Source organism: Coffea arabica, chromosome 3e (genome assembly GCF_036785885.1).
Source record: "Coffea arabica cultivar ET-39 chromosome 3e, Coffea Arabica ET-39 HiFi, whole genome shotgun sequence".
NCBI lineage: Eukaryota > Viridiplantae > Streptophyta > Magnoliopsida > Gentianales > Rubiaceae > Coffea > Coffea arabica.
In genome coordinates this window covers 13,934,494-14,006,582 of record NC_092315.1, presented here as the reverse complement: position 1 = coordinate 14,006,582, position 72,089 = coordinate 13,934,494, and the positions used below count along the sequence as shown (strand labels likewise).

The 72,089-nt window shown below is 33.7% G+C and overlaps 2 protein-coding genes, 2 long non-coding RNA genes, 1 other non-coding gene and 1 pseudogene across 6 annotated transcripts; 5 read left to right on the top strand and 1 right to left on the bottom strand.

Moving 5' to 3' along the window:
• Window positions 1–128: 128 nt before the first annotated feature.
• Window positions 129–2,691, bottom strand: LOC113737151 (uncharacterized). Its single transcript, XR_003459943.2, has 2 exons — window positions 2,097–2,691; window positions 129–401 (listed from the first exon to the last, which is right to left on the bottom strand). It is a non-coding gene; the product is annotated as an uncharacterized lncRNA (long non-coding RNA).
• A 5,583-nt stretch (window positions 2,692–8,274) lies between these two features.
• LOC113736540 (cellulose synthase-like protein G3) lies at window positions 8,275–17,036 on the top strand. Its single transcript, XM_027263561.2, has 7 exons — window positions 8,275–9,040; window positions 12,079–12,225; window positions 13,195–13,320; window positions 14,764–15,131; window positions 15,210–15,285; window positions 15,769–16,113; window positions 16,411–17,036. Exons 1-7 carry the CDS (start codon window positions 8,423–8,425, stop codon window positions 16,957–16,959), a joined length of 2,229 nt encoding a protein of 742 aa, XP_027119362.1. The 5' UTR covers window positions 8,275–8,422; the 3' UTR covers window positions 16,960–17,036.
• Window positions 17,037–25,815: 8,779 nt separating this feature from the next.
• On the top strand, window positions 25,816–25,922 carry LOC113736110 (small nucleolar RNA R71). The gene has a single exon (XR_003459603.1). It is a non-coding gene; the product is annotated as a small nucleolar RNA R71 (small nucleolar RNA).
• Window positions 25,923–36,029: 10,107 nt separating this feature from the next.
• LOC113736538 (cellulose synthase-like protein G3) lies at window positions 36,030–45,213 on the top strand (annotated as a pseudogene).
• Window positions 45,214–53,873: 8,660 nt separating this feature from the next.
• Window positions 53,874–60,477, top strand: LOC113736822 (cellulose synthase-like protein G3). Its single transcript, XM_027263991.2, has 6 exons — window positions 53,874–54,557; window positions 55,442–55,588; window positions 56,964–57,089; window positions 57,675–58,124; window positions 58,748–59,095; window positions 59,739–60,477. Exons 1-6 carry the CDS (start codon window positions 53,988–53,990, stop codon window positions 60,285–60,287), a joined length of 2,190 nt encoding a protein of 729 aa, XP_027119792.2. The 5' UTR covers window positions 53,874–53,987; the 3' UTR covers window positions 60,288–60,477.
• Window positions 60,478–67,307: 6,830 nt separating this feature from the next.
• Window positions 67,308–69,123, top strand: LOC140038985 (uncharacterized). Of its 2 annotated transcripts, XR_011842515.1 has the most exons (3): window positions 67,493–67,897; window positions 68,043–68,517; window positions 68,748–69,123. It is a non-coding gene; the product is annotated as an uncharacterized lncRNA (long non-coding RNA). The 2 variants fall into 2 exon arrangements; XR_011842514.1 differs by having other exon boundaries at window positions 67,308–67,897; window positions 68,043–69,123.
• The last annotated feature ends 2,966 nt before the right edge of the window (window positions 69,124–72,089 follow it).

The window sequence follows — 72,089 nt, the reverse complement described above, 5'->3', positions numbered from 1 at the left end:
GTCATTGAGTTTTGAGGAAAGCAACCTTAGAATTCCTATACACTTTTGCTGCTAGAGAAGTCTTACAACATTATGGGATATGACCAATCAAAAGGGAAAAAAAATTCCTGCAAGAAGCACCAAGGATATATATTCTGTAATGGAACCTCTTTATTTTTTCTTTCTTTTTTGGTACATTGGAAGAGGTCATAACCTCTTAAGTAGAAACAAAATGAAGATATGCAACTCCTAACACATTTGCTCCTAACAAATCTTGCATCTTTGCTGGAATATCATCGGGGAACTTATAGTCCTGATGGATCATATGCTGCATTTGACCAACCAATTTGCACATTGATTGCATTCCCTCCAAATATATGGCTCAGCTAGTAGTCCCAGCTTCTTTGCTTTAACTCTCGGATCTGAATAGGAAGATTGTGAGCCAGTGAGTTCTAATACCTAAACTTTTTTACTAAAACTGGTGCTACTACTTTAGCTAGAACAACTAAGAAAAGGAAGGAACATGTTGGCCATGTAAGAAAAAGATCAATCAAGTGGATTTATATATACCCTCCAATGGTGAGAGCACAGATGACTAGCAACATGTCATTCACTTCATGTAAAGTGAATCTCACACCTATCATTTGGAACAACCCCATGACCACCGTGCAACAATCACTTAGTTGTTTCAAAAGATGCAAGCTTAAACTGCTAAATGAAAATGGACGTTTGCCACATGCAAAAAATTGGTCAATGGTTTCCAAACAAAATTTACTTTCAGTTTCGACATTATGCATAACTAAAAGTTGATAAAATTCAAGTGCAAACGTGTGTTCCAAAATCCAACTTGGCATGTCTTCCATATAGGAAAGCAAAAGAATCAAAAAAAATTTCTCAAGAAAGCAGGATAAATGAAAGCTTCTAAAAATTTTCAACTTAACTTTGATGCTTTTAGCCCAAGGAAAAGAAAAAATTAGAACAATTCACTAAAACAAAATACAGAAGAAACTTTTCATGGTAAGGAGAGAAAATATGATTGATATTCACAGGAGGAAGAAAGATAGCAACAGAAGAAAGAATGAAATAGAAGGGAAGAAAACATTGGAAAAAAAAGAGAAAAGATCTGTCTATAGAAAACTATAAACCTCGTAAGCAACTCAAAAACAAAAATAGGATATCACATAATTTTCTTTTACACTGCATGTTGGCCAATATTTATAGCCTCAAACCACATTGCAAAACATTTTAGCCAGAATTCCTCAAATTCAGAAAATCTCGGTATCTTATTATTTTCTTTATTAGTAAAAAGAAAATATATAACAACATTCTTTTCAGTTAAAAAAAAAATTGATGCAACGTAGACCACAAAGTCGCCAAGTAGTTTGAATTTTCATTCTAAAACAAATAGCCAATATTGAACAATACAACTACAAGTAAAAAACACAACTACATAAGCAAATGCCATAATGAGACTTCAAGAGAAACAAGAAGAGACTCACATAAGAAATTTATGAAGTATAGAGAATTATAAAGTTGATAGAATTTTGAAGAAAGTTAGAGAATGAAATCCATGAAATCCAATCAGCATGGTCCAATACATTTTAAGGAACCCAATCAGACACTCATAATATTATGCCTATTAACTCAGCATGGTCCGAACCATATTAGATATAACAAGTATTTTCTATTCTGTTAATGCTAATCGTTTCCTAAAACTTGTATTTAAAACTCAAAGATCCAGAACAACCATTTTTCTCAATTTTTCAAGAGGAAAAAAATAATAGTCAAAGTCAATCTCACCTCATAAACTTGATATTCAAGAGACAAAACAATCAACCTTAATTGTTAAAGAAAACTTTTCCACATCCAATTAGTCATCATGTAAAGCCTCAGCAGAAATAAACATATTGACCATATGGAGGATATTAATGAGTTGTGCAATTTCTCAGTTTCCATCCAAATCATTGGTTCTACTGTCTATATTAATTCAAAGTGAACAAAGAATCAACTAATTGTACTAATTCAAGTCATCAATTTCCTTGTTTTGGCAAATACAAATCAAAATGACAACTGTTGCAGTGGAGTTTCTACTAACGAAATATGTAAAGATCATTTACCATCAATAGGAGGATCCTGCTTTACATCAATGCCATGCCGCTGCCATGACAAGCTGCTTCATTAAATGTGGATTTTTTTTAGTTAGTACTATAGATGAAGTGCTAAGCAATTGAGCAGTTATTCAACATTTCCTAAGTAACCTTTCTTCACGGTTGCAGCTTTCAATAATTTTTTTTCACCTATCATTCAACAAGACAATGAGAAAAGGCTGATGCTTAAGGGGAGATATTCTACCCAAGCAAAAATAGTACCTATTATGAATGCAAATGACCTACTTTAGCTAATTAATCAAAATTGAATGAAATTCATGTTGTAAAGTTTAAATCATCTAGAACCAGAAAGCAATCACCAAAAAATGAAATTGCTTGGATGAAGTGGAAGATGTCGAAGATCCATTTATCTTTCACAAAAAGGAAAGAATAATTGAAGGTTTATTGAAGAGACATGGAGGAGGAAGTAGTTTGGGATAATTTTTGAGACGGTATGGGAGAGAATGGAAAAAAGGGTTCCAAAGGAAACTTGAGGGATGGTTGCCCCGAGCACAAAAAAATCCGTAACTCCCCTCAAAGGAAAGCAGAAGAAGCAGCGTTCACTGCAACAAAAAAGGAGGAGTATTTTAGTGTAACCCACTATGTCATACACAAAGTAGAGGAATAATTTAAAAAAAAAGAAGTCACGTGGGTTTCACATGAGTGACGAACACATTTCCACCAATGGCATGGTGCCATATCATCAGACGACCACTCCTTTAACAAAGTGCATTCCCCCTTTTATATACATGTTAATTACTGTAATAATAAGGCTGTGTGTTGCATTCACATACTCAGTCAATTTGTACTTTATAAACCGCTCAACTTTGGTTCAGTGGACAGCAAAAAGGGATTTAAAGGAACAAAATCTCTCTTTGAACTGCAGGTCGGGATTCAAACTCCACTTGCTTTGAAAAAAATCTAAAGGAGGCGTCAAAGTATCCCTTTTATCTAGTCAAGTCTGTATACCTGTTAACTTTTTACACAATTTCTTTAATCTCTTCCTCCTTGTAGAATAAGATAATTTAAGTTATAGGAATATTATCGTCGTGACGGAAAAAAATTGTGCTTTATCATCATTTCAGATAGAGGCTCAAGCATGTCTGAGTGCACTTAGCTGGCTATGACCCTTTGCATAGCCCAATTATGCATCTTCAGTTTTCTCTGTTGCTATAGGTTGTCTTCTACTTTTGTTGTACTGCGTTAATATTCCAGCCGCTCCTTTGGCAGTTGTCTCTATTTTGAAGGACATCATCATGTTATCTTCTTTCCTTTATAAGCTTTCTATTGTTAAAGTTGATAGAATATTTGTAGATAGAGCACACGACTTGGCTGTTTCCACCAGGACCATGTAATATTAATTCTGTGTGAGTGTATATTAGTTATTTTTTTAAAAAAAACAACATATCACTTGTTAACATGTGTGAAGTGTTAATATAGAATTAAACTAAGGTTTTAAAACCCAAATCATTCATTAAATCGAAAATTGTATTAAGTCAAGGATTATTGGTTCAATCGTTTGGCTAGTCATTTTTGAAGTGCTATTGACCGTGATGTCATAATAATTAATATGTTATTTGTATTATCATATTGACTAATCAAATGAATCTTGTAAATCCATACTTAGTTAATCAATGGGTGAGATTAGAGTATTTTGTTCATTATTGATGATAATAACTTAAAAGTTGAAATAGTAATACAATATCAACTAAATAAATATATTTTTGCAATCACAACACATTCAAGAGCTTAGGAGAAAACTAGATAGTAACAAACATACGCACTAAACAAAGAAAACAAAAAAAAACTAACTTTGATAAATCATGAAAATTTAATTATACAAAAATAAAATTACTCATGAATTTATGAATAAGAAATGAAAAATTGCATAAAAGTAAGCTGCAATGTGGATAGTTTAATTTTTAAAATAGTCTAGTTGATAGAAGGTATGAAATTTAGTAAGAAATTTTGAAATTTTTAAACAATTTAGAATTAAAGTTAAACTACGATTTTGAAAAGATCAGACGACACAAAACTAAACTATTACACAAATATTGGGCAGCTAAAGAAGAGAAGATTTAATAGCTAGTAGGCATAGTAGGCATTGCATTAAAAAGGCTGGTAAGCGTCAATGGTGTCGCTTTTCAGACGATGTCAAGGTGGGGCAATGAGTTTGTTTGGACAAAAAAGAGAATTGGGGAAAAAAAATTTTGCCTCACAAATCCCAATTACTTTTTTATCTTCTTAATCACCTTTTTATCTCACATACATCACATCACAAAAAGTACTACAATAAATATCTCAAATAAATCATCCAAATAAACTCTTATCCAAACAAACTCAATATTTTTTCAAATAAGCGTAAGAATCGAGACGGTTTAAACATCTGGTTCAATGGTTCCTTGCTCGAATCGGACGATTTTGCTAGTTTTTAAAATGGGAAAATTGCAGAAACCTTCTCTGAGATTTTTGACACTTGCACTCACATCCCCTGTAGTTTAAAAAATTGCACTCACCTTCCCTGAACTTACTGATTCTTTGCATATTCAGTCCAAGCGATTAAAATATTGTTTTAGGGAGTGAAATGAGAAATTTGTGCCAGATTTGCCTTTTGTGCTACATGCCAAGTAGTATTAGCAAAGGAATAACAAAGTACTACAAATTAATTAACAATTAATAAATTTTAAGGGGTATAGTTTATGGGTAAATAGGTATTACCTATTCAAAGTACCAATTTTTTATGGATATTTTAATTTCAAACATTTAATTTATGATAAATACATCAATGTTTGTAAGTAAAATTCAAAAAGTGTTACAATAATATTCTTACAAAAATGAAACCAATAGGTCATATATTTAATATAAATTAAATATTTTTAAAAAAAGAAATAGCCCATAAAGTATTAATTCTTTATGACTTTCCTCCATTACATGAATAAAGTATGTGCTTTTTATGGGCATTTTATTCTGAATCATTTAATTTATGTTAAATACATAAATGTTTGTAACTAAAATTGAAAAAGTGTTACACTAATATTTTTTACAAAAAGGAAACTGGTAAGTTTTGTATTTAACCAAAATTAAATATGTGAAAGTAAATACAAATTTAAATGTGATACCTTTATCAGGCAATTTAAATTTTAAAAAAAGATTTGTATTTTACCTTTATTCATGTGATATGGCCTCAAAATCTCTATCAGGCAATTTAAATTTTAAAAAAAGGTTTGTATTTTACCTCTATTCACGTGATATGGCCTCAAAATCTGAAACCTCTATTTAAATTTGTATTTACTGTCACATATTTAATTTTTTTTTAAATACAAAACCTACTAGTTTCCCTTTCATAAAAATATTAGTGTAACACTTTTTCAATTTTAGTTACAAATATTTATGTATTTAACATAAGTTAAATGATTCAAAATAAAATACCTATAAAGAGCCAATACTTTGTTCACGTAATGGACGAAAGCTATAAAGAATTAATATTTTATGGGCCATTTCTTTTTTTTTTTAAAATATTTAATTTATATTAAATATATAACCTATTGATTTCCTTTTTGTAAGTATATTACTGCAACACTTTTTGAATTTTACTTACAAACATTGATGTATTTATCATAAATTAAATGTTTGAAAGTAAAATGCCTATAAAGAGCTGGTACTTTGAATAGGTAATGCCTATTTGTTCATAAACTATACCCCTTAAAGTTTATTAACTGTTAATTGATTTGTAGTACTTTGTCATTCCTTTGCTAATACTACTTGGCATGTAGCACAAAGGGCAAATCTGGCACAAATTTCTCATTTCACTTCCTAAAACAATATTTTAATCGCCTGGACTAAATATGCAAAGAATCAGTAAGTTCAGGAGAGGTGAGTGCAATTTTTTAAACCACAGGGGATGTGAGTGCAAGTGTCAGAAACCTCAATGGAGGTTTCTGCAATTTTCCCTTTTAAAATTTACAACACTTCTTTGACTCTTCTATATTTTAGTTAGGAAAATTTGTCAAATTGGTTACTTATATTTTCAAAAAAAAAGAAAAATTTTAGTCTCTCAGATTTAAAATCAATCACAATAGTCCCTTAGATACAAAAAAAAAAATCCACCTAATTGGTCCCAAAACTCATTTTCGCTCATTTTTTCTGGACAAATAGTGCATGCCTCTCTCCCATACCCATAATTTCAAGGGCAAAAATGAAATACACTGACACCGGAGATTTTAAGAAACACATAAGCTACCAAAACCTTAAATATAAATCTCAATTAAACAAGGGAGATTTTAACTTTTTCATTCTTCAATATCATGCCGACAACAACGTTTGTGACTAAGTTAAAAAGATCATATCGCTTTTACATTATATGCTCCGTTTCCTCTTTAGACTACAATTGAACTCTTATTCAACATAATCAGCAAAATGCACTTTCAAGAAATAAGCAAAGCAGTCCAATGTAATTTTTCTTTTCAAATTCTTCTTTCTTGCTCAATTTCCAGCCAATTGATAGTCTTTAACAAGCCAAGTATTATTGATACCGATCTACTGCACATTGGGGGATCATACTACTTGAAATAGCGACGAGCATAATTCACCTAAAATGCAAGAGCATCACATATTAACACCCAATTTTCACCTCCATATTAAGAACCAATTTTTTCCAAGACAACCAAAATGAAATGTGCTCAGACTTACTTCATAGATTGGGTAGCCATAGAATCTCCCTCCCGAATTTGCAAGTCTTCAAGAAGTCATAATTATGGGCTCTTTGCTACAATGATGTCAATCATTGTTTACTTCTATTGTACTTTTAAATGGTTTAGATATCTTTTCTTACTCTTCTTCTACTATTTGTAGGTGACCATAATAAAATTTTCTTCTTTGATTAGGGGCTTGATGGCTTACAATTAGGGTTTTGGTAGTTGAAAAAATGGGGGAAAGAGGAGAAGAAAGGGTTTGGTAGCTTACATTTTCTTCTTCTTCTTTTGTTTTTTTCAAAAAAAAAAGAGGAAACGAAGTATATTTTCATTTTTGTCCTTAAAATTATGTTCGTGTGAGAGAGGTGTGCACTTTTTGATCAGAGAAGTGAGCAAAAATGAGCTTTGGAACCAATCAGGCGGACATTTTTATATCTAAGGAACTATTGTAGTTGATTTTAAATGTAAGAGACAAAAAAGTTTTTTCTCAAAATGTAAGGGACTAATTTAGCATATTTTCCTTTTAGTTATAACCAACTCAAAATATAACCTAGTCAATAGTTCAATCGATTCAATAGGACAGTCCAGATTTATTTTTTCAACATTGGATTAAACATCTGTATTTTGTGGCCTAGATTATGCAAATTTGTAGTTGACAATTGTCCCTAATATTTTTACAATCTGGGGTTTTCCAACAAGCAAAAAATTTAAAATTAGAGTTCAAATACTGCCTCTTAACTCTGACATAATCCATGCGTTCACTATTATAGAATTGTACAAGTTCTTTGTGGTTATAAATTGTTACCATGTCTTTACACCGTTGAACCGCCCTGTTTGGTAAGTGAGTTTTTTGGGTGTTTGTCTAAAACTTTACTATAGAAGTTTTTTAAAAAATTTTTGAAGTGTGTTTTTTTTTTTTAAATATTTTGAAGTGTATAGTTTTTGAGAAATTTTTTGAGATTACTGTAGTTAAATTTTTTAAAAAATTTGTAGCAGACAAACTTGATAAAAAAAACTTGTCTGCCAAACAAAGCCGGTTGGTGGATATGTTTGACATCCAACATGTTCTTTTCTCTTGCTTCAATTTCAATTTGTAACCATCTTGGCTATTTTGAATGCACAAGTTTCTACAGTTTGATGGATGCATCTTCTTGAGTCCAGTCAAGTTTTGATAGTTTCTTAATTTATTTTTGAACGGTCTGGTTTGGACAGCAATTTTCCAAATCACGTTTTCTGTGAATACATTTCCAATCATCTTTTTACCTCACATATATCAAAATGCAATCCATGTTCACAAATACTACGTTAACCTTCTTTTTGTGTTTGACAATGCAATCCAAACTAAATTCAGGTCCACCTCTGGGGTCCGTGTTTGACAGTGTCTTTATACTAATACTACGTTAACCTTCTTTTTGTGACCTGTAGGCCATATTTTCATCTTCCAATACCTCAAAGACTTGAACATAAGTCGATCCCTGAAATTATTGGTGGCTGTTTTGTAGACAAGCAACAAGTTGAGCTAAAATCCTGTACAAAATTCACACTCAAGAATATGGCCATATTTCTTCTAATTAATACCCCAAAGGCTTGACCATAAGTGAATCTATGAAATTTTATAAAATCAGCAGAGAATTAATGGAGCCATCCACCATGCTCAAGGCTCCTTTCCACTCCATTAGGCCTATGCGTCGAACAGTTTTCAACCATTTGTTTGCTGTAGTTTACACAATTGCTCTTCTTTTCCTACTCTATCACCATGGATTCAAACTCCTCTCCTCCACCACCTTTCCATCCTTCTTCATATCCATTTCCATGTTCATCTCTGATCTTCTTCTAGCTTTCTTGTGGTTTACAGCTCAGGGATTTCGAATACGTCCAGTTACTCGTGAAGTATTCCCAGAAAACCTGGAAGAAATGATAGACAAGAAAGATTTTCCAGCCATAGACATCTTTATATGCACTTCAGATCCGTATAAAGAACCACCAATTGATATTGTTAACACAGCTTTATCAGTTATGGCATATGATTATCCGACAGAGAAGCTTTCGATTTATGTTTCTGATGATGGAGGCTCAGAGCTCACTCTCTTTGCTATCATGGAAGCTGCTAAATTTGGAGCCCATTGGTTAGCTTTTTGCAGGGAGAATAAGGTCTTGGACAGGAGCCCAGCTGAATTTTTCAGATTACAGGAGACAAAGAACTCTAAGACTGAGAAAATTAAGGTAGATTTTTAACTTCAAGTAAATTAGTAATGGATAATTTGTTTTTGTTGCACTTATATCTTTTTTAAGTTTTAGTCTTTTTTAAAGTTTTAGTCGTTTTCACTTGTCTTCATAGCAAAAATAGTTGCCAATTTCACGTGTTTGATGGAGGATGGATTTTCATGCTTGTACTAATTCGTAGCAATAAGGGCAAAATGTCCAGGCTTTCAAACTATTACAAATTTTAACTTTTAATTCTTCAACTATAAAATGAGCAATTTTAGCCCTCCAATTAATGAAAATGTATACTCATAGCCCTTTTTGTGATCTTGATGTCTAACTAAAATAGCAACAACAGTGTCAACAACTATCTTCACTATTTTGTTGAACATAAGACTTAAGGTGACAAAAGGATTATGTGTATATATTTTAATTACTTAGATAGTTAAAAGTGCCTATTTAATAATTGGAGGGTTAAATGTAGAGGTGTTAAAATGGGTGACTTGGACGGATTTGAGTTCGTTAAAATGGGTGATGGGTATAAGTGAGTCAACCAATTTATACCCATTTAATTAGATGGGTATAAATGGGTAAGTCAACAAATGAATTGGATAACCCAATTATCCATTTATAACCCATTTATTTTAACTTTTTGCAAACTCATTTAAATTTATTTTTGCAAACTAAGTTATCAATTTATACCACTCTTTGCACCCATCATTAGTTTTAAATATTTACTTATAATGTTCAATAAACTAATTCTTAATTTTTTTCCCATCTGTACTCTATGTCGCAAAATAAGAATATAAAAATTTGAACTAAGTACTATAAAAGTTAAAATAAAAACTTAATTCAAAAATTTTGAACCTCTAACATTTTTTTCGTGTGTAAATTTAAAATTTCATTTTGGAAAGGTAGGAAAAGAGGTTAAAACTTATCATAAATTGGTAATACTGAAAAATGAGCAAGTTAACAAACTAAGAGAAAATAAAATGATAAGATAAAATCAACAAATAATAATAATAATGAACCAAAAGTAGTTAACATCATAACAAAACGAAAAATCTGAAAAAAAAAAAAGAGTGGGGGAAGAGAGGAGGTTTGGGGGAAGGCAATTCTAAATGAATTAATTGGGTTTAATGGGTTACCCGGTATTATTGGGTAACCCATTTATACCCATATACAAAAACTTAAGATATCCATATCCATCTATTCATGAATGGATATGGATAAATTTAGTTAAATGGGTTAGTTTACCACCTATAGTCAAAAGTTAAATTTTATAATAGCCTGAAAGCCACTAAGGCATTTTGCCCTAGAACTAATCTTGTGGAATTTCTTGAATTGCATTTTTTTTAAAATTTTTGAGTTAATTTCTAATTTATCTTGATAACAGAGCTTTCATTGACTGGATAATTCATGTGAATATAGTGTACAAGTTGAGCCAGAAATATAAAAAAAAAAAAAAGATGTGGTATTCAATTGGTCTAAGAAAGGGTTGTCCAGTGCATAGTATATTGTCCACTTGCCGTTCAGTGGAAAAGACCTGTAGCATCAAATAATTGCTAGGAGACGAAGACTAAAGTGTGTTTGGATAACCATGATTTGGAAAAAAATTATTTATTTACATTACAAACACAATTTTTACCATACATCATATCACAAAAAGTATTACAACAATTATTTCAAATAATCTCCTATCCAAACACACTGATTGGTCACCAATCGAAGCAAAACTAAAAAAGCCAAAAAGAGTGATATATTTACTTGTAGTTTGCTTTTTGTACACAAAAGGACTATGATAGCATTTGTTTAGACACCCCACTTGAAGGAATATTTCTTTTTAAATTCTTATTTTTTGTTTGATGTACATTTTTTTTATCAGACTTTTGAAGTTAGTTAATTAAATCTAATCCCAAATTTAAACCCAAAAGCCGGCAATTCTTGAGGCAAATTTGGGGACTTAACTACCCAACCCCCAAACCTCTTAGAATCGATGTGGGACTACGGGAAAGTTAGTAGGGAAGTCTCTACTAGACCTTAACGAACATGATAACAAGTTTTGATATTCATTTCTACTGCTTTCTTTTCAATAGCAATAAAAAAAGGAAAAAGCAAAAGAGAGGAAAGGACTGTTTCAATTTGTGCTCTATCCAATGGCCTCCTTGTGGTAGTTGCTCGTCACTATTGTTTGTCAAATCGACCCTCAGCATGTTTTTCAGTTCTGATCTTGCCAACTTCAAAATGGATTACATAAACACATGAGACCTGATTAGTATTAAAAAAAAAAATCTAAAAGACCTTATGAGTTACAAAAATATTGTAATAATTGAATCTTAGTTAGATTTGTTCTAAGTTCAAATTTTGTAGTCAAATCACTTCGTGCAAAGTAACTCAATTATTTTGGATCAATTTGAAGCAGTATTTTGAAACTCGGATTGGGCAGCAACTTGACAAAACTCAAGGGTTAGATGTCAATCGGTTCACTGGCTGGATCGGGTCAAAAAAATAAAAAAACTGAATGAAGTCATAACTATATGTCCATTATTTAAAATGTAACAACATAATAAAAAAAAACTTACAAATTATCTCCTGTTGTGTTTTCAAATTTTAAGTTTATAAGTAAACTCATAAGACATAGTATTTGGGAAAACATGGAAATTAAGATTGTAATTGAAATTAAAAAAAATGTACAAAAATATTTATGATTGTCCTAGTCATCCAAATATAAAAAATAAAATAATTACCTGCATAAGCTTTGACTATCAAACTCAAGTCAAGAAAAATTAAGGAACCTTAAAAAGTGACAAAAAGGCGCAAGAAAACCCAAAAAAAAAAAATGAAGAAATAGGATTTTCCGGTTTATCACACATAAGTGCAAGATACACAATACTTAGATGGTAAGATAAATTATCACACATTAAAGTTTTTAAAAACAAAACATTATTATCATCATAAGTGAATTGTTGATGGAGCAATTGCATTTTGTCATTTTGTTGTCAAGAAAAAATATGATTACATTCATGCATTTCCTGAAAATGATCTTGATCATGTTACAGACAATGTATGAGGATATGAAGAGAAGAATAGAAAACGTGGTTGAGAATGGAAAGGTAGCTCAATATATCACCAGTCAGCAAGAGCATGAGGCTTTTAGCCCATGGACCAAAACATTCACTCATCGAGATCATCCTACAGTGATTCAGGTTTATTACCCTTGAATTATTTCTTAGAAGCCTAACAGTATGAATTTGACCCAAACCATGCACATATCCATGCTAGGTTTATGCACATATATATACTCGTATGGAATGCAAAAAATGTTATTACATTTTTAGGTCGGTCCAAACACTGCACAATGAAAAATGTGTTTAAATTTAAATCCGAACCACAAAATCCCCTTTTTGATTTATTAATCTAATTTAGATCATCAATTGATACTATGTTGGCAGGTTTTTTTTTTGGGCCAGTTGGAAGTTACTGTAGCTTGGCCTCTAATTCCAATATGATCATATTTTCACTAGGTACAGAAGATATACACATTTTGCCATGTCATGATCAAATGTCTCAAGCAAGAGGTTTTTCAATTGCAAGGAATTTAAGGCATGAAATTCCGAAAATGAAGGATTAAACTTAAAAATGAACAAAACTTAATTAACAATCAAAGTTAAGTGATTAAAATCAGACTATGTTGGGAACCCTTGGTCTAAGAGTGGTACTGAAATCAATTAAGAACAAGGGTTGAAATCCAAGGACCAAGAGACTTGAAGTTTATTTCATAGTTGTGATTTGTAGTATGGCTTTTTGTCAATATTAATCCCACCTTTTGTGAGATCATTGACTCACTCCATACGGGGTTTTCTATTACGACAATTACCAGAAAAGAAGAAGGTATCAATTATTAAACTAGGATTGGATTGAGCTCTGTGGTGGAAGATTAACAAAAAAGGCCAATTCCCATAACTACTACTCTTGTCTTAAATCAACATTTCAAGGTCATGCAAGAATTTTGTTTAAATTAATTAATAAATTCCTCTATTTATTCCCATTTTAAAGCTTAAACCATTAAAAAATCCATGCACTACCAGTATTTCACATGATGCTATCATGTAATGATGGTATTCTCAGAGCAACAAGAATGCTCTTTCTCATTTGATTTGCATGAATTTGAGCAGGTTTTGCTTGAAAGTGGCAAGGATATCGATGTATCAGGCCACTCTATGCCGAATCTCATTTATGTTACAAGAGAGAAAAGCATCACTAGTCCGCATCATTATAAAGCAGGAGCCTTGAATACCCTGGTAAGATTCCCCAACAAATTTGGAGATTATCCAAATCTTGTAGTAAATCCAACATACTAGTATTGATTAGAGATTTTACATACTATTGTACGATAATCGTAGCATGCAATGGACGGTCCAAATTGAGCCAAACTTGCACGGTACCATTGCTAGAGCAAGTGAATGAAAACCAAACTTGTAACAAAGGCTTCAAGAATTATTAGGACATGGATAAATTGTTACAAAAGATTTTAGGAATTTTCTTGCATCAGCTTAGTTAAGATTCATAAATCAACTTTATATAGAGGGAGTAACTCCATATTTACACGGTAAATTTTTTTTTTAATCAAGCTTAATTAGTTAAGATTCATAAATCAACTTTATATACAGGGAGTAACTCGAGCTTTCAAACATAACAGAGTGAGTTAACAAATAAAAATCTTTAAAAAAAAAGAAGAAAAAACAGACAGTCTTGTTTGGATGGCCAAGTTCATATTTTAGAAAAACTTAAAACATTTTCTCATTCACCTTATTTTATATACATATTCACTAATAAGTAGGGGTGTGCATCGAATTCAATCTTGATTAATCAAAACTATGAATTCAAAGTTTTCGAAAATTTGGATATTAGAAGTTTAGACCGATTTCAATTTCAAATTCACAAATTTCGATTTTGATTTCGTTTCGATTTTGGTAGTTTACCAAATTCATTGAATTCGGCCTAATTTTACTAATTTTGCATTATAATTAAACTTATAAGTTTATAATATAATTTGCTAAATTAGATGCTAATTTTTGTTTCTATACAACGAACTTAATTAGACTCACTATTATTATATAATATAATTAGTAGTTAGAGCCTAGAGGTATTATTATATCATAGAAATATTTTATATTACACATATGTATTAATTATAAGCATATGTATATTATATATATGAATTTGAGTTCGAAATAGGTATCCAATTTACCGTTTTCGAATTGTGAATTTGAAATCGGAATTTTTGATTTGGGAAAACATAATCCTGAATTCGAACTTAATTCATACAATTCTAAAACGAAAATTCTGATTTCCTTTCTAGTTTCGTATTTACCGATTTTGAAGTTCCGAATTGAAATCGAAATCGGTTGGTAAATCGATTTTTTTCGAAATTGCACACTCTTACTAATAAGGGAGCTATAATACATATTTTAAAAACTTCCAATAAACAACATCTAAAGAGTTTAACAAGGATTTGATGCTTATCATCCTCATCCTCCCAATCCTTCAAAAAAAAAAAAAAATGTAGAACAAAAATTAAAGCAAAAGCCTCGATAAAATGAGACGAAGTTGTTATTCATTGTAGCCAGGTGTCGTGTTCGTACTTTAGATAATTTTGCTCTCATCAATTTGGTGAATTTGATTTACTCACACCATTTTACAAGCTCTAACCATTTAATTTTTTTTTTTTTTTGCCTATATAGCTTCGAGTATCAGCTCTTATGACAAACGCGCCTATAATTCTTACCCTAGACTGTGACATGTTCTCAAACAACCCCAGGACACCATACAATGTGCTCTGTTACTTCATGGATAATTCAATTAGGCCTAAATTGGCCTATGTCCAATTTCCTCAATGTTTCCATGGCGTAAACAAGAATGACATCTATTCATCCGAGATGCAACGTGGGTTTCACATCAATACAAAGGGAATGGATGGACTCACAGGCCCTCATTGCATGGGCACTGGATGCTTTTTCATGCGTAGAGCTCTCTTTGGTGGTCCATCGGCGATGCTGCAGCCAGAAATGCCCCAGTTGAGCCCTGACCATGTTGTTAGCAGCCCTATCAGGTCTCAGTAATTTTCTTTCATTCTTTTGTCCCTTCTTTTTAACAGGATCCCTGTAAGTTGCGTTTCGGTGTCACTTAGGTCTCAGCATATTTTAGAGCTGGCTAAGATTGTGGCAGGTTGCAATTATGAGTTCCAAACCAATTGGGGTGAACAGGTATGCGCCTTTCTAAATGATACGACCATTGAATTTAATTGAACACTTGGGCTTTATTTGAATCGAGGGAATATTGGGTGGGAAAGTGAAGTGCGGAAAGGTAAGGTAAAGAAAAATGAAAATCTTTTTCCAGTTTAAGTTTTGTTATCAAGAAAAGTTTTGGAGGAAGATGGGATGGGAAGTTAGAGGTAATTATTAAAATTTTTTCGTCTAATCATTTTCCTTCAAAATCCTACAAATTTTGCAAGATACAATATGCAAGAAAGTGCAAGAATATTATTGACTTCTCTACTAATCAAACATGCATGAAAAAAAAACTTTCCTTCACTTTCCTACAATTCTCCTTGCAAACAATCACTACCTTAAGGATTCAAAGAAAAGTCAATGGTAGATTGTCCTCGCTGTACCAACTCACCATAGCTCTGCACTTTTTCATAGGTGAATTTGACCGATATAATTTGTTTAATTTGGAAAAAATATCAGATGGGCTTCAGATATGGCTCTTTAGTGGAAGATCTGTACACTGGTTACCGTCTTCATTGTCAAGGATGGAAGTCTATCTTCTGCCAACCCCAAAGGGCAGCATTTTTGGGTAACATACCGATTTCTCTCCTGGAAGCACTGAACCAGGTTAAACGATGGGCAGTCGGCCACCTTCAATTTTCATTCTCCAAATACAGTCCATTAACCTTTGGTATACAAGCTATGGGGGGGATGAGTCTTGATTATATACAGTATGGTTTCTTACCTCTTTGGTCAGTTTCCATCACTATATATACCTTTCTTCCTCAGCTAACTCTCCTAAATGGTATCTATATCTTCCCGAAGGTATGTATGACAACAGTCCAAATATCTGCATTCCATGATTTACTGAAAATTTTGAGAAAGCTTGTTTTGTTATCTACCCTTTTGGTATTCATCAATCAATTTGGTATAAAAATGTTGAACCAAGTTTTAAACGGTACCTAATCAAGATTTCAACCAAACTGAGTAAATGTCCTTTGAACATGGCGAAAGTACTTATAAATGTTCACAGACCAAAGAACATGAAAGGTTGAAGGAGTTCTGACATATTAATCACTGATAATTAATCTCAAATACATTTTATTACATGATATGCTGCAGGTAACCAGTCCATGGTTTTTCTTGTATGCTTTCCTATTCCTTGGGGCATATGCTCAAGACTGTTTAGAATTCCTATTCAGCCAAGCAACCCTAAGAAGGTGGTGGAGTGAACAGAGGATATGGCTCATTAGAGGACTGACATGTTATCTTTTTGGAACTCTTGAGTACCTCATGCAAATATTGGGCATTGCTACACATGGATTCAATGTGACAAGCAAAGCAGTAGATGATGAACAAAGCAAAAGATACTATCAAGGGCTCTTTGAATTTGGGGTTCCCTCACCAATTTTCTTGCCATTAGCAACCGCAGCAATCATAAGTTTTGCTGCCTTCCTTTATGGAACAATGCTAGTTCTCAAGGGAGGAAACACTGAAGACGTTTTTGTTCAGCTGTTTATAGCTGGTTTTGGCGTGTTAAATTGCTTGCCAATCTACGAAGCCATGATTATCAGAACTGATAAAGGAAAGATGCCTACCAAGACTACCATCACTTCAATTATTATTGCATCGGGTCTCTATTTAGCAGCTTTTCTCATGCTACAGATATAAATGTATTAGTATTATGCTTTATTTTGTCTCTTGTAAACCTATTCCTTCGTTGGAAATAAAAGTAATTGTTGTGTGTAGTCTACATGAGATCAGCAATTAGACAAAAATTGAAAAAGGTTATACGTCCTAGTTGTACTGAGGGATTGTGGTTAAGTTAGGGGTGCAATGAGTCGAGCTCAATCAAATAGCTTGCGAGTTTGATTGATTAAGGTTTGAACTTGAATTCGCTTGAACTCGGATTGACTGAGTTCGAGTTCTTAATCGAGTTTCACATATATATATGTTTTTAAAATTTTTTTAAATTTATTAGTATGAAATGTCTATTTTATCCATTATTTAAAATTATATAAAATATAAATTTATATTTCTTAAACTTGATTAGGCTTGATTGAGCCCGAATTGAGCTCGATTGGATTCGGTTTGTATGAAATCGAATAAGGCAAAATAAAATCAAACTTGACAAGCTCGAGCTCGAGCACAAGTCTAAGTTTTTTAACTCAAGTTGATTTTGAGTGTACTACTCGAGTTCAATTAGACTTGATTGCATCCCTTGGCTGAACTACCAATTAAACATATCCATCTTATTTTCATCTGACTACCCATAACAGGGCTAGAAAAAAAAGGCCAAAAAAATTGCACAAGACAATTTGCAATGATAATTGGTCTTTTCACACGACACAAAATTGCACATCACACCATAGTTATTAAACTGGCCACCTCAGTGGTTCGACCAATTGACTCGGCAAACAAGTTGCTTAACCAAACCTTAATCGATAGTTGCACCCGTAAAAATAAAAAATTGGTCCTGTTCAATCAGCAGGTAAAAAATTCCATTGTTTTTAATAACTTAAAAGACATTATATTATTATAATATTATATTATAGTCCCACTGATTCGACTAGTTGAACCGTAGTTAAACCACTGCTTGTAGAATCGTCTCCTCGTTGTGCTGGTGCCTTGATCGGATTTGATAACTATGCATTACCTCAAATCCCCGAAATTCAACCACTCATCACGACTACGTTTCACTTCACCTTTAACTGCAATAAAGACTAATGACCTTCATTTAGCCACGTCATATTACCACTAGAATGGAACCACGTGTGATTCAAAGAGCCACGAGAGTTTCTTTCCCTTTGAAGTAGGACTTTCTAACATCAACTTCCATACAATGAACTTTTGCCTCCATTCGTGCTCTACGCTCTCATCTATTTGCATAATCTTCAGCAAATTGTACTTGATTTTCTATTGTCAAGTCTTTGAAATACACCATGTATGATCTCAACTGAACAATGACAAATTTCTTCATTCAACCACTACCAAAATTTGCATCCTTGGCCCTAGAAAAGGGTACATTGCCATGAATGTCAAATTTCCAATTCAATTCAAATTCAACCATTTTCACCAATCATACCCCAGGCAAAGGATATTTTGCAGGTTTCCGGCTAGGGTTCCAACTTGTCCATGAAGTCCCTATAATGCTTCTCAACCCACATTGGTAGACAAGAGGTGTTAGGTTCTCTCCTGGAACTGTCTCGCTCTTGATCCATCTTCTTCTTTGGAAATCAAGAGCCAAGAAGTCCTAATTTGAGAGGTATTTGAGGAAGATGATGATCTACTACTACTCTTATTAAGTCTTGATTATTTGATTTATATATGGACAAAAATATCATTAATTCCATTTGCTCTAACAATAGCAATAAATGAAGAAACATATTTGAATTTGATGCTTTTTAATGTTCAAGGGCCAAATTGATATATGAAATAGATGAGGGGTCAAAAGTTTACTATTAAATGAGTTTAGGGCCAACTTCTTCTTGAGCTAAATTTTGTCAAATTCCTTTATTCGCCTTCCACTGTACTCTAAGGACTAGAAAATTTTCTAGTACATTGTTCCTAGTACAAAAGCCAATCTTAAACTATCCGTCTTGAAAGTATTTTAAGCGTTTTTTTTTTTTTAAAAAAAGAGTTAGTGTAGCACTTTCTAATAAGTGTGTTTCTAAGATATAAAGGAGCATGGTGGAGGACTCTTAAGAGATTTTTTCAAAATGAGTTAGCAAGAAATCCCAATCATCCAAACAAGGAAGTTGTACTAAGTTCATGAAATGCACTTAATATATAATGAAAAGAGCAAAAAAGCATTTCATTGAAAAAATTGAACCTAGGTCGAGAGATCATCATATATATATAGAGGACAAACATATATATATATGCAGTTAGGACTTTTAATGGGGTTAGGCCAATTCGATCTCAACTTGTTTGGCCCCAAAAAAAGTTCGATGAGCATAATCTTTCATTGAATTAGGCTTACTTTGGACCTAAATATTATGTTCGAATTCAATGTGAGCTAAGTTTAGATCTTATTAGACTCAAATACAATATAGGTCCGACTCTTTAATTTGCATCTATATATATAATTATATACAATCTATTCATATTTTGATATATAATTATATATCTAAATATATAATAATAATACTTTATACTTATGAGTTATGCGTCAAAATATATTAATATATATATGAAATATTAAATATACAAAATTATATCAAAAGATTTAGAAGGACAAATCTTGGGATAAGCAAATTGAGGACCTTTGAAGATGTATTGACTGTTGACCATGTTTTTATTACTATTTTCCATATACTTTGAACTAATTGGCTATATTATTGTTGAAAATTCTTGGCTTATATATTTTTTAATGAACTGTTACTGGTTCGTGTATAGTTTTAATGTTGTGGTCTTGTGGATGTTAAATTAGCTTTAGAACTTAATAGTTATAGTACTTATATTAAGAAAATTAATGAGCAATAAGTGAGTTTGAACTAAACTCGAATTAGACTCACAACTTGAATATTTTATAAGTCAAATATGAGATTCACATTTATCAACTCGAAACTTATAATCGAAAACTCAAAAGTGGTACTAACTGTATGAATCGAATCTAATCTTGTTAAAGTCCGATTCAGATGGCCTAATTGACAGACCTATGTGCAATTATCCTAATTAATTATTATTTTGTCAAAATTCCCTAAAAGTCTTTCTTGATAGGGAAAATAGTCAATTCATCCATAAACCTTTTCCCTAGTATTGATTCAACCCCTAACTTTTATTCTTAGATGAATTGATTTGTGAACTTACATTGCGGTTCCAATTAAGGACTTTCGTGGTGGTGCCATCACCTAAAACCGATCTGACTCCTAATTAACCAACTAATTAAGGGTACTTTGAGAACGTCACTCATTAGATTATTATAAATCAAGTAAATCGTGTAAAAAATAACAAGATTAAACTTTAAAAAAGTTTTATCTTGCGATTTTTTACACAATTTAAAACTTTTATCTAATGATTTTTTATACAATTTATTTGTTTTGTTACGGTCTTGTGAATGACAGTCCTATAATACCATTAGTTAATTAGTCAATTAGGAGCCAGATTGGTTTTTGGTAGTGGTGCCACCGCAGAAGTCCTTGATTGAAACTGCAAAATAAGGTCAGGTATCAAATTGATTAGAAATAAAAGTTAGGGGCTAAATTGGCACTCACAACAAAGTTTAAGGATGAAATTGGCCATTTTGCCTTATTGATATGATATTTGCAAAAAAATACCTAGCTTGACTTGGGTTATATTTTGTGAGTTTGACTAGGGTTATGTCTTCATTTCTAGCGGACAAAAATATTGTTCATTCTGTCTGCTATAACAATAGTAATGAATGAACCAAAGTATTTGACTTTGGTGCCTTTTAATGTTCAAGGGATAAATTGATACATGAAATAGATGAGGGATCAAAAGTTTATTATTAAAATAGTTTACGAGCAAGCTTCTCTTTGAGCTAAACTTTGCCAAATTCCTTTCTTCCCCTCCAACTGTACCCTACGGACTTGAAACTTTCTAATACGTTTTTCCCTAATACAAAAGCCGATCTTAAACTATCCATCTTGAAATTTGTATTTTAAACGTGTTTTTTGAATGTTATTGTAGCACTTACTAAATAAGTGCGTTTCTTAGACGCAAAGGTGCATGGTGGAGGACTGCTTAAGAGATTTTTTCAAAATCATTTAGCAAGAAATCCCAATCATCCAAACAAGGAAGTTGTACTCAGTTCATTGAAAGAATTGAACCTAGGTCGAGGGATCATCATATCTCTACTCTTGGGGTGGTATCTGAGCGATGCGCGGGCGGTGGTGCCTGTGCATATATGTAAAGGTTGATTTTGTTAAGAAATTGAGGAGGAAAGTTTTGGATTATATTTAATAAGAATCAGGAAACATTTAATAAGAATGAGGAAATTCATATTGTTAGAAGAGGCGTAGTTGAGATGAGTGAATTTGGGAAGGTAACAACATTTGAGTGTTGGTTAATAGGATGGCATTGTTATGATAGCAAAAGTGTTTTACATCTATTGTTCGCAGATGTCAAAAGTTGGCAGTTAAGAACCTCAGTGGACATCAGTGAATCTCCAAAATATACATTGCAAAAACTATGGCTTAAGAGCTGGAGTTTAGATCATTGAATCTGCAAAAGTGTGCTGGCTGGCAAAAAGGTGAAGGAATTAGTGGCTATTAATTCTGTTTGGCCATGTCGTCTTTTTCCTTCACTTTTTCAGCAGTGGTCTTTTGTTTCTTGGTAGGGATTTTTGTTATTTTCAGTGTAGTGAGGAGTTCTGTCTCAAGTTTGTTGTCATGACCTCCAGATGAAGTTGTAGTGTTTTCAGTTGGTACTGTTGTCAACTTAGCATGCATTGTTGCTGTTTCTGCTGCTCTTGAACTCTTAGCATCAGAATATATTTGTGGCAGTCCTCTGGTTTCAATTTCTCCCAAGTTCAGCTTGTGCGCTATAATAGTTGTATACTTTTCAGTGAGGATGATGGATATGGTAGCGACGGAGCTAGGATTTTTTTTTCCTAGGGGAGCCAAAATTTTTCTAACAAAAATTTTTTAATATACTATGTTCAAAATAATTTCCATCTATTTAAATATATGACATTTAAAAACATCAAATATTAACTTTAATTATAAAGGCATATAAAAAATAAATAAATTTTTTGAAGAAAAATTAATTCACACACACACACACACACACACATATAAACTAAAATTGTAAAAAATTAGGGCGGGTCAACTTTGTTTTACACATATATATTTACATACTATAAATGAAAATTTTCAAAACTTGGGGGGCTATGGCCCCCATAAGCGCCTTTGGCTCCGTCATTGCATATGATTGTTTGGTCTTTTTGACGAAGCAAACAATCATGGAGCTGTTAATGCTTTCCTCTATTGCTTTGCAGTCAAGGGTACCCTGTAATAATGAAGTAGATTAATATGTATTTGATAATAACATGTATTTGAAGCTGAGATGCTATTTAAATCACTTGATAGCAATTCACTAACCACAAAATTGACTAAATCGGCATACCATGGTGACTTTTGAACAACCAATAAGAACTCATCTGGAAACTCTTCTTTAATAGGAATTTGGTCTTCTTGTGGGGTGTTCTTCAGTCTAGAAAGATGATCTACAACTAGATTCTCAGATCCCTTTTTATTTTTGATTTCCAAATCAAATTTCTGCAATAATAAAATCCATCGAATTAGTCGAGACTTTGCATTTTTCTTATTTAAAAGATATTTAAGAGCCGCATGATCGGTGTAGACAATGACTTTAGATCCCACTAGATAAGATCTAAATTTATCTAATGCAAATATCACTGCAAGTAACTCTTTTTTTGTTGCCTCATAATTGATTTGAATCTCATTAAGCATTTTACTTGCATAGTAAATGACATGAAATCTCTTATCATACTTTTGTCCAAGAACAGCTCCTACCGCAAAATTACTAGTTTCACACATCAATTAAAACGGTAAACTTCAATTTGGTGATATTATTATGGGTACGAAAACAAGTTCCTTCTTCAACCTATTAAAAGCAAATGGACATTCATCATTAAAGTGAAAAGGAACATCTTTGGCAAGTAAATCACATAGAGGCCTAGCAAGTTTGGAAAAACCCTTATAAATCGCTGATAGAACCCCGTATGTCCAAGAAAGTTTCGAATGCCTTTCACATTGGTTGGTGGAGGTATTCTCTCAATCACTTCCACTTTTGCTTGATCCACTTCGACACCTTTTGAAGAAATCTTATGGCCTAGAACAATACTCTCACAAACCATGAAGTGACATTTTTCCCAATTGAGTACAAGATTTGTCTCTTCACATCTCTACAAAATTAGATCTAAATTGTTAAGACAATGATTATAAATAGATCCAAATACAGAGAAGTCATACATAAAAATTTTCATGATTTTCTCATTACAATCGAAAAAAATTACCATCATGCATCGTTGGAAAGTGGTAGATGCATTGCACGATCCAAATGGCATTTTTCGAAATGCAAAGGTGCTGTAAGGACAAATAAATGTGGTTTTCTCTTGATCGTCTGGTGCAATGACTATTTGATTATATCCTGAAAAACTATCCAAAAAATAATAAAAGTCATATCCCGCCAATCTTTCTATAATTTGATCAACAAAAAGAAGAAAAAAAATGATCTTTTCTAGTAGTCGCATTGAATTTTCTATAATCAATACAAATTCTCCATCCAACTAGAACTTTAGAAGGAATCATTTCATTATTTTTATCACATACTATAGTTATTCCTCCCTTTTTTGGCACAACATGAATAGAAAAAATTCAAACACTATTAGAGATCGAAAAATTATACCTGCATCAAGTCATTTAAGGATTTCTACCCTTACCATTTCCTTTATATTGGGATTTAACTTTCGTTGAGTTTCAATCACTGGCTTAGCATCTTCTTCCAATAAAATTCGATGCATATAAATGGTTGGACTAATGCCCTTGATGTCGAAAATTGTCCATCCTAAAACCTTTGGATGCTTCCTCAAAACTCGTAAAAGTTTGTCAAGTTGCTCCTCATTAAGGGCGGCATTGACAATCATCGGCAATGTCTATTTTTCTTCAAGAAATACATATTTGAGGTGATTGGAAGCGGCTTAAACTCAAGCCATGGAGTTTGTTCATAAGATGGTGGAGGAAGCCCCTTGATCATCCCTAAATCTTTGTATGCATTGTTCATTTTGTAAGAGACCTGTGACTGCAAATAATGTTATTTCTTCTATTTTTTCATCTTATAATCCTACAACATTGAGACAAAGTTCAAGAGAGTCATAGTCAAGATTAACTCGACTCATCTCTAGTGTCAATTTAACACATATGCCAATGGAATAAACATGATCAGTAAAAGAGGAATACTTTTCTACTTTACTCAAATCAAACTCCACCTCCTCTTCACCGATTTGGAAGTTGAATTTACCACGTTTAACATCTATTATAGTAACTGCAGTGGTCAGAAGTAGTCTATCAAAGATAATGGATATATTAACATCCTCCTCCATATCTAAAACAATAAAATCAATGGGAATGATAAATTTTTATACTTTAATAAGCACATTTTCCAATATATTCAAGGGATGTCTAATAGACCTGTCAGCCAACTGTAAAGAGATGTTAGTATATTTTAATTCTTTCAACCCCAATTGCCTAACTACAGTTAAAGGAATCAATGAAACACTAGCATCAAGATCACATAGTGTTTTAGAGAACTCTACATTACCAATAGTGCAAGAAATCGTGAAACTCCTCGGATTTTTCAACTTTGGTGGCAATTTGTTTTGTATGATGTACTGCATTCCTCTGTTAATACAATAGTCTCGGTATCCTCTAATTTCTCTTCTTTGTCATTAACTTCTTGAAAAACTTTACGTACAAAGGAATCTGCAAAATAGCATCAACAAATTGAATGTTAATATGTAATTGTTTAAAAATGTTGACAAATTTCTCAAGTTCTTTGTCAACTCTTGATGGCTTCAATCTATGTGGAAATGGAACTGGTGGAGAAATTGACATCATCTCAGCCCCCGATGGCTCGATCACTTCCATTTCATCATTCCCTTTACTTTTCTTTCTCTCTTCAAATAGCTCACTCCTCTACTTATTTTTTTTACTCTCATCTTCTCTCATTCTCTCAACAACAGGTGGCTCACTCAATTCGTTACCACTACAGAGGGTTATACCCTTCATATGCTCCCTTAGATTCACCTCAGTTTTACTAGGTAACTCCCCTTGGTTCCTATTGTTGATAGCATTGGCTATTTGGCCTAATTGGACTTCAATATTCCTATATATATTTGTGAGTTGATCTATCTTACCATCAATTCTTTCAAACAGTTGAGTAGTGGCGCTAGCTAACTTTTCAATTTTATTATTAGATGCATTCGCTAGTTTCTCAATTGCCAACTCCCAAGTCAGCTTAGATTCCGTAAGTGGTTGTTTTGGTTAAAAGTTCAGTGGATTCGTTGGGTCTTGGTTGGTTCAGTTGATCCTTCCATCCAAAGTTTGGATGATTTCACCACCCCAAATTATAAATATTGGAGTATGGATTGTTTTGGAGTGGACGGTTGTAATTGTTGAGATATTGAACCTGTCAATGCTCGCACATATAGAATCATCATGATCTCCTCCACAGATAGTACAACACGCAACAATTACTCTTTGGTTAGAACTAGAACCAACTTGCTTATTAAGTATCTTAACCACATTATCCATCTTTGCACTTAACATATTCAATGTATCTACTTCAAGCATACTTGCGGGTCTTCTTGTATTATCTTGTTCATCGGACCATTGGTAATTATTGGTAGCCATTTTTTCAATTAATTGTTAAGTTTTCTCGGCCGACTTACCCATCAAAACTCCTGTTGCTGCTGCATCTACATGTGTCTTCATCAGATAAGTGAGTCCATTGTAAAATGTTTGGACTATGAGTCAATCGGAGAGACCATGATGGGGACGTTTTCGTTGTAATTCCCGATAACGCTCCCAAGTTTCGTACAATGTCTCTCCTTCCCGTTGAGAGAAACTAGTTATATCCATACGAAATTTAGCAGTTTTGTCAGGTAGAAAGAACTTATTAAGAAAAGTTTTAGATAACTCCGCCTAAGTGATAAAAGTATTTGGAGAATGAGATTGTAAGCAAACCTTGGCTTTGTCCTTTAGTGAGAATGGAAACAATCTAAACTTAATTGCATCATCATTAACACCGTTAAACTTTATTGTATCACAAATTTCTAAGAATATGGACAAATGAGAATTTAGGTCTTCGGTAGCATTACCTCCATAGTGAGATTATTGCACCATTTGTATAAGAGATGGTTTAATTTCAAAATTATTAGCATTTACCGTAGGTCTCACTATGTTTGTTTGCAAACCATCACCTCCTGATAACGCGAAGTCTATAATGCTCTTCTATCCATTTCTTCAGTCATAGGTTCAATTGGTGGGAGTTCAATTGTTACTTCTCCTTCTCCTTGAATTTCCACAGTTTTTGGTAGTGCTTGCCTTTGTTGTCGCCTTAGAGCCCTTTCAATTTTTGGATCCAATGGAATTGTTGAGCATAGAGCGTGGTTGCAAGCACCACAAAGATCAAAATACAAAAAATTTTATCACAACAAAACAAACAAAGTGAAGCAAAATAAATAACTACTCTGTCTACTAAATAAAAAATATTCACAATATAACACAATGTTTAGATTGATAAAGCTCACTTAGCCTTAATATTACCGTCATTCCCTAGCTATGGCACCAAAAATTTGACGAGGACTAGACCTGTGCTCTAAATTTTAACCTAATCCCTCGTTAACTGTAAGTGTAAGTGCATGGGTTGTGAATTGTAGTATATAAGGAAATTAGGATCGATCCCACAGGAAAATCAGCTATGAATTACTAAGACTTTTTGCTCGCTCTATTATTTAAACTTATCAAGAATTTTAACTAGTTTAATTAGCTAAATGCTAATGTAATACAATACAAGTTAATAACTCGCAGTAACTCAACTAAATACTAATGTTCTAGGGTATAGAATCCACTAAAAGTACCTAATCATGGATGAATTAGCTAATTATCACACATACTCTTGTCTTGCTAAGGGTACATTTCACTCAAGCCAACGGAACTTGCTTTCGCTAATGAACCAAACTTAGTCTACACTAGGGTTTTCCTACTTTCATGGTAAAATCTCAAGTATAAACCAGATATAGCACTAGAAATGTAATACTACTTTCGTGTGTCTACTTTTTATGAAGAAGCGCAGAGCTTCCCCCGTGGAGGCCAATTGTGTATTTTGTCCGCCCCAGCATCGGGTGCTTGGAGGGGGGCCTCCCCAAGATTCGAACCCTGGTCCTTGTGTATAAGGGTCTTGGGGTTGAAGTCCTGGTACCACTTGAGCTCTTCAAAAAAGGCAGCTTTGGTACCAGGTTCCAAGACCCTTTCATTCATTTTTCATTAGCTCTGCTCTTCTTCAGGTCATTCATTTTTCATTATATTTTCATAAATTAACAACAACTAAAATGGCTTGTAAATGATGATCAAACATTCACAAGTGTTAAATCATGAATAAATGAAATAGCAAGTACAAGATGTAGCAATAATCAATTCCATTCAACCATAATCAAGGCACAAATAGCTTCATCTATCCCAGAACAAAAAAATTTAGCTAGACATGGTATATTTAACAACAAAACTCATATCTCTAATGTAACAAAGCATTAGTGAGACAAATAAAGAGACTAAAGAGGAAGGAATACTCATTCAAATAAAAAAACATGATCTTCAAGCTCCATCATCCTCATTTCCATAAAAAATCCTTTAATACATCAAGAGTTCTTTAAGTTCTTCAATAGAAATGAAAACTGGATCTAACATTATATCCATGCTAAGCTAGAGAGAAAAGGAAGAAGAGTTCTTTATCTTGTCTTCTCTATCTTTTTTTTTCACACCTCCTTTCTCTTCAATAATGTGCTTTTCTACTTGTTTCTTTACTTCTTGTTCCAAAAATGCCCTTTATTGGAATCTCCAATATTCCTTTTTCAAGTGTACAAGATGCTTTGCCAACTTCCAGTCAAAAATTGTTGTGAAACAAGAGTCAAAAAGTATATGTGAAATGTACACAAGTTGTTCTGTAAATTATAGAGGAAAGAGAAAGATCTAAGGCCTAAGATTCGAGGGTTTCCACATAGATCTGAGCTCGGATCAACTTCTCCATTTTCTTTCATTTTTCTTGCAACAAGGTCCGAGGCTTATTCCATATGGATCCGAGCTCGGATCCTCTGCTCTCGGATCAACTTCTCCAGAATCATAGACGAGGGCTTGGATATGTGGCCTTTGAGAATGGATCTGAACTCAGATCCATCTCCTCTATTTTCGGCTTTAATTCTCTTCCTTTTTCGTGCAACTTCCTCTTCTTGTTCCACTTACAAGTTAGTCTCCATAAAGTGCATTGCATCTGCTTCAAGTAGAGAGAGTGTTTCATGCACCAATTACCTATGAAATACCATATGTTTATGCATTAATCCACTCATTTTGCACATTTAGTTTATGAAGTAACACTTGAAGAAATTTTGCACTAAAAGGGCTTAAACATGGCTATCAACCCCTAAAAACACAACAAAACTTGCATTTTATCAAATGAAATCAATGTAAATTATTTACTTATCATCGGCATTAGAGCGGTATTATCACAAGAAGATCAGCCCATGGCTTTCTTAGTGAGAAACTAAGTGATGCTCATCAGAAGTAGTCGATGTACGAGCAAGAGTTATATGTTGTTGTGCATACTTTGAGGCATTGGGAGTATTCTTTGATCCCAAATCAATTCGTACTTTACATGAATCATCAAGCCTTAAAGTACATCAATAGTCAAAAGCAAATTAGCAAGATGCATGCGTATTGGATTGTGTACCTACAGCATTTCCCTTTCATGTTGAAGCATAAGGTTAGACAACAAAATAAGGTCGCTAATGCTTTACACAGGCAAGCGACTTTGCCAATGACTATGAGTCAAGAAGTCGCGGTGTTTGAAGTGCTTAAGGATCTTTATACAGAAGATGATCATTTTAAGGAGACTTGGACTACGTGTAAGTCAAAAACACTGCAAGATGACTTCCATATTTATGATGGTTTCCTTTTTAAATATAATCGTCTCTCTATCCCTCATTTTTTTTACGTGAAAAGTTGAATCGTGACTTGCATGTGGGAGGTCTAAGTGGTAATTTGGGAGCGAGCAAGGCTACCTCAAGTCTTGAGTCCCGTTATTATTGGCCCCAACAAAAACGAGATATGCATGGGTTTGTATGCAAGTGCTATACTTGTCAGGTTGCGAAGGGTCAATCTCAAAATACTGGATTGTATACATTTCTGCCAGTACCTGAGGGTATTTGGAAAGATTTATCCATGGATTTTGTCCTTGGATTGCCACGTACACAAAGAGTGGTGGACTCAGGTTTTGTAGTGGTGGATCGATTTTCAAAAATGGTACACTTCATTCCATGTCGAAAGACTTCGGATGCTTCTCATATTGCCTGACTGTTCTTTCGTGAAGTGGTGCGTTTACATGGGATGCCCAAGTCTATTACTTCTGATCATGATACCAAGTTCTTGAGCCATTTTTGGTTGACTTTGTGGAAGATGTTTGACACTTCCTTGAATTTTAGTAGTACCGCTCATCCTCAAAGGGATGGCCAAACGAAAGTTGTCAATCATACCTTAGGGAATTTGGTGCGATGTATTTGTGGTGAACATCCAAAAGATTGGGATCATGCACTACCTCAAGTAGAGTTTGCCTTCAACAGTGCAGTTCATAGTTCTACTGGTAAATCACCTTTCTCTATTATGTATGTCCAATCTGCTAGACATGCGTTGGACTTGGTGAAATTACCAGATATTTTGGGTTATAGTACAATAGTGGAAAAAATGGCAAAAGACATGAAGGTTATTCAAGAAGAGGTGAAGGCGAAATTGGAAGAAACTAATGCAAAGTTTAAGGCCGCAGTGGACAAGCATCGCCGTGCACTGAAATTTGAGGTTGGTGATGAGATGATGGTTTTCTTGCATAAAGAGAGGTTTTCGATTGACAAGTATCATAAATTGAAACGAAAGAAGTATGGGCCTTATAAGCTTTTGCAAAAGATAAATCTAAATGCCTATGTAGTGGATTTGCCTAATTTTGGGGTATTTCTAAGACTTTTAATGTGGCAGATTTGTCTTTGTTTCATCCATTTTCCAATGTTCCTAAGTATCCTGATTTGCAAGATCACTTGAGGTTGAGTTCTTCTCAAGCGGGATGGACTGATATGGAACAAGTTGAGCAATCCTCTTGGGACAAGTAACAACGTGCCAAGAAACTCAAGAACCATTTTATACATGGTTGACTTTTGGCAATATATAGTATTGTTGTTTCCTTTTCTGATATTATTTTGTTTCCTAATTCACTTAGGATTTAGGATTTTCATGTTATTTCATTTCTGGTTTGTTTTAGGATTCTTATATGATAAATATAGGCATAGTAAGGCCTTGTTATTCAGACATTCATCAATTATTATCAATTTTTCTTGGTATTTACCAATTTCTCTGAAGTTTTTTTTTGGTTCTTGTGACTTTCTGAATTAAGATCATAGCATCTTGTACTTAGTTTTTTTTTTTTTGGAATCATTCGTGAAATAATTCCTTAAAAAGGCTACCGCGTCATGGACAAAGCTCGACACAAAGTGTGAGTTGCTGCGAAATTGATCAATTTTTCTAAGCTGCAACAATTTGGAGAAATTGAGAGCAGAAAGTTCTCAAGTTAAAAGGTTGACCCTTAGATTCAGCTTTATGAGTCCTGTGCAATTCATCAGTGTTGAGGGAATAGTGCCATTCAGTTTGTTTACATGAAGAAACAACTGTTCCAAATTGGAAAGTCTCCCAATCTCTCGAGGAATTGAACCTACCAAATTATTGCCATAAAGTTTAACGATTTTGAGGTCGGAAAGATTGCCAATGGCTTCACTTACCTGACCTGATATTCCATTTCCTAGAAGGGATAACTCTTGCAAAGTTGACACCTGAAATATATCATCAAGAAGAGATCCTGTGATTGAATTGATACCTGCACATGGTATCTTCAATTTCAAGCATCTTTCATAACCATTAGGAATCAAAGAATAAATAGTGAAATTGGCTAATTCAGAAAACATGCTAAATTGTAACCTCCAATCTAATTGGAATTCGTTAGGTTTACAAATGCATGGTGCATATGGAATTCCAAATTTGTTGTTTGAATCAAAGCATAATCCGTTAAGATTTAGAGTTGCATATGTACATATCTACATAAAAATTCTTTATATTTTGCATTTAGCAACATTGTAGAAAGAAAATATACTAATTCATTCATCTTTTTCCTAAAATAAGAGAAATCAATATGTCATGATAAAGATTAGAACCAGTTCAATATAGATTAAGCAATTAGCTAATTTTTATCAAGTTGAAAATTTGAAATGTTATTGACAGTGAAGAACATGATAATATTGCAGAATAATGAAGGCAAATATATTATTGAAACTGATGAATCTAATATTTTTACCATATTTATTTTCATGCCAACTTTCTTTATTATTCCCTACATACCTTGCTTATTTTATGCTAATCAGTCCTACTCAACTAATCATGCACAATGTGGGTCTTCTTAATACAAGTTTATTACACTAACTGACCTCGAATTTGCAACCCCCCTAATGGGCTCCTTCAGCAACCTCAATGCGTATCAAATTGATGTGACCAATCAATACATATCGTACTGCTTTAGTAGTGTAATACCATTTTCGTGGTAAAAACTGCTATACCACACTAAAGAAGATCCGTTAAAAGGTGATTGAAAGAATGGAAAAAGTTTTTTAAAAATTATTTTTAGAAATTATTTGAAAAAACTATGGTCAAAATTTGCTATTCAAATGGAATTGTTGGTGGAATGTATGTTAGGGAATTCCTAATAAGAACTCTAATTCTTTCCTAAATAACTAGTATGTGTGAATGTAAATTTAAGAACTTCATAGAACAAACTTTAAATTTTTTACAAAGCTTTAGTCATTGGTTATCCTTGGAAATTTTAGCCTTAATAATGGAGGAAAGCTTCCAAATTTGACTCCTCCAGGATATTGCTAAAATACTCACAAAGTTGCCCAAAATCTTGTCTACACACAAGTTTAAGGACATAGAGCTAGATACAGTCATATTATGCTTTCTTTCTTTTTTTTTTTGGGTAGGATTTTATATCTTTTCATGATTCTAGATTTGTAACTTAAATTATCTTTTCATACCACATTTTTCAACCATTTTTTTTTATCTTTCTAACTACCCTTTTGTCTCATATACATCATATCACAAAAAGTGTTAAAGTGTTTTTTCAACATACTTTGTTACTCTGAATTCTAAAGGAAATTCTTCTCCATTTTGAAAAGCTATCCATTAATGCAACTATTTCTTTTAGTGAATCACATGGCAATTCAAATCCAAAGACAACTGCAGTAAATGATACAGATTCTTTTACTTTTTTTTTTTACTTGGCACTATGTTCCAAAATGTTGAAACTTTTAGTGTGTTTGAATTTCAGTTTCCTTCCAAACTCTTTTCCGTCCATTCCTATTGATGAGGGCCCTTCTCAAATAGAACAACAAGACAAAAAGCTAGGAGAGTGCAAAATGGAGTAGTATATCCTGGGTCACTTCAATGCTTAAGTCCACAAAAATAAAGTAGGTAGATTAAAAGAGAGTGTTATATATGCTAATGGATGATTATTAGTTATAGAGTTATTTATAGACAAGTAAGAGGGTGATACTCTTTGAAAGAAATGGCAATGTTGGTCTTAATGACTGAGTGGCCCCTTACCAAGTGGAAGGGCATTGTTGGCAAGCATGTCTATTGATCATCACACATTAACAACATATCACTTGTTTACATATGTGAAGTGTTAATGTAGAATTAAACTAAGGTTTTAAAACCCAATCTGTTCATTAAATCAAAAATCTTATTGGGTCAAAGATTATTGGTTCAATTGTTTGGCTAATCGTTTTGAAGTGCTATTGACCCATGATGTCATAAATAATTAATATGTTATTTGTATCATCGTGTTGAATAATAAAATGAATCTTGTAAATCCATGTCAATGTGCTCATCATAAATGCGTCATATCAATGAGATGGTAATGCAATTTTACATTCGTCATCTCATATGGCCCATTCTTATAGTTCTTGGACGAAGACTGAACCACTTTTGGAGTAAATATCTCCAAGGTGCCATGAATTTTTGGAAGTAATAAAAACAAACATCTCTTTTTCCAGCTTGGTAATAAAATACCTGATGACTCTCATCTTATGGTTCTCATTGATGAAGCCTTTCATCCTAAATCTATTCTTACTAAAGTCGCCATTGCGTGGATCGTTTAGGACATACAAGGCTATGTGTTGCATTCACATACTCAGTCAATTTATATTGCAGATAGAGGCTCAAGCATGTCTCAGCCCACTTAGCTGGCTATGATCCTTTACATAGTTCAATTATGCATCATCAGTTGTCACCATTACTACAGATTGTCTTCTACTTCTGGAGTACTTAGCTAATATTCCAGCCGCTCCTTTGGCTGTTGTCTCTATTTTGAAGGACATCATCATGTTACCTTCTTTCCTTTATAAGCTTTATATAGTTAAAGTTGATAGAATATTTGTACGTAGAGCCTATGTTTTAAAACTCAGACCGGACCAGCCGGTTCGACCGATCGAACCGGGAACCGGCCAAGTATTCGGTCCGAGTTATGCTAAAAAATCGGGTAAGTAAAAACCCGGTCAAAACCGGGTTTGACTGAAAAAAATCGAATTTTTCGGTTCAATCAGCATTTAAAAAAAAACCTCAAACTTTTTCAATATTATGTTCTGATCCCTAGATTGTTAAAAATTATTAATATACCTCAAATATTTCATACTTTATCAATATTTTCTTAAAGTTTGGTGTAATTTTTCAATTAAGTCTATAATTTTAATTCTAAACTTGTTAATGCTCATTAAATAATATAAATTGCTACTTGATTGTTCTAATTTCTTTGTATTTTCTTGTTAAATATATTTGAAACGTCAAATATATATGAATATACCTTTATTAATATTAACATGTTATTAGGTATTTTACATATAATATTTTAATTTTTAAATAATTTTTATTTTTGACGTCATCCTGTTCAACCCCTATCGAATCCGATTGAACCCATTGACCCCTGACCCCTGAGTTTGACCGAGTCGATATCTGGTCCGGTTCTGAAAACATAGGGTAGAGCACATGACTTGGCTGTTTCCACCAGGACCATGTAATATTAACTCTGTGTGAACGGATATGTCAGTTATTTTCAAAAAAACAAAAAAACATTAACAACATATCACTTGTTAACATGTGTGAAGAGTTAATATAGAATTAAGTCAAGGTTTTAAAACCCAACTCGTTCATTAAATCGAGAATCTTATTAGGTTAAGGATTATTGGTTCAATCATTTGGCTAGTCATTTTTTAAGTGCTATTGATTGTGATGTCATAATAATTAATATGTTATTTGTATTATCATGTTGACTAATCAAATGAATCTTGTAAATCCATACTTAGTTAATCAATAGGTGAGATAGGTTGTGTATGGATTACAATTTTCTAGAGTTTTTTTATAGAAAATGCACTGAGCGATTTGATATATGTGATGTAAAAAAGTAATTGAGAAATGTACTCACGGAAAACGTAGAAATTTTTTGGTAGAAAATCCCTTTCCAAACAAGGTCCGTATTTTGTTCATTATTGATGATAATAGCTTAAAAGTTGAAACAGTAATACAATATTGACTAACTAAATATATTTTTGCAATCACAAAAATCCAAGAACACAAGAGAAAACTAGATAATAACAAACATACATACTAAAACGAAAAAAATTTAAAAAACTAACTTTGATAAATCATGAAATTTTAATGATACAAAAATAAAATTACTCATGAATTTATGAATAACAAATGAAAAGTTGTATAAAAGTAAGCTGCAATATGGATAGTTTAATTTTTAAAATAGTCTAGTTGATAGAAGGTATGAAATGTAATAAGAAATTTTGAAAATTTTAAACAATTTAAAGTTAAACTGCAATTTTTAAAAGATCATATGACACCAAACTAATATTACACAAATATTGGCGACAAATATTGTCGCCTGTCAGATGATGTCAGGGTGGGTCAATGCTTTTCTGAATAAGCACAAGAATCGAGATGGTTTAAATATCTGGTTCAACGGTTCATTGCTCGAATAGGAAGATTTAACTAGTTTTTTTTTTTTTCTTGCAACACTTTTTTGACTCTTTCTACATTTTAGTTATAGCCAACTCAAAAAATAACATAGTTAATAGCTCAATCGATTCAAATGGACAGTCCAGATTTATTTTTTCAAAATTGGATTAACATCTGTATTTTGTGGCCTAGATTATGCAAATTTGTCGTCAACGATCGGCCCTAATATTTTTACAAACTGGATTTTCCAACAAGCAAAAAATTTAAAATTAGAGTTCAAATACTGCCTCTTAACTCTGACATAATCCACGCGTATTAAGTTTTTACATCGTCAATATAGAATTGTACAAGTTCTTTGTGGTCATACCAAAGAATATTTTGGGTTGGTGGATATGCTTGACACCCAAAATGTTCTTTTTTCTTGCTTAAATTTCAATTTGTAACCATCTTGCCTTTTTTGAATGCACAAGTTTCTTCAGTTTGATGGATGCATCTTCTTGAATCTAGTCAAGTTTTGACAGTTTATTTATTCTCGAATTGAGTGTGTTTGGATAACCATGATCTGGTTTCAATTATTTGCTTACATCATAAACACAATTTTCAATACATATTTTATCTTTTTAATTACTTTTTTACCTCACATACATTATATCACATCATAAATAATGTTACAATAATTATTTCATATAAATATTTCAAATAATCTCCTATCCAAACACAATAATTCTTCCCACTAAATTCTGGTCCACCTCTAGGGTCCGTGTTTGACAGTGTCTTTATCCTAATACTACGTTAACCTTCTTTTTGTGACCTGTAGGCCATATTTTCATCTTCCAATACCTCAAAGACTTGAACATAAGTCGTTCCCTGAAATGAGTGGTGGCTGTTTTCTAGACAAGCAACAAGTTGAGCTAAAATCCTGTAGTACAAAATTCACACTCAAGAATATGGCCATATTTCTTCTAATTAATACCCCGAAGGCTTGACCATAAGTGAATCTCCGAATTTCATAAAAATCAGCAGAGAATTAATGGAGCCATCCACCATGCTCAAGGCTCCTCTCCACTCCATTAGGTCTATGCCTAGAACGGTTTTCAACCATTTGTTTGCTGTAGTTTACACAATTGCTCTTCTTTTCCTACTCCATCACCATGCATTCAAACTCTTCTCCTCCACCACCTTTCCATCCTTCTTCATATCCATTTCCATGTTCATCTCTGATCTTCTTCTGGCTTTCTTCTGGTTTACAGCCCAGGGATTTCGAATACGTCCCGTTACTCGTGAAGTATTCCCAGAAAACCTGGAAGAAATGATAGACAAGAAAGATTTTCCAGATATAGACATCTTTATATGCACTTCAGATCCGTATAAAGAACCACCAATTGATATTGTTAACACAGCTTTATCAGTTATGGCATATGATTATCCGACAGAGAAGCTTTCGATTTATGTTTCTGATGATGGAGGCTCAGAGCTCACTCTCTTTGCTATCATGGAAGCTGCTAAATTTGGAGCCCATTGGTTAGCTTTTTGCAGGGAGAATAAGGTCTTGGACAGGAGCCCAGCTGAATTTTTCAGATTACAGGAGACAGAGAACTCTAAGACTCAGAAAATTAAGGTAGATTTTTAACTTCAAATAAACTAGTAATGAAAACTTGTTTTTGTTACACATATATATATATTCTTGTTTTTGTTACACTTATATATATTCTTTTTTTAAGTTCAAATCTTTTTCACTTGTCTTCATAGCAAAAATAGTTGCCAATTTAAAGTGTTTGATGGAGGATGGATTTTCATGCTTGCACTAATTCTTAGTACTAAGGGCAAAATATTCCACGGCCTCTCAGACTATTACAAATTACTATAACCTTTAGCCCTTCAACTATTAAATGAGCAATTTTAGTCCTTTAATTAATAAAAATATCTCCTCATAATCCCTTTTGTGATCTTGAGTCGTTATGTCTAAATAAAATATCATCAAAAGTGTCAAGAATCACCTCCATTGTTTTGTTGAATATAGCGATTCATGTTGACAAAAGGGTTATGAGTATATTTTTTAATTAGTTAAAATGTTAAAAGTACCTATTTAATAATTAAATAGTCAAAAATTAAATTTTATAATAGTTTGAAAGCCACCGAAACATTTTGCCCTAGTACTAATCTTGTGGAATTTCTTGAATGGTATTTTTATTCTTTTTAATTTTTGAGTTCATTTCTAATTAATCTTGATAATACGGCTTTTGTTGACTGGATAATTCATGTGAATAGAGTGTACAAGTTGTGCCTGAAACAGAAAAAAAGAAGTGGTATTTAATTGGTCTAAGAAATGGTTGTCTAGTGCATGTAACATTTTGCCCACTAGACGCTCAATGATGGAAAAGACTTGTACCATCAAACAATCGCTAGAAGACCAAGACACTGGTTGGTCACCAATCGGAAACAAAATTAAAAAGGCCAAAAAGATGATACTGATATTTACTTGTAGTTGCTTTATGCACACAAAAGGACAATGAGAGCATTTAATTGGACAGCCTGTCACTCCCACTTGTATTTTTTTTTTTTTTTGTCGCAACAGTAGAAAATCTATAATCTAATCATCCTAATCTATGGAGAAGGGGAGGAGAACTCGATATAAGTAGAGATTTCATCAAAAAAATCCAATTAAGGCTGCCACCTAAAGTGACAATTTGGTAGGAGGCAAGGGTTAAACCCCTGACCTCCCATCCTATCAAGAGAGGTGGTGGAGCTCTGGTTGTCACACCCACTTGTAGGATTATTTCTTTTTAAATTTCATGGATTAGCATTTTTTTTTCCAAAAAACTGTTTTGAAGTCTATAATAATAACTTAAAAAACACACACAACTCCAAATACAACTTACAAAAGTAAAAATTAATAGAATAACAAAAAATTACCAAATCCTAAACATTTTCTTCTTTCACCCACCACTGTCACCACCTCTCTCCTTCTTCGTCTTCACCGCCCATCTCCTCTTTCGCCTCCTCCTCTCTCCTCTCTTTTCCCTTCCCTCCCCCTTTTTCATTTTCTCTCCTCCCCTCCTCTCTTTTCCCCTAGGTTTGGTTGCAACCACTACCACGAGATCAAGGCCAAATTTTTTAATAATTTTTTTTAGAAATACTATAAAAAAACATTTAATTCATATGGAGCTTGATGTACATGATGACAAGTTTTGATTTTCATTTCTACTGCTTTCTTTTTAATAGAAAAAAAAAGAAGAAGTAAAAAGGAAAATCCATAAGAGAGGAAATGACTATTTCAATTTTTCCTCTATCGAGGTGAATTCCTTAGAATATGGCCATTTGAAAAAAAAAAAAAAATCAAATATTGATGTTTTGGAGTGGGTGTCTTAATCTATAGCTGTCATGCCCATATGGCATGATGGTACAAGGAGAACTTTTTCGAAAATACCCAAAGGGTCGTCCTGCAATGTAGGCGCAACGACTGACAATTCTTTTTTTTTTTTTTTTTTTATAAGAAAGGCTATTGCGCGCCCAAAAAGCTAAAAAGTTTTTTAAGCCCTGGCCTGACAGATTTTTTTTTTTTTAAATGGCCACTTCTTTAAGGCTCGTCTGGCCACTGGGCCTTTGGTTCAGTGGTTAATGGCTTGGTGGTGTGGGGGAGGTCAAAGGTTCAACCCTTGTTTTTTATAAAAAATTGTCGCAATATGTGACAGTTTTCATTGGCTATTTTCGATAGAATTTCTACTCATATCGAATCGTCACTCCTTCTCCCTAGATTAGGTTATAGGAATCTTATCGTTGCAAAAAAAAGGCACGTTGCAACATTTATAAAATGTTTTTTTGTTAAGTTTTGTTAAGAGTTTTGGGTTTATTAAGTTTTAGGGTCTTTTAAGGTTTATTATTAAAGGGTTAAGGGTTGGTTAAATTTATTAATCAAGAGTTTGGGTAGTGTGACTGTTTTAGTTAATAAATGGTTTGTTAAATTTGTTAGTATAGTCATCTATAACTTACTTACTTACTAAATCAACCATAATTGCATCAAAGATAAAAAAATTACTACATGAATTGCGATTTTTGTATTTAAGAATTAATATAAAATGCAATTATGTAAATATTTAAAATATATTCATAAAAATTAATAATTGTTTCTAAAATACACACGCTTTGAGTGTACTCTCATAGGTCATTATTGGTATACGATACTTATGCTGAATGATTAAACCAATTAAAGCGGTTATAGATTTACTTATACTTCTTTTCATTAAATAGACTCTTTTATCCAATTGTAAGGTTTCATCAAATAACTTGTACTTTTGTATTTTAAAATATTTAACGTTGTTCAACTTTAAAATGATTAGATTAAACAGAAATAGTAGAATAGTAAATTAAATGTCAAATAATGAAAGAGTACATTGAATGGATGAGAATTAAAACATTGTAAAAGACAAGACAATATCAACTAGGGATATAATTGAGTCGAACCGAATTCGAGTAGTGCACTAGAGCTCGACTCGAGTTAAAAAACTTGGACTCGAACTCGAACTCAAGTACCTCGAGCTCTTGAAAGTTAAGATTGAGTTCGATCTCGATTTTATTTTGCACAGCTCAAGTTCAAATTCGAACTCATGCTTATCAAGCATAATCGAGCCTAATCGAACTTAAGAAATATAAATTTATATTTTATATAATTTTAAATAAGGGACAAAATAGATATTTTATAATAATAAATAAAAATTTAGAAAACATATCTATGTGGAGCTTGATTGAGTTCGATTAAACTCGATGAGCTTTCGACCTTCATATATTAAATTTGAGCTCGACTCATTAAGTAGGTCGAATTGCTCAAACTCAAGTTTAAACTTGGTCAATGCGAGTTCGATCTCAAGTTTTGACTGAGAAATCTCGCGAGTTACTCGATTAAGTTCAACCCGTTTGCACTCCTAATATCAACACCTCGCGAGTTTCTTGGCCTAATCCTTGTCCTTAACCTTGTCACGAGGTTTTGTTTTTCCAAACGGCCATACTCTTAAGGAATTAGCCTTCTATCCAATGGCCTCCTTATAGTATTGCTCGTCAAACTCTATTGTTTGTCAAATCGATCCTTAAGATTTTTTTTGGCTCTGGTCTTGCCAACTTCAAAATGAATTACATAAACCTATGAGACCTAATTAATATTAAAAAAGAATCTAAGAGACCTTGTGAATTACAAAATATTGTAATATTTGAATCTTAATTAGATTTGTTCTAACTTCAATTTTTTCTAGTCAAATCACTTTGTCCAAAGTAAGTCAAATATTTTGGGTTGATTTGAAGACGTTTTGAAACTCGAATTGGACAACAACTTGACTGAACTCAAGGGTTAGAGTTCAATTATTTCGGCGGGTTGGACCAAGTCAAAAAATCAAAAAACCGGATGAAGTCATAAATATATTGGGTTTATTTTTAAAATGTGTATTAAAATTAAAAAACCTTTGAATTATCTCCAATTGTGTTTTCAAAATTTAAGTTTATAACTAAGCTCATAAGACATATTTGACAAAATATAGAAATTAAGATTGTAATTGAAATTAAAAAATGTACAAAAATATTTATGATTGTTCTCGTCATCCAAATATAAAAAATAATTGCCTGCATAAGCTTTGACTATCAAGCTCACATCAAAAAAACTTAAGGAAAATTAAAAAGTAAAAAAGAATCATAAGAAACCCAAAAAACATAAAGAAACTTTTTTTTTGGTTTATCACGATTTTTTTTTCACGTTATTTGACCGGGTCAATTGCCATCCGATTTCACCAATTAATTTGGACTAGACAACAGATTGAGTCGAGTAGGCCAAGCCGAGTTTCAAAATACTAAGTGCAAGGCACACAATACTAAGATGGTAAGATAAATTATCATGCATTAAAGTTTTTAAATACAAAATATTATCATCATAAGTGATTGTTAATGGTACAATTGCATTTTGTCATTTTGTTGTCAAGAAAAAATATGATTACATTCATGCATTTCCTTAAAATGATCTTGATCATGTTACAGGTAATGTATGAGGATATGAAGAGAAGAATAGAAAACGTGGTTGAAAATGGAAAGGTCGCTCAATATATCACCAATCAGCAAGAGCATGAGGCTTTTAGCCCATGGACCAAAACATTCACTCGTCGAGATCATCCAACAGTGATTCAGGTTTATTACCCTTGAATTATTTCTTAGAAGCGTAACAGTATGAATTTGACCCAAACCATGTACATATCCATGGTATGCACACACATGCAACTATTGTACATATACACTCATATGGAATGCATAAATATTATTACATTTTTAGGTCGGTCCAAACACTGCAAGTGGAAAATGCGTTTAAATTTAAATCCAAACCACAAAATCCAGTTCTTGATTTATTAATCTAACTTATTTATTTTTGCTCATTATTAATCTAATTTAGATCATCAATTTTTCCTGCGTTGGCGGTTTTTTTTTTTTTTTTGGGGGCAGTTGAAAGTTACTATAGCTTGGCCTCTAATTCCAATATGACCATATTGTCACTAGATACACAAGATATACACATTTTGTCATGTCATGATCAAATGTCTCAAGCAATAGATTTTTCAATTGCAAGGAATTTAAGGCATGGAATTCCGAAAATGAAGGATTAAACTTAAAAATGAACAAAACTTAATTAACAATCAAAGTTAAGTGACTAAACTCAGACTATTTTGCGAACCCTTGGTCTAATAGTGGTACTGAAATCAATTAAGGACGAGGGCTGAAATTCCAGGAATAAGAGACTTGAAGTTTAATCCCACCTTTTGTCAGCTCTTGTTGACGCACTCCATACGGGGTTTTCTACATCGACGATTATCAGAAAAGAAAAAGGAATCAGTTATTAAACTAGGAGTGGATCTGCAGGTTAATATGATTAATGCAGCATAGTTATGATGTTCAAATATTTGACAAAAAAAGAAACTATGTAAATTCAAATCTGGTAACAACGAATATAAAGAACTATATAGCTCTGTGGTGAGAGATTAACAAAAATTCCAATTCCTATAACTACTACTCTACCTGAAATCAACATTCCTAATTCGATTTGATAATTGCAAGAATTTTTTTTTAATTCATTACTAAATTCCTTTATTTATTCCCATTTTATAGCTTAAACCATGAAGAAACAATCCATGCATTACCAGTATTTCACATGACACTATCATCATCATTTAATAATGGTATTCTCAGAGCAACAAGAATGCTCTTTCTTATTTGATTTACAAGAATTTGAGCAGGTTTTGCTTGAAAGCGGCAAGGATATAGATGTGTCAGGCCATTCTATGCCGAACCTCGTTTATGTTTCAAGAGAGAAAAGCAGCACTAGTCCACATCATTTTAAAGCTGGAGCCTTGAATGCCCTGGTAAGATTCCCCAACAAAGTTGAAGATGTTCCAAATCTTGTAGTTAATGTAAGGTATTGTTTAGATTGCAGTTTTCTAAGAAAAAAAATATTTATGTTTTCTATAAATATATTTTTCAATTATTTTTTTACCTCATATACATAAATCGTCATTTTTCAAATCTTCTAAAGAAAAAAAGAAAAACAAAATTTAAAGGAAAAGTCTCGATAAAGTGAGACGTAGTTATTATTCATTGTAACTAGGTGTTGTATTCATACTTTAATAATTTAGCTTTCATCAATTTGGTGAATTTGACTTACTCAAACCATTTTACTGGCTCTAACCGTTTAATTTCTATTTCTTTCTTGTCTATATAGCTTCGAGTATCAGCCCTTATGACAAACGCGCCTATAATTCTTACCCTAGACTGTGACATGTTCTCCAACAATCCCAGGACACCATACAATGTGCTCTGTTACTTCTTCGATAATTCAATTAGGCCTAAATTGGCCTATATCCAATTTCCTCAGTGTTACCATGGCCTAAACAAGAATGACATCTATTCATCTGAGATGCAACGTTGGTTTCAAATCAATCCAAAGGGGATGGATGGACTAACAGGCCCTCATTGCATGGGCACTGGATGTTTTTTCATGCGTAGAGCTCTCTTTGGTGATCCATCGGCGATGCAGCAGCCAGAAATGCCCCAGTTGAGCCCTGACCATGTTGTTAGCAACCCCATCAGGTCTCAGTAATTTTCTTTCATTCTTTTTTCCCTTCTTTTTTACAGGATTAACAGTGGACTACACTTTCGATGACTGGAACTTGATCAACTTGGAATGGAACGTATTACCAATTATGTTGCGTTTCGGTGTCACTTAGGTCTCAGCATATTTTAGAGCTGGCTAACACTGTGGCAGGTTGCAATTATGAGTTCCAAACCAATTGGGGTGAACAGGTATGCGCCTTTCTAAATGATACGACCACTGAATTTAATTGAACACTTGGGCTTTATTTGAATCGAGGGAAAATTGGGTGGGAAAGTGAAGTGCGGAAAAGTAAGGTAAAGAAAAATGAAAATCTTTTTCCAGTTTAAGTTTTGTTATCAAGAAAAGTTTTGAAGGAAGATGGGAAGTTAGAGGTAATTACTAAAATTTTTTCCTCTAATCATTTTCCTTCAAAATCCTACAAATTTTGCAAGATATAAAATGCAAGAAAGTGCAAGAATATGATTGACTTCTCTACTAATCAAACACGCATGAAAAAAAAACTTTCCTTCACTCTCCTACAATTCTCGTTGCAAACAATCACTACCTTGAGGATTCAAAGAAAAGTCAATAGTAGATTGTCCTCGCTGTACCAACTCAGCATAGCTATGCACTTTTTTATAGGTAAATTTGACCGAAATAATTTGTTTAATTTGGAAAAAATATCAGATTGGCTTCAGATATGGCTCTTTAGTGGAAGATCTCTACACTGGTTACCGTCTTCATTGCCAAGGATGGAAGTCTATCTTCTGCCAACCCCAAAGGGCAGCATTTTTGGGTAACATACCGATTTCTCTCCTGGATGCACTGAACCAGGTTAAGCGATGGACAGTCGGCCTCCTTGAGTTTTCATTCTCCAAATACAGTCCATTAACTTTTGGTATACAAGCTATGGGGGGGCCTCTGATGAGTCTTGATTATGTACAGTATGGTTTCTTAGGTCTTTGGTCAGTTGCCATCACTATATATACCTTTCTCCCTCAGCTAACTCTCCTAAATGGTATCTATATCTTCCCGAAGGTATGTATGACAACAGTCCAAATATCTGCATTCCATGATTTACTGAAAATTTTGAGAAAGCTTGTTTTGTTATCTACCCTTTTGGTATTCATCCATCAATTTGGTATTAAAATGTTGAACCAAGTTTTAAACGGTACCTAATCAAGATTTCAACCATACTGAGTAAATGTCCTTTGAACATGGCAAAAGTACTTATAAATGTTGACAGACCAAAGAACATGAAAGGTTGAAGGAGTTCTGACATATTAATCACTGATAGTCTCAACTACATTTTATTACATGATATGCTGCAGGTAACCAGTCCATGGTTTTTCTTGTATGCTTTCCTATTTCTTGGGGCATATGCACAAGACTGTTTAGAATTCCTATTCAGCCAAGCAACCCTAAGAAGGTGGTGGAGTGAACAGAGGATATGGCTCATTAGAGGATTGACATGTTATCTTTTTGGAACTCTTGAGTACCTCATGCAAATATTGGGCATTGCTACACATGATTCAATGTGACAAGCAAAGCAGTAGATGATGAACAAAGCAAAAGATACCATCAAGGGCTCTTTGAATTTGGGGTTCCCTCACCAATTTTCTTGCCATTAGCAACCGCAGCAATCATAAATTTTGCTGCCTTCCTTTATGGAACAATGCTAGTTCTCAAGGGAGGAAACACTGAAGATGTTTTTGTTCAGCTGTTTATAGCTGGTTTTGGCGTGTTAAATTGCTTGCCAATCTACGAAGCCATGATCATCAGAACTGATAAAGGAAAGATGCCTACCAAGACTACCATCACTTCAATTATTATTGCATGCGGTCTTTATTTAGCAGCTTTTCTCATGCTACAGATATAAATATAGTATGCTTTATTTTGTCTCTTGTAAACCTATTCCTTCGTTGGAAATAAAAGTTATTGTTGTGTGTAGTCTACATGAGATAAGCAATTCGACAAAAACTGAAAAAGGTTATACGTCTTAGTTGTACCGTGAGATTGTGGTTAAGTTAGGGATGCAAATGAGTCGAACTCAATCGAAAGCTAATAATTTGCGAGTTTGCTTGATCAACTTTTGAGCTTGAACTCGCTCGAACTCGCGTTGACTGAGTTCGAGTTTGAGTTCTCAATCGAGCTTCATATATGTGTGTCTGTGTGTGTATATATTAAATTTTTTTATTTATTAGTATGAAATGACTATTTTGTCAATTGTTTAAAATTATATAAAATGTAAATTTACATTTGTTAAACTTGATTAGACTCGATTGAACTTGATTGGACTTAGTTTGCACGAACTCTAATAAGACAAAATAAAATCGATCTCGGTGAACTCAAGCTTAAGCATAACTCTAAATTTTTTAACTCGAGTCAATTTTAAGTGTACTACTCGAGTTTAATTCGACTTGATTGCACTCCTAAACTGAACTGTCAATTAAACATATCCATCTTGTTTTCGTCTTAATACCCAAAACAGGGCAAGGAAAAAAAAAAGCCAAAAAATTGCACAGTCTTTCCATGCAACACGAAATTGTACATCACACTACAGTTATTAAACAGGGCACCTCAGTGGTTCGACCGGTTGACTCGGCGAGCAAGCCACTTAACCAGATCTTAATTGGTAGTTTTACCGGTCAAAATAAAAAATTGGTCCGGTTCAATCAGAAGGTAAAAAATTCCATTGTCTTTAACAACTTAAAAAACATTATATTATTATAATATTATATTATAGTCCCACCGGTTCGACGAGTTGATTCACAGCTAAATCACTGCTTGTAGAATCGTCTCCTTGCTGCCTTGATGCCTAGATCGGATTTAATAGCTATCCATTACATGAACGAGGTGCCAGCTTTACCTCAAATCCCCAAAATTCAACCCCACATCACAACTACGTTTCACTTTCCTTTAACTGCAATAAAGACCAATGACCAATAGAATGGAACTACATGTGATTCAAAGAGCCACGATGAGTTTCTTTCCCTTTGAAGTAGACTCTCTGACATCAACTTCCATACAATGAACTTTTGCCTCCATTCGTGCTCTGCGCTCTCATCTATTTGCATAATCTTCAGCAAATTGTACTTGATTTTCTATTGTCAAGTCGTTGAAATACTCCAGGTATGATTTCAACTGAACAATGACAAATTTCTTCATTCAACCACTACAAAAATTTGCATCCTTGGCCCTAGAAAAGAGTACATTGCCATGAATGTCAAATTTTTAATTCAAATTCAACGATTTTCACGAATCATACCCCAAGCAAAGGACATATTGCAGGTTTCCAGCTAGGGTTCCCACTAGTCCATGAAGGCCCTATAATGCTTCTCAACCTACATTGGTAGACAAGAGGTGTTAGGTTCTCTGCTGGAACTGTTTCGCTTTTGATCCATCTTCTTCATTGGAAATCAAGAGCCAAAAGAAGTCCTAATTTGAGAGGAATCTGAGGAAGATGATGATCTACTACTACTCTTATTAAGTCTTGATTATTTGATTTCTATATGGAAAAAAATATCGTTAACTCCATTTACTCTAACAATAGCAATAAATAAACAAAAGTATTTGAATTTGATGCTTTTAATGTTCAAGCACTACAACAAAAATGACCTTTCCTAACATGTCTATAAGGACACTTGCTGGTTTATGTCATTATAGCACCCTATTATGACACTTATTAGTAATTCAATAATATATACTCTAATTTTTTTTATTTTATCAGATATAAAAGTAATAACGTACCTTTAGACTGCCTAACATGACACTTGAAAAAATGTGAGATATACCAAAAAAAAAGAAAGACACAAAACGTCATCGTTTGATTTTGGCGGAAGATTCATTTGCTCTAAAACACTCAAAATTTTCATTCTACCGGCCAAAACACTTGGTCAAAGCACTTGCTCAAAATTTTCATTTTCCAGCTCCACCATTTCCAGCCCCCGCTCCCCCTCTCTCTGTGGAGGTGTTGGGTGTACTGCTCAGGCCAAGAATAGGCATTCAAAAGGACAAGGTCGCTGGCCTGTTAAATCTGCTAGCTTCATTTTGGATTTGCTCAAGAATGCTGAAAGCAATGCAGAGGTTTGTCTATGTAGGTGAAAGGCTTGGATCTGGATTCACTTTTCATTTCTCACATTCAAGTGAATCAAGCACATAAACAAAGACGCCGCTACAAGATGAGTTTCGTCTCACTACTTTTTTGTTAAACAGGGTTCTGTGTTGGCAAGAACTCTTTGGGGTTTTTAGGAATCTCTCTGCTGATCCCTCAGAGGATTTTTCTCCCCAACCCTTATGTTCGAAGCCCCTCATGCCTCTAGCCTCATTGTCAAAACCTAGGCTTTGTTGCTCTCTTTTGGCATTTGGGCTTTGGGGTTGGAGATGGAGGTCTTGTGGTCTAGTAGTGTTGGAATGGAAAGCCTTCTGAGCTCTGCAATGGTGGCTTTGTTGGCTGAGATTTCAACTTCGGTTGTAAAGTCTCTGTCTTGCCTACTTTTAGTGGTAAATTCCAACTCTCTCTCTCTCTCTCTCTCTTTCTCTCTCTCTCTCTCTCTATCTATCTATTTTATTGCAGATTTTTTTTCCTTTTTTTTTATGTATAAACATATTTTCTTTGTGGGTTCTGGTTGTGGTCAATTTTCATTGACTTTGTGCAAAGATTGAATTTTTTAATGTAAATTTGTTAAACAGGGTTCTGTGTTGATCTTTGTGTTGAGTAATGTTTTAATTTTTGATAGTGGTATGATGTTTTTATTCTACTTTTTGTTTCTTACAAGGTCCTAAATGTTTTTATGCGGTTTTGGATAATGTCAGGGTGTTTCAAGCTTCTGATCAGAAGATTTTGAATGAAAAAATTTGGCCCTTTTTAGAAAGTAAACTTTTGTAGTATAGATATGTATACTGGGTATTGAGATGTGTATTCTGCTGTCGGTGATAATTTTGTTTTCCTTTTGACTACAAAGTGGAAACATATGTATTCTGGGTTTGGGTTTGGGAACTTGGGTGAAGCGGCACAAATTTTCATCTGTTTGCTCTCTTCTGGGGCTTTTGCATTGCTGGTATTGGTCAACTGATACCTTAGTTAAATACTCCTGGAGGGCTTTGCTAATGCAAAAGTCTTATTGATATCCAGTTAATCTTTGTTGTCTTCAAGTTGAAAATAAAATAGTCATTTTGATATAGGATATATGCACCATCTGTTGTATCAGTACAAGGTAGATGGCACTGGGATTTAATTGGTGCAATTTTGCTGATGTTTCTCTATGCATCTTGATTACTAGCCAGTATACTTTTCTTTCGTGACTTTATTCATCAAGGATTTGTATAACCATAGGCCAGTAGTTTACTTAGAGTGATTGAGGGAAACTTTTCATCTATAGGACATTAGCCTTCTATGGTCCCAACTCCCAAGCATCAAGACACTTGCGTAATGATTGCTACTTAGCATTCAATGACTGTTAATCTCATAAATTGTATTGATTTGCTTTGGCCCTTGATTAACTTTACATGTTTCAGATATCTAAATCCTTTCTTATTATCATTCTGTGACTGGCTTTGAAGCCCTCAGGGTAGGAAGAAAGCTTTAAGAATTGAGGTAGTTATTTGGCCCTGTTAAGTAGTAGGTCCGGTGACTTTTACAAACATAAATTTATTAGGTGATTGTTGGGTTATGGCTAGCTCATGTTTGAGGAGCTAAACATGTCAAAGTGCTTGTGCCTAATAACAGGTTATATAATCTTTATGTAACACACATCATTGTAAAAAAAGTTTGTTCAGAGGTTATATAAAATTTTGGGGAACTTCCTACCCCCTCACTACTTGAGGTGAACTACTGTAGCAATCTGCAGAGGATTCTGCTAAAGAACTTGGAGAGGAAATTGAAGGTCTGAAGGTTGTCACGAGAAGTGATATTTAGGTGAAAATATCATCAAAAATTCTGGATTTCTAATTTCTTTGTGCACCAATGAGTTGGAAGTTAGAAATAAGTCTTGTTACTGATTTTCTACTGTCAGTGGTATACTATTATCTGTACTTTAGAATTTTATCAGTCTTTCCCCTTTCACCTTTTCTTTAGCATTACATGCTATGTTGTAATTTTTGGTTGTATGACAGGCTCCTGGACTCTGCACAGTGAAAGCTTGCCGTTCCTTTTGCATTGTGGATATTGTCCTTGCATTTTGTGATGATGGTAATCCCATGCAATGTGCATGATGTCATTAATTCCATTCTAGAGTGTATTACCACTTCTAGTCCTGTTTGAGCACTGAGGGTGTTTAATTTCTTGACAAAAGGAAGCAGACCAACCGTATACGAGGACTAAATTTCTGGATATGACTTTCAGTTTATATAATAGATTATTATTTCAACTTACACGTAGGTTGAACTTTCTGCTGATTTTTTCTTAACTGTATATGTGAAGCAGAAATTGAAGATGCGTGTGGTGAGGAAAAATGTAAATCCTGAGTGGAATGAAGACCGTACACTGTCAATTGCAGATCCAAGCATCCCAATCAAGCTAGTAAGTATCATACTTTTTTTAAGTTTATTATAGTGGTGCTTTTTGAATAAGGTGCAGTTATGAACTGTAAAGTTTTTTGCCTTTTTGGAAATTGAGAAACATTAGGTTCATTCTCAATACAAAATGAATTGTATGACGAGAGTTGTTGCACCACTGATGCTCAAGTAGGAACAAAGTCTTCTGTTTGAAATAACTTATGTTGGATTAGTGTTTGCAGTCCTTGAAAAGTTTAGTTTCTTGTTGCGAAGGCTGAAAAATAAAATCTACATTATGTTCTGCGAAGGATTAAGGCATATTGATCATTGATTGACTCTATCCCCAGATGCATAGCTCCAGTTAGATAATTGGGTTCCTGTCATCTGCGTGGTCAAGGTCCAAATTTTTGCTGATGCATTATTTACTTAATTTTCTTACCATGTTAAAGCTAATTCAATCAGCATAGATACTTAGCCTCGCTCTTAATGGTGTGCAATGCAGCAAGTTTTTGACAAGGATACATTCAGTCTTGATGACAAAATGGGAGATGACAAAAGGATTAGGCATTCATTTTCTATCTATCTAAATTTGCTTCATACTCGTGTACAGAATTTTGCTTCTTGGCTTTTACTTTATTAGATGTTTACTTTCATTCCCAATAAAGCTGTCTGATAATTAAAAAAAAAAAGGAAGTGGAGCCCGGACATTAGATTATTCTCATCAAGTGGAATCTAGGAATGTCTGTCACAAATAATTATTTGGCTCTCTAGCTATAACTTTGGAGTTGCTTGCAACTTTAGCATGACTTTGATTCTTGTACTTGTTGGATCTTTGATTCCTATTTTTGAAGCTTCGTTTCTGCTTGTAGCTCAAACTAAAATATTTATGGTTAGGTCTATTTCTTATACCAAAGTACTTTGTGCACAGGTGGTACCAACTAAAGATTGATGGTGTCTTTGTGGTTATGACTGAAGGCTCTCATTTGGTTGGAAAGTTTGGAAGCTATTACAAGTTCTTTCAACTTTTTATATTAGAAGAGTCTTTTACTTTAATTTTAGCTAGTGGCATTGTTTAACATTGCTATTCTACTTTAAACAACTTTTTCAATTAGTATGTTAGTACTTGTTGTTGACTTTTAGTTCAATAAATGATATTTGAGCATTGATTTTTGCTTTTAAATTACTACATGCATTCTGTTCTTTGGGATAATTTTACAAGTCCTTTGTGTATCTGATTGACGGACTGTATAGCAGGGAGCACAACCAAGTTGCTTCTTTATTTAAAAAAGAAAAAAGAAAAAACTCTTGGCAGTTAAAAGTGTCCGCATAGCTCAACAATTTCGACAATATCCTGACACTTTTGATTGTCAGGAAAAGAAATATTTGTTGGCAGATGGAATGTTATAACAGCATAGTTTTCCTGACACTTTGAATAGTACGAGCCTATCCCCACATTGGAAGGGACAACACTCGTCCGAGGTGTGGGGAAAGGTAAAGTGTCAGTTTAGATAATCTATACTGACATCTTTAAATGCCGTTAAAGGTCATTTTTGTTGTAGTGAAGGGGCAAATTGATATACGAAATAGATGAGGGGTCAAAAGTTTACTATTAAAATAGTTTAGAGCAAACTTCATCTTGAGCTAAATTTTGTCAAATTCCATCTCGAAAGTATTTTAAACGTGTTTTTGAAAAAAAAAAAAAAAAAAAAAGGTTAGTGTAGCACTTTCTAAATAAGTGTGGTGTTTCTAAGATATAAAGGAGCATGGTGGAGGACTCCTAAAGAGATGTTTTCAAAATGAGTTAGCAAGAAATCCCAATCATCCAAACAAGGAAGTTGTACTAAGTTCATGAAATGCACTTAATATATAACGAAAAGAGCAAAAAAGCATTTCGTTGAAAACATTGAACCTAGGTCGAGAGATCATCATATATACAGACGACAAACATATGTATGTGCAATTAGGACTCTTAATGGGGTTGGGCCAATTCGAGCTTGGCTTGTTTGGTCCCAAAAAATGCTCAACGAGTCTAATCTGTCATTAAATTGGGCTGAGTTTGGGCTTAAATATGAGGGTCGAATTAAATGTAAGCCAACTTTAGGTTTTATTAGGCTTAAATACGATATAAGTCCGGCCTTTTAATCTGCATCTATACATATAATTATATATAATATATTTATATTTTGATATATATATATATATAATTATATATCTAAATATGTAATACTAATACTTTATATTTATGAGTTATGTATCAAAATATATTCATATAGAAATAAAATATTAAATACACAAAATTATAACAAAAGATTCAGAAGGACAAATCCTAGGATGAGCAAATTGAGGACCTTTGAAAATGTATTGACTGTTGACCATGTTTCATTACTATTTTTCATATATTTTGAACTAATTGGATATATTATTATTGAAAAATTCTTGGTTTATATACATTTTAATGAACTGTTATTGGTTCGCATATAGTTTTAATGTTGTGATCCCATGGATGTTAAATTAGCTTTAAAACTTAATAGTTATAGTACTTATATTAAGGAACTTTAGAAGCAATAAATGAGTTTGAGCTAAACTCAAATTAGATTCACAGCCCAAATATTTTGTGAGTCAAATAAAAAATTCACATTTATCAACTCGAAACTCATGGTCGAAAACTTGAAAGTGGTACTAACTATATGAGTTGAATCTAATCTTGTTAAAGGCCGATTCAGATGGCCTGATTGACAGGCCTATGTGCAGTTATCCTAGTTATTTATTATTTTGTCAAAATTCCCTCAAAGTCTTTCTTGATAGGGAAAATAGCCAATTTCGTCCATAAGCTTTTTCACTCGTACTGATTAGCCCCTAACTTTTATTCTTAGATAATTTATGACCTTATTTTGCGGTTTCAATTAAGGACTTCCATGGTGGTGCCACCACCTAAAATCGATCTGACTTCTAATTGACCAATTAAACAAGGGTATTTTGAGAACGTCACTCATTAGACTATTATAAATCAAGTAAATCGTGTAAAAAATAAGATTAAACTTTAAAAAGTTTTATTTGGTGATTTTTTTAACATAATTTAAACGTTTTATCTGGTGAGTTTTTACACGGTTTACTTGTTTTATTATGATCCTATGAATGACATTCCCATAATACCGTTATTTAATTGGTCAATTAGGAGCTAGATTGGTTTTTGGTAGTGGTGCCACCACAGAAGTCTTCAATTGAAACTGCAAAATAAGTTCAAATATCAAATTGACTAGAAATAAAAGTTAGGGACAAAATTGGCACTAGCAACAAAGTTTAGGGATGAAATTGGTCATTTTTGCCTAATTGATATGGCATTTGCAAAAAAGGATACCTAGCTTGACTTGTGTTGTATTTTGTGAGTTTGATTGGGTTGTATCTTCATTTATTTTGTTAGTCTTGATTCTTTGATTTCTAGCGGACAAAAATATTGTTCATTCTGTCTGCTCTAACAATAGTAATGAATGAACAAAAGTATTTGATTTTAATGCTTTTAATGTTCAAGGGACAAATTGTTACACGAAATACATGAGGGATCAAAAATTTATTATTAAAATAACTTACGAGCCAGCTTCTCTTTGGGCTAAATTTTACCAAATTCCTCGCTCCCCCCCCCCCCCCCAGCTGTACTCCAAGGACTCGAAAATTTTCTAATACGTTCTTCCCTAATACAAAAGCCAATCTTAAACTATTCACCTTGAAATTTGAATTTTAAACGTGTTTTTTGAAAAAAAAAAAAAAATTTAGTGTAGCACTTTACTCAAATAAGTGCGTTTCTAAGACGCAAAGGTGCATGGTGGAGGACTCCTTAAGAGATTTTTTCAAAATCAGTTAGCAAGAAATCCCAATCAAGGAAGTTGTACTTAGTTCATGAAATGCACTTAATGTATAACAAAAAGATCAGAAGACCATTTCATTGAAAGAATTGAACCTAGGTCGAGGATATATATATACACACACATATGTATGTACGTACGTGTGCAATTATCCTAGTTATTTATTCTTTTGTCAAAATTGCCTAAAAGTCTTTCATGATATGTCATTTATGAAAAGGACAAAAAAGGATTAGTCGCTTGAGTTGGGTTATATTTTGCCCGTTTGACTTGGGTTACATCTTCTTGTGGACTGCAGTTTCATCTTCCAGACTTCCACAGCCCCAAACAAGTATAATCCAAGTCAAACTCACAAAATATATCAGCAAATCCATGGAGCCTCCCCTTCACTCCATTAGATCCATGCATCGCACCATATTTAACCGTATCTTTGCTGTTATTTACTCTATTGCTCTTCTGTTACTACTATTTCATCATGCCCTCAATCTCTTCTCCTCCACTTCCATACTCTCTTTCTTCATATCCATTTCCATGTTCATCTCTGATCTTCTTCTGGCTTTCATGTGGCCCACGGGTCAGGGATTTCGAATATGTCCCGTTACTCGCGAAGTATTCCCAGAAAACCTTGAAAAAACTGTAGACAAGAAGGATTTTCCGGATTTAGACATCTTTATATGCACTGCTGATCCTTATAAAGAACCACCTGTTAATGTTGTTAACACAGCTTTGTCAGTTTTGGCTTATGATTATCCGACAGAGAAGCTTTCGGTTTATGTTTCTGATGATGGAGGCTCAGAGCTAACTCTCTTTGCTTTCATGGAAGCTGCTAAATTTGGAACCCATTGGTTACCTTTTTGCAGGGAGAACAAGGTCCTGGACAGGTGTCCGGAGGCATATTTTAGATCAAAGTATACCCCCAACTCTGAAACTGAGAAAATTAAGGTAAAATTTTTCAACTTGACTTTCTAATTTCTAATAGTATCATCCTTTTTTTCGCCTTAATTTTTTTTTATTTTACTGATTTAAAAAGATTTTTCGTTTCCTTGAATTTTTTTTTTGCAAAGCCCCTGTGGTTTGGAAACCTATAAAGTACGCCCCTTACTTCTTTTGACTTAATTGAAACTGTTAATTTGACCATAAGAATTACCAACCAAAAAATGAAAAGAAAAATGATTTCAAGGGTATGCACACGAACTTTCTGTGTCAGTGGTCTAAACAAAGTGGCCTTGCTTGAAAAGGACTTGCGGCTATAAATATTACTGGAAGATGTGATAATGATTCATTTGGACCAATATGAAGATGCCAAAAGATGATAGTCATAGTTCCACAATTCCAATTTTGATTTCGCTTTGTTGGTCAACAAAAAGGATAGTGATTCACTAACCACTTTATCACACTTACCTTGATTAATCAGCAGTGTATTTTCAATTTCTTTTTGAAATAGATATTTCTGTTCTGTTTTCATGGACATTATTTTCTGGCCACCTCCTTTGTAAACCGACTAACCAACGACAGGTAAATATAAAAAGGACAAGAAAAAGTCACCACAAGACTCAATTTGGCACGCCAAAAGACTTAAAACAGAATGGTTATTTTCAATCTAGGGTAAGACTACATTTTTCCGTCAATGGGTATGCGTATATGATTTTGTTGAAAGGTAGTCTAACCATTTTCTCGAATATTGGGTTAAAAATATTATTATGAGTTAAGAGTTTGATGTACAAAGTTGTATGATATTTAAGGATTAATTTCAGGTAGTGATAATATTAAACGAACCGACTTTTTTTTTTTTTTTTTTTTCAAATCTGATCTCCATTATCTTCCAGATAATGTACGAGCAGATGAAGAAAAGAATAGAAAATGTGATCGACAGTGGAAAGGTTTCTGAATACATTACAAGCGAGGAAGAGCCTGAAGCTTTTAGCAAATGGAATAAAGAATTCACTCGTCAGGATCATCCTGCAGTGATTCAGGTTTGCAATTCTTCCTGCTAATTTTTATCATGAACTAAGTAGAAAAATTTAACATCATCAACATTTATTTTTCTTAGATAGAACTGCATTTATGATCCTTTCTATTCTTGATGTCACAATATATTTATCAAGAGTGTCGGTTTTGTTTTTGGACTAACTAAAAACTTATACCACTTTTTCACTCTACACCTTAAACTTAATTCTGGACATTTTCTACCCTAAATTTTTAATTTTAGACACTTTGCAGACTAAACGCTGAAGTTTGTTCTATTTATTAAGTTCAATTGATGACAAGATTAGCAAAATTAACAAGATAAAGAATGGTTTAAATTAATGACAATGTATTGTTTTATCCTATCTCTAATCTCTTGGCTCCCTTTGACCATTTTCAACATATAGTGATCAATTTTTATAGTCTCGATCACTAATATTTTTAGCAAAATTAATGAGATAAAGGATTGTGTAAATTAATGACAGTGTATCATTTTATTCTATCTCTAATCTCTTGGCTCCTTTTGACCATTTTCAATATATAATGATGGTTCCAATGATTAATATTATTAGCAACATTAATGAGATAAAGAATGGTGCAAATTAATAACAATGTATTGTTTTGTTCTAACTGTGATACCTTGGCTCCTTGTGACTAATTGCAACACATTATCATTGATTTTTTGAGTCCTCTATGCCTCTAATTTTGGTACATTGTTATTTATTGGACTTAAATGTGATAAATTCGATAGTTTATGGTGCAAAATATCTAAAATAAAAAATTTATGATGTAAAGTGTCCAAAATTGAAGTTTACAGTGCAAAGTACTATAAATTTAAGGGCAATGTGGATTTAGTGAACTTTGGCACATTAGTCCCCTAGGTTTACTGGATATACCTGTTCAATATGTGGGCAAATTTCTTCGAATGGTATGATATTACAAATATAAGAGATCAGATGTATATCATGTAATGCACCTTTATATATATATATATATATATATATATGCTGGAGCAAATGGAGACATGGCTAGATTCATATGATTAAAACTACAACTAGTTGTATTAGAGGTACAAATGCACTACAAGCATGTAGAAGAACTCCCCCAAGCATGTCAGAGTCGAAATATAAGAATCTAATACTGGTCCAGACTATCGGGCCAAAAAAACCGCAATATGCATTTTTACAAAATACAAAGTCACAAACAAAATTTTGAGGTCATGCAAGAAATTTTTTAACTTTCATTTTTTTATTCTTACAGTGTAAAGCCTAAAAAACAAAAAGGATGCCATGATCAATACTTCACATGACTATGATGAATTGATGATATTTTAAAAGTAACAGTTATGTTATTTCATTTTTAGATTTGCATGAATTTGAGCAGGTTTTGCTTGAAAGCTGCAAGGATAAAGATGTAACAGGCTTCCCAATGCCAAATCTCATATATGTGTCTAGAGAGAAAAGCAGGACTTCTCCACATCAATTTAAAGCTGGAGCCCTTAATACGCTGGTAAGCTAAGTAATTGAAAAATTTACCTTTTCTTTTCTTCCATAAGATTGCAATTTATATAGAATGGTGAAATTAATGTAAACAGATTAAACTCAAAACATTTTTACTTACCCTAAAATAGTGGGATAAATACTAATATAAATTAGACTAAATTGACTCATTAATGTTTATACAATTCACAAATAGTAGGATAAAGTTAGACTGAACTCATGCAATAGTATTTTATCAACCCAAAAGATAACAGGAGAAATAGTAACATAAAGTTTTCTTTTTAGGCCAATGGTAACATAAAGCTAGACTAAACTCACGTGAAACTTGAACATGAGATTGAAAAAGTTAGACTAAACTCATGTGAGACTCTAACTTAAGACCTCAAACTCATATGCTAGGTTTGAATGGTTCAATCATACTAGTAAACATTGTGTGAATCATCGGTAAGCTACTTATAATTTTTAATTTTCTTACCATGGTGTACTTGTTTTGACTTTACGGATTGTGTGACCTCAAATCTTCGTTTTAACCTCTTCAAATTTAAATTCTCTTTTTTTTTTTTTTTGTTTTTTTCCCTCTTGATCTGTTCTTTAGCTTCGTGTATCAGCTGTTATGACAAATGGTCCTATAATTCTAATCCAAGACTGCGACATGATCTCAAATGACCCCAGAACTCCATATAATGTCCTATGCTACTTCATGGATGCTTCAATTAGGCCAAAATTGGCCTATGTTCAATTTCCTCAATGTTTCAAAGGCCTAAACAAGAATGACATCTATTCATCCGAGATGAAACGTTGGTTTCACATCAACCCAATGGGGATGGATGGATTATTAGGCCCTGATAATATGGGGCCTGGATGCTTTTTCACGAGAAGAGCTTTCTTTGGTGGTCCATCAATGTCATTATTTGTACAGCCAGAATTGCCCCAGCTGAGCCCTGATCATGAAGTCAATAGTTCTATTAAGTCTAAGCATATTTTGGAGCTGGCTGATCGTTTGGCAGGTTGCAATTATGAGAAAGGGACTAATTGGGGTTCTAAGGTAATCTTCAATAGTTTATTGCATTCCAGACTAGCATACTTACTATGGGTAATTAAGAAAAATGAATTAAACTGGTGTCAAAAGTTGCTTGGACTATCAAAAAATGTCTTTTTATCTTCAATTTTAGATTTTATGTTAGCAGATAGTGAATAACTGGTTAAATTTCAATTTTGTCTGTTGTAAAGGTTTATTCACAGAATCAATAATCACCCAATACACATTTCTTTTAGTTTCATCTTGTTGTTTGTTAAGTAAGCTCTAGAGTTTACAATTAATCATGGGTGTTCTATGTCGACTGTAGAAAACGATTTCTCCGAAAAATCTCTTATTCTTCAGAAAATCATGGTTACAATAATTGTATGCATCTTTTGTAGAAACTGGCTTGAACTTAATTGAAAAGAAGGCAAATCATGAAATGCAAAAATTAGTGTGTTCTACCAGCTTACAGAATTGTTTGAAAAAGCTGAAATGCGTCTAATTTTCTCCAACTTTACCAGTAGAACTTTCTTGCTGAACTTTTCCCTTTTCATTTTCCACCTTTAACAATTATTGTTGATCCAGTTGCTTCTTTTTTTGTTTTTGTTTTTGGTTTTTTACCCCTCCTTTGGATACTAAATGTGCAGATTGGATTTAGATATGGTTCTTTGGTGGAAGACTATTACACTGGTTATCATCTTCATTCTCAAGGATGGATATCAATATTTTGCCAGCCAAAGAGGCCAGCATTTTTGGGAGATATACCAATTACCCTACTTGATGTAATAAACCAACAAATCCGGTGGGGTGTTGGCCTTCTTGAGGTTGCATTCTCCAGATACAGTCCATTAACTTTTGGCATGCAAGCTTTGGGGCCCTTGATGAGTCTTTGTTATGCAAATTATGCTTTTAATTCCATTTGGTCAATTCCGATCACCACATATTCCTTTCTTCCTCAGCTCATTCTTCTCAACAAAATCTATATATTTCCTAAGGTATGTACCACCAAACTAGTTGGAATTCCTCGGTGCATAGATCTGTGTCCATGCATATTATTCTGAATTTTCACTTTGCTTTATTATCCTTTTATCAGACTCTTCATTTTGTGCAAGAATACCTGTGTCCATGGAACTCCTATCAACACTAAACCATGGCAAGTTTCTAAATAAAAATATTTGAAAAAACTATTTTTTCTTTTGGTTTTTTTTAACTGCAAAGCTCAAATATTTATCCCTAAAACACTAGTTTGAGGCTTTAAATGTAGTTAGTCTACAGTCATGAGTTTTATTTAATTGAGTAGCTTGCAATAACATCAAGATGATACCCAAAAAAAAAAATCAAGATGATCAGCTTAAAGGAGTAAACATATTGCACAATAGACGGATAATTGTCTAGATCGAATACGTATATTCAATCCAATAAATGGCCTGTGTCCTAATTGGGAAATTTTATGGCTGAGATTTCAACTATTACATGGTCATTTATTAGGATTTAGAGTAACAAATCCTTGAGAAAATTGGGTATTTTAGAAAAATGGGGACAGAAAAAACATGTTCAAGAAGTCCAGGGACTTTGAGCATCATGTTATGGCCTATTCTTTTCTTTCAACTCAAATTCATTCTTCCAAAATTATTGCAGGTCTCCGATCCATGGTTTATCTTGTATGCTTTCCTATTTCTTGGTGCATATGGACAAGATTGCCTAGAATTTATATTAGCCCAAGGCACACTAACAAGGTGGTGGAGTGAACAGAGGATTTGGCTTATTAGAGGACTCACAAATGAATTGTTTGGAAGCCTTGAATACCTAATCAAAATCATGGGCTTCACCACACAGGGATTCCATGTCACAAGCAAACTAGTAGATGATGAACAAAGCAAAAGATATGATCGAGGGATTTTTGAGTTTGGTGTTGCCTCACCTATTTTTTTGCCTTTGGCAACAGCTGCAATCATCAATTTAGCTGCTCTGCTTCATGGTACCATGCAAATTTTGAAGGGAGGAAACTTTGATGAATCTTTTGTGCAGCTGTTTATTTCTGGTTTTGGTATGGTAAATTGCTTGCCAGTTTTTGAAGCCATGGTTCTGAGAACTGATAAAGGAAGGATGCCAATCAAGACTACACTCATTTCAATCATTTCAGCATTGTGCCTTTATATAGTAGCTTCTTTCATACTGAAGATTTGACTTTAGTTCAAGTGGTACTGTTCTTTTGTGTCATGCAGAAACCCAGTACTTTCTTTCATGAGTAATTACAGTTGATTGGTGACTATCTTTCTGCAGAAAGAATCTATACATTTTATTACCAACATTAGGCTGTTTCTATATCAAAGAAATTTGTGAAGTTAAATGAAGCCATTTCATGTTCTGAGTGTCATCTCCATTAACCACGTACATTTTTATCTTTTCTTGAGTGGATGAAAGATTATCTGCAAGCTCAAAGAATTGTACTAGTAAACTGCAATTCTGTGTAACAAGCATATATCAACTCAAAGAACAAAGAGTCTTACAAGTTACAGCCACAGATTAACCTTAAAAAAAAAAAAAAAAATAGAGTTACAGCCGGGGTGGTTTTGGATGCAGCTTTCCGGACCTGAGATAGTGGTTGGAAAGTGGGGGATGCTTTCTTGATAATGTACAAGAAGTTATAAAACTAAGAGTGAAACTAATACCGAAAGAAATACAAAAAATAGCCAAAATGTGACTCCGATTTCTGAATTTTCCGTATGTTCCGAAGATTGCATTTGTACGGGTGCATTTGGTGGGTCAGAGCAAGGGCGCTGAAGAACTGGACCACATAAATGCGGATTCCCTTCCAAAACTTTCCTTTGAGAATGTATCAAGCTGACCTCCAGGGGGTATTGAGCTGTAGATCGTTGTTTGCCACGCTGAAAGAAGATAAGAAGTGCAGTTTCTCGAGTGACGAAGGAATTTCACCAAAAAATGAGTTATCAGAAAAGCTCAGCTTTTCCAAGTTAATTAGGTGAGATACTGTTTCAGGAATGCTGCCTGTGAAATTGTTGTGACTGAGATCAAGTACGTGCAATTCACCAATACTGACAGGAATGGTTCCAGTGAGATTATCTCCATTCAGATATATTGCCAGTGGCAATCTAGAAAGCTGATTATGTAGACATAAGTGTCTGCTCATGGGCTGAACAAGGAGTACAGGCAACTCATTGGGTGCACGGACTAGTCGATTAGCAATCAGCTCAGATGCTAGTCTTGACAATCTTGCAACTGATCTTGGTAGAGGACCCGAGAGAAAGTTCAGAAATCTAAGTAAAATAGGTTTGGCAAAGTCCTTATCCAATCGAGCATTGGACCTCTAATATGAATCTCATAAAGACCATGAACCTCTAATTTCCCCAATTTGGCCATTTAGTTGGCAGCCACCAAAGGCAAGAACTTTAAGATTTTTAAGTCCATCAGGACCACCTATGCTTCCATCATAGGGTAAGGATTCATTGTAGAAGTTTCTCGTGAGCAGTAATGAGCTGAGATTCGTGCACCTGCTTAGAATATTCATCGCCTCAGTGATATAGGTTAAACTATTATTTGAAAATGAGATGAAGGACAAAGATTTCAGGAATTCTGTGTTAGGATGAATCCCTCCTGTTAGCTGTTAGTTAAGCATATGGGTTGCAAAGCTCGACACAATTTGAGAGTTGCTCGGAAGCTGATAACAATTTGGAGAAATTGAGAGCAGAGAGTAGTTCTCAAGTTAAAATGTTCACCTTTATATCCAGCTTTATGCGTCTTGTGCAATTCATCAGTGTTGAGGGAATAGTGTAGTTCAGTTTGTTTACGTGAAGAAACAACTGTTCCATATTGGAAAGTCTCCCAATCTCTCGAGGAATTGCACCTGTCCAATTATTGCCATAAAGTTAAACAATTTTGAGGTTGGAAAGATTGACAATGGCTTCACTTGCCTGACCTGATATTCCATTTCCTGGAAGGGATAACTCTTGCAAAGTTGACACCTGATATATATCATCAGGATGAGATCCTGTGATTGAATTGAAACCTGCACGTGGTATCTTCAATTTCGAGCATCTTCCATAACCATTAGGAATAGGGCCATTAAAAATAATTGAATGAAAAGTTAACAATAGTAATTGAAGAGTAGAGGAAGTTGTAGATGACAGTAGGTAGAGGGCCATAGAAGCTGTTGTTGCTGACATTAAAACTAATCAAATTCCATACTTGCTGGAGGAATGAATAATGAAGTACCCCGCTGAATCTGTTGCTTGAGAGATCAACCATTTTGATGGTAACAGGAAAGTGATCAAATGGCTGAAATTCTTCAGATAGCCGGTTATAGCTGAAGTCCAGAATTTCCAGTCTATTCAGTGACAAAAACAATCCATCAGGGAGACGAACAGATTACTTATTATGTGCAAAGTTGAGTTCTTTTAGATGGCTGAGGCTTTTAATTGAAGTAGAGATTGTTCCTTCAAGGTTTCTTGAAGGCAACCATATGCAATTCACTTGACCATTACGATCACAGCCAACACCCTCCCTGAAACAGGAATCAGCTGAAACATTCCAGTTTAAAGGAATTGAACTAGTGATGTTCTTTGATATTGACAACGAGGAGTTACTATCGAGTTGATTGCAAGAAACATTACTACTCGTGTTTCCGTAGCGTGAAATACTAAGCAAGTTGCATGTACTCAGCAGCAACAGAAATGAAAAGTGACAAATTGAGAATATTGCAGCTTTATGATCCAAGAACAAACTTCTACAACTGCTCTTGCTGTGATAGGATTACCAATTTGAGAACAAAAGAAGAATGCAACCAGGGTCATTGTTTGAAAGATTAAATATGCTTAGAACTTTAATTTCAAACCTCATCTGATCTGGTTTTCAAGCATCTTTTGGGCTTACTTAGTCTGTTTGGAATTATTCATGGATCAAATTGTGGAACGTGTTATTCTAATGAAAATTCTGGTTTTTTGTCAACAATCTTTGTACTATTAAATGTACAATTTGCTATGATTGTATGTATTAGTGTAATTTCGTGGAAGTTAAAAAGCCTGCAGTCTGATTGGGGGTGCCCACTTTGGGAATAAAAATACTATTTTGAACAAATTTTCAAGAAATTGAATAGAGATTCTTGGTACAATTTCTTAGGAAAATTAATTTTTGGTCAGCGAAAAAATATTTACAAGTTTAAGACCTATACCTAGCCCCAATCCTAAATCTCTAGATGTTCACAACTTTTTCCTTACTTTAAAATTTGGGAAAATGATCGGTTTCATCCTTCACATTTCACAAAAATATTCTTTTCGTCCCTCACTTTTAAAATGAAGCAATTTCGTCCTTGACATTTAAAAACTAAAATTATTACATCCCTGAACCCAAATTTTAATCTGAATCAAACCACCAATCAACCTGATTACAAATTTTGGGGGTGTAATTGGTAGATCACTTGGTTAACTCAACTTGATATTCATGTAAAATTTAATGAACCTAAAAAGAAAAAAGAAAAAATTATAATATAAAAAAGAAAGATTAATCTTTTCTACATTATCATTGTATACACTGACAGTTTTACGTACCGTCATATCATTTTAATTTAAATTTAAACACCAAATTTTATATTTATGATACACATCTAGATTTGCAAGCGGATATACTAATGGTGCATGAAAAGATTTATCAAAAAAAAAAACTCTACTATTCCAAGACAAAGAATGGCCTTTTATGTTATTTTTTTTCTTTTTTTTCTACAAACGATATTAGCTTTTATATATATTAACACTTGATACTACAAGGATTACTTACAAAAGGGGCAACAGCCCTTTCATCTAAACTATTGGCTTCAATCAGCCAACATGGAAAGTCACATTCCCAATCTATGTCATTAACTAGCTTTGATGCAAAAAGTGCAAGCCTATGACTTGCTAAATTCAATGTTCTAGGCACCCAAGATATTGTGCAGTAGTCAAAAACCTGTATTAGATCTGCAATGTCTTCCAAGATGTTTGCTAGAGTCCCATCTTGGACATTGTTGCATCTAATGTGATCTGTGGCCGTCTTGCAATCTGATAGGATAGCTATCTTCCTCCAGCCTGCTTCACGTGCCATTTGGAGAGCTAATCTAATGGTTAATGTTTCTTTCATTAGAGCTTCACCTTTCTTTCCTTCTACTACTCCTTTAGCTCTTATTATCTTTCCTGTCCAATGCTGTGCCACGATTCCTTTTCTTGTTCTGATCATCCTTGCGTTGAGTGCTGCATCTGTACTGATTCGGATGACTCCTTCATGTTATAATCTAATGGCCGTTTATGTTATAATTTTTATTATTTTGGTTTAATAAATGTCATGTGAATACAATGAAGTTGACCGAATGATCTATCAATTCTATTTTCGAAATTTATTATTGGGTTATTAGATGATTTGATTCAGATTGAAAATTAGGTTCAGGGATGTAATAGATTTAATTTTCAAATGTCAGGGACGAATTTGCTTCATTTTAAAAGTGAGGGACGAAAAGAATATTTTTGCGAAATGTGAGGGATGAAACAGGTCATTTTCCCTTAAAATTTTGTAAGAGGTTACATATTATACCTACATAATAGGAATGATATGAATAGCTGGTTATTTATCATCGGCGTGTCACTTCCTATGTGAATGTCTACTTATAAAATGTTATATTCTAATAATTTTTTTTTTCTAAAATTTGAATATCAGGCTCTTTAACTTCGAAATTTTCAACTTAAGAAAATTTTTGTTTTCCTTAAATTCCCTATCCACATAAGGAAAGTGCTTGGAATGTAAGATTTCTACACTAGTTAGGTTTGTTACTTCAAGTTTATTCTTTCAAGTTTCAATCCCCTCTGCCCCTTCACCTTCTTCCACAAATTCCAATGTACTTCGTTGACAACCTCCAATAATTATATTATCAGGTGATAAAAACTAAATTACTTGATATTCAAATCGAGGTTAGTTCGATAAGAATTTACTTGAAAAGAAATAATACTCCAATAAAGGCTAAGAAATGAAATAAATTATTTGATATTTGAATTAAGTTTGACTCGGTAAGAGTTCGTTTGAACTTCATTTCATCAACTATTCAAACCAAACTTAAATAGCATTTTGTGTTCAGTAAATTGTCAAACACGACTCAAACTTGACTCTATTATCATAAAAGTGGAATTTACGTGTAAAAAAAGTTTAATCTCCTCGACCTCAATTTGAGTTTGGTTAAATAAAAACCCGTCTAAGTTTGGCTCCTTAAATACACAAGCTAATATTGAGCACAATTTTAATTTTAATAAAATTTTGAACATTAAAATATTCAGTTTAAGTAGATTAGTTTGCACTCCTAGTTCCAATATCAAAAATAAAAATTTTAAAAATAAATGGTTGGTCACCCCACCTGCCACCCCGTTCCCCACATTGGTGCATCGAGATAAGAGAGAGACAAAGCAATACATCCTTATGCCTTGAGGACTGGGATAGCCTGCTACGTCCTCATCTAGATTGAGTATAAGTTTTTGGACCTTTGCCAACAGCAAGCACTCATTTTTCATATTATTTTGGCCTTTTTAGTCAATTGCAGTTTCCAATTAGCTTTTTTCTTTTTCGTTTCCAATTAGTTTCTTTTTGTTTGAAGTTTAATTTGAGTCCTATTTTTAGTCAATTTTGTTCATAGTCTATCAGTGATTGGAATTATGCTTTGTAATTGTGCTCTTTCGAGTGGTTGGGGAGGGGTAGAACTCAGGATGCAAGTAATGTGAGTTTATGCAATATTTACCATGGAAAAAGCGTAGTATTTATAACCAAGAAAATGTAGATAATGTCAAATTTGATTGAGAAGCATGACACCTGCAATTAAGATAAGAAACTTTAAAGATGCATGACTCTGAATGCTTAACATCACATTACGCAAGTGCAACTTGACTTGGATCAACTAAAAAAAATAAGTGGATACTTTCAAGCCATTCATGTGATGTGACATTTGAAGTATTACTAGTGGCAATGACAGACCGTGTGCCTGTAATAGCTCCTAGTACAGGGTGACTTATCCCACATCGCTTACCCGGGAGGGGGGGGGGGATTGGGTTTAGTTTATAAGTCTCCTGAGGACTCTTCTAGAGTTGCTGGCTTTTGAGGAATTTCCTGGGATTTAGGTTTGTAAGCAACCTAAGAAGTCCTTGTGACTGGAAAAGACAGACCGTGTGCCTGTGTAAATTTGAAAGGAAAAATTATTAAATTTTTTTAGTAGTTGTTGGAGATTTTTTTTTTTTTTAAATATGAATGAAAAAATTGTGTTTTTTTTTTATAGGAAGTTGTTGAGGGTTATTGCTTTATTGGAAGTTTTGTTAGGCTAGAAAAATGGTTGTGTGTGTGTGTGTGTGTTTATTTTAGGGAGATGACGGTACCATTTTGCCCTTTATTTAGAGAGCAAAATAAGAATTATAAAAAGTAATCCAAAAAGTTTATACCAACCCCTCCTCTCTCTCCCTTTATATATAGTACATAGATATGGTACAAACACAATACATAAAAGAAGAGGAGGGAGTGGATGTTAACCATTTATGTCATTTTTAGGTTCCTAATTTACCCTTCAAATAAATGACAAAATGGTATTACTTTCTCTCTAAAATACACTCACTCAAAAACAAACACACACCTCCATTTTTCAATCCTAATGAAATTTGACTTAAGGCAAAAACAGCCAACAACTTCCTATTAAAAAAAAATTACTTTCATTCATATGTCTACAGAAAGCCTCCAGCAACTAAGTTAATGATGAAATCCATTGGATTGATCACTAACACAGCACTTTCATCACTTGAGTGACCAATTTGAAACAAAACAAAGTTGGATTGTCAAAAGGATACCATTTCAGTAGTTCACTGGTATGAATATTTTTGGCCAAAAAAAAATATAAATTGTTAGCATATTACAAAATAATTTTGTCCCTCAGGAGTTTGAGTCTTTTTTTTTTGTTAGCAACGATACATTTGTATAACCTACTCTATCCTAATCTAGGGGGAGGGGGAGCCTAAGGAGGCTGTTGTAGGGGCTAGTAGGTATACAGACCCAACTAGACCAAGGGAGTGTTATGACACAACCCTTGAATTTTTTTTCGCTGCTGGTGAGGTTTGAATCCTCATCAACAGCCCAAGGAGGAACTTAAGCCCCTCCCTGGTGGCCACTGAGCCATTGGCCCAGTGGTTCTCAAGGGTTTGAGTCACACCACAACAAAAAGAGAAATGAGAGCAAGGAAGAGAGCGAGAAGGCAGAGCAAGGAGTGCCTACCGATCCAACGAGGCTTGTCTGCACCCACGTGTCCCCAAGCTGCTCAAATATGACGCAACCAACAAATACCCATGTGAAATCAAGGTCCTTTTTTTTTTTCTTTCAAAGTTTACATGACAATTCAACATAAAAGAAAGCACAAGAAGACAGACCATGAAGTCATCTAGGTTCATTTCTACTTAGATTCAAGCTACGACTTCAATCTATAAATACAATCTCCAATCACATCCGTTTGCAGCACAAATCCTCTTAAGGAACTACTGAAGTCTAAAACCTTCTTGAATTCCCTTTGTTCTTAGCTGTCGTCCATTTCCAAAGAACAAAAAAAAAACATCATGGCCCCTATCACTTATGATTATGCGGTCACCTCCTCAATCCCTCCTGCAAGGCTGTTTAAGGCCTTCATCCTTGATGACAACCTCATAGCCAAGGTGTTGCCACAGGCCATTAAGAATGTCGAGATCATTGAAGGAGATGGAGAACTGGGAGATCATTAAGAGTGTTGATCACTTTCGGTGAAGGTTAGTTCTAAACATCCACTTAATCATTTCATAATTTTCCAAATCATTCAATGTTCTTTGTGTTTTACGCAGCAGTGAACTATCTTATATCAAAAGCAATTATTGTACATAAAACTAAAAATTCTTTTTTTGGTCAAATATTTAGGCAGCCAAATTAAGAGTGCAAAACACATAATAGTCAATGGACTGGACAAAGACAACTTCACCTACAGCTATACTGTAACTGAAAGTGATGCCTTCCCTGATGTGATTGAGAAAGTCACTTATGTTGTCAAATTCGAAGCCTCTGCTGATGGAGGGTCAATCTGCAAAACAAGCAGCACATACCACACTAAAGCTGATATCCAGTTTACAGAAGAGCAACTTGAGGGAGGAAAAGAAAAAATTAAGGCAGGAAAGGAAAATGCCCTGGCTATGTTCAAGGCCGTTGAGGTAGGGGTGGGCAAAAAACTCGATCCGATCCGAAACCCGACTAACCCAATTCGATCCAATCCGAAAAATAGGATATCCGATCCTATTTTTTTTAGCGGGGCAGATGCGGGTCGGGTACCCGCAAAAACGGATATGGATACGGATACGGATCAGCAAAATAAAAAAACCGCAAGTACCCGACCCGCAGGGTATATTATATAAATATTAAAAAAAATAAGGGTTTATTATATGATTTTATAATTTTTAATCCTAAGTGTAAGTAAAGTGGCTCACAATCTCATATTTTAATCTCATATGATCCGCCTCTGATAGGATGCATTTTAGTGGGTATTTTGGGCATTATTGTACAATTAATTGACTAAATATTTTCATTAATTGGGTGGATTCTACTGATATTTTGTTTTGATGCTAATTTCAGGTACTGATACTGAAAAGTGTTTAAAATCCAAGTTCAGAAGATTTGCCGCACGTGGGGCCTACTTGAGAAGCTGAAGAAATTAAAATTGTAATAGGCTTCGTTTTATTTCAATTTAGGGAGTCTCGTTTTAATCTGTAAAATAACAATTCCCGAGGGGGGAAAAAATCAATTTTTACCGCCGGGCTTAGGTTCTCTTGGCGGCTGGCTTTTAAAGGTTAAGGTTCCCGCAGCTTTAGGGAGGAGGCAGCAGAGAAAAAGAGCGACCATTCTTCTTGACTTTTGTATTGCTTCCCATCTTTTGTTGACTCTGGAATTCCTTAGCTTTTGATTAGTCTTGACCAAATTGAGAAATCAAAAGAATTGAATCCTTTTCTCTCGTATGCATTGCTAACAAAGGAAGGAAAGGCTAGCCGCAATTGTGGGCCTACCTTCTCGCAAATCCTGATGCATACAACTGATCAATGCTACTTTATATACGTCCACATAGTTATTGGATGACTAAACTAAATATCGAGGATTTTATTTTCGTTAGTAACTTCTTTTTGTTAGACTGCCATTTTCAATTGCTGGGAAATATTGAGATTTCGGTGTTATGATCAAAGTGTTTTTTTGGCTTGTAGTGTCGTACAGTTATAAATAATATAAATCTTGTTTGAAGCTTTTGATTTTTGATTGTCCCGTAACACCTGAAGTTTTAATTCCCATGTTGAAACTTGAAACACCTCATTCATTGGAGAATCCTCAGGAGATATCGATTACCATTTTAGCAATCGCTAAAAGTTTCCTTAATGTCGAAATGAAGATTAACTAGGCTAAAAAATTTCAAGTTGGCCAGATGAAGTTCTTCATACTGTCTATTGAATCCAGAAAGTGTTAATTGTAAATTTTTACAATTGTTGCACCATTAACTATTAGCACCCACAAGTATGCCTATAACAACGAAGTTACATCAAATTTTTGGGCTTAAAAATTGAATCAGCTGAACCACTAATTCCTACTGCTTGGCTAAACATAATTTAGAATTGCCTAAATCACAAAAGCTCCTTTTCATTGGATAGGAGTAATGAACTAACATGGAACGAACGTACTGCTAGACTAGTGGGGTTAAAAAATGTCAAGTAGGCCAGTTGAGGTTTTTCTTTTTCTTTTTTCCCAAAACGTTATAGGATTTGTATTAATTATGTGAATTTACAGTAATGAGCAAAGGCTCGACAATTTTATACAAAAAATGTTCAAAGACACCGAGGACATTTCCATTCCTCATCGTGACCTATGCCTAAGGCATACATGCTAATTTTGCTGCTAATCACATTTCTTTCTTCCTTAACTACATAAAAGGAGCACGTATGAAACAACACCTTTACACTTATTATATATACCACCAAAGTTGCCAGTATGCTATCTTGAGCTCTGTGCGATTCTATCTACTTCAGGAGTTCCTTGTTTTGAACTTGAATGACAATTTTTCTCCAATGCTGTTCCACTGCTTTACACATTGCTAGTTTGGCAGCTATTGCATCATCTGCCATCTTGTTTCCAGTTCGTGTTTCTTTCAATGCCCAGCAAGCCACTGCTGGGATTGATCTTTGCAAGGCAGTTACTCCAATTCATAGTGTGTGATGTCTTTCCTGACATTGAGTTGCAATCCTGATGATCGTGGTATCTTCTGCTTCCAGCTCCTGTCGGCATTGTTCCTGATTTGGTGATGTTTCTGCTGTGCTCAGCCTAGCTGTTTTGGTCATCCCATCCCATCTTCTTGCTCCAGCCATTCACTTCGAGCTTTTTGTATGATCTTGATTGGCTGGTACCAATGAGACTCATTAAACTCATTTTCATTCCTGTTTTTCCATATTTGCCACAAAATGTTGGCTATTAAGCCAATATGTTGCATCACTTCCTGTCTACTCCACCATTTTTTGAATTCCCTTGATGATCCTTCGCTCCATCCCATGCTCTGTAGTTTCTTGTCCTTCCCTACATCCTTTAAAGATTGGGCTCTCTACTTTTGTTCTACTGTGAATTGCTTCCCTCACAGGTAGAGCATTGTTGATGCGTTTCCAAAGGAATATCTTGATCTTGTGTTTGATGCTTAGTTTCCACAATGTTCTCCATATCTGCGTGCCTTGCTTGCTGGTATCTTCCATGCCAGTGCCTGCAGTACTCTTCTTCCTAGAATTTGCTACATTTCTGCCATTATATTGCAGTTTGTAACCAGAATTAAAAGTATATTCCCCACCTGGACTGTACCTCCAAAAATTGCTATCCATTCTGTCAGCAATACTTACAGGAATCCTGGAGATTCTGTGAGCATCCTGAGAGTTGAAGATGTTTAGAATTAGCCTCCTGTTCCATCTGTGGTGACTAATGAGATCCTCAACTTTGTCTACACTGCACTCCTGAGGTCTAGGTGTTGTTGGTTTCCCTGTTGGGGAATCTGGTATCCAGATAGCTACACTAAATGGGGCATAGATGTCGTCCCTCATTTGTAGATTAATCTAGTAGCTGATTTGTATTTGGCAAATTAAACAATGTTGGATGCTGAAGTTTAGCAAAGTGAAAAGAAAATTTTTTGCTTTCGACTTTGAAGCTGACAGGATATAACCTAGGCCAAAAGTAACTTTAAGATTCATAATTCGAAAGCATAGGTAGCAAATCTTTTTTGTAATTAACCCCAAAAATATTTTATTTGTCAAGGATCTTAATAGGTTACCTTGTGAATTTCAACAGTTAAAATAATGCTCCAAAATTATATGACCAAGTCACACGTGTCATAATCTTCTAAGTACTTACATGTACATTATGAAGATTTCAATTCGCAAACCAGCAGTACAAATCAACACAAACACGAGGTGCCATAGTTGAACTCTCAACCTAGCAGCTTGGATGGCCTTCCTAAAAAAAATAAATTACTTCTAAGAAAATTTTTCTGAAATCTTACATCAATGAGAACAATTAGATTTTTGTAAATGTTTAATATTGTTAAAATCAGATACCAAAACCAAAAAAAAAAAAAAAAAAACTTTGAGGGTTGGTAATACCCTTTTTCTATATATGACAGATTACGGCTTGCATTAAATCAGCTAATCTAACGTGATGAATTTTTGAGCTAATAATTTGGAGGAGCATTGGGTTGATAATATTTTCTTTTTCTTTTTTTGGCATTTCAACTAGTTGTCAATTAAGTTTAAATTGAAATAAAGATTTTATAATTATTTAAATTATTCAATAAAATTATCAATTTAAGATGAACATAAATATAAATACATTAAATTGTATTATTGAAATATTTGCTTTTATATGAAGAAAAGACAAGAAGAAATGGAAGAAATTTTTGTCCTAAAT

Bases quoted from the DNA above. Each gene is read 5' to 3' on its own strand.
- LOC113736822 (XM_027263991.2), top strand. From the start codon at position 53,988: ATGGAGCCTCCCCTTCACTCCATTAGATCCATGCATCGCACCATATTT. The intron at 55,589-56,963 runs GTTTGCAATTCT...GAATTTGAGCAG, and splicing joins ATCATCCTGCAGTGATTCAG to GTTTTGCTTGAAAGCTGCAA. The intron at 57,090-57,674 runs GTAAGCTAAGTA...TCTGTTCTTTAG, and splicing joins CTGGAGCCCTTAATACGCTG to CTTCGTGTATCAGCTGTTAT.
- LOC113736540 (XM_027263561.2), top strand. From the start codon at position 8,423: ATGAAATTTTATAAAATCAGCAGAGAATTAATGGAGCCATCCACCATG. The intron at 13,321-14,763 runs GTAAGATTCCCC...TTGCCTATATAG, and splicing joins CAGGAGCCTTGAATACCCTG to CTTCGAGTATCAGCTCTTAT. The intron at 15,286-15,768 runs GTATGCGCCTTT...AAAAAATATCAG, and splicing joins AAACCAATTGGGGTGAACAG to ATGGGCTTCAGATATGGCTC.